This window comes from Pseudochaenichthys georgianus, chromosome 6, assembly GCF_902827115.2.
Source record: "Pseudochaenichthys georgianus chromosome 6, fPseGeo1.2, whole genome shotgun sequence".
Taxonomy (NCBI): domain Eukaryota; kingdom Metazoa; phylum Chordata; class Actinopteri; order Perciformes; family Channichthyidae; genus Pseudochaenichthys; species Pseudochaenichthys georgianus.
The window spans coordinates 10,379,423-10,451,511 of NC_047508.1; the positions used below are offsets into that span (position 1 = coordinate 10,379,423).

Below are 72,089 nucleotides of genomic sequence, written 5' to 3' on the forward strand. Positions count from 1 at the left end.
GAAATCGTTTTCCCAATTTCATGTGTGTTCATGAGCATGGATGCTCCGAATAAGATATTGTATTTTTTCCTCTGAATGTTTAAACAACCGCTGTTTCTATGTTGTTGTTCCAAGTGGGGGAGTTCCTGAGAATGTTCTAATGCTAATGCAAGTGAAACATGGTTATGTTAATGTTTTCGGCCTGTGATTTGGATCCACTCCAACATGGAATGAGTTCTTCCTTGGACCATACTACACCCTACCAACGTTGCTCTTTAAAATGTGGCCTGTAGTTTTTTCACCATAACCCTCCACAAACAAACCAAGCCCCCCCCAAATAAAACTGCGGTAAAAAACCCTTACAATTATATTTCATATATTTTGGAAGTTATGCTATAGTAACCTCCTGTTTATACGTACGTTACCGAAGTCTTTACAAACTTAGACATTTGTTAAGTTACTCATGGATTTACAAACCGCTTGTGCAACCCAACCTGAGTCGTGCCATCGTTCCTAGCTAGCCTCTGTTTTACCAACATCTTTAGCGAAGTGAATGTCTTTTGAACAATGAAAACATTGCGTTTTTCACTCTAAGCTGCCATTTTAAGTGCTAGATTCCCATTCAGCACACAATATAGGGCGACACAATTTTTTTTTAGAGACTTACCAAGTTCGATGTAGAAGCTTGTGGAGCTGAGGCTAACCACTAGTTGTTCAGTGATAAGGTATACCAGCAACTCTCAGGCTGAAAAACAGTCCTCAGTGTAAAACTACACTTATGACCAAAATGAAGGAAACCACTGAAGACAACGAGGAGCTTTTGGAGGTATAACAAAAGATGAATTACAGAACCTAGCATATGCAACCATGCACGTTTTCTTTAATTCCTTTCGCCTGTAAGTGCACTCAAGCTGATGTCTACTTCAAATCTTAATCTTAAACTTTGTCAAAATAATGTAATGATTGTTATTGAATCTTTTTGACTCCTTTTATTTTGAAAAGCACTTACCAGTTAAAATGTGTCCATCCTTCTTTCTTAAATCGGACCTGTTAACTGTTTTTTTATATATGTTGTCCATTCAGAGCTCTCCCAGAGTGAACCAGTTGCTACAGTGTGGTCTTTTCTCTTTACAGGAGTATTTTTGCTGTGATTTACCCCACAATTATAACACGTGTTGCTGTTGTGAACTTTTTAACACGTACTGGAAACCTAACCGAGCCATGTCAGCTGACCTCAGTTTTTTTGCTTTTTATTTGTCTATTTTTTCTTTCATTTCTACCGGGATGTTCGGTAATTTCTCAATTTTCCTCGATGAAAGATTGATTTAAGATCGTATATTCTTCTGTCCCACTGATGTTATCCCTGATGTCTCACCTCTAAATTGTTTATATAGACTGCAAGTGAGGCTTACATTGGAACTGGTACACTCTTAATTTTAACTGTCTTAATTTTGATAGATATTCCATCCAAAATGTGTCTTTTTTTTATATATCAAAAGCATTCTGTCGGGTGTTTTGGGTGAGGTATTGCTGATGATGTGGCCTATATTCTGTTAGTTGGTTCATCAATGGTGTCTGTGTGAAGTAAACATTTTGAACACGTGTTACAAGTCACAAAATAATAATTCGGACTCAAAGGAATTTCTGTGGGTCACGTAGGCAGCAACATTGTTTAGTGCCTTTTGTATAAAATGTACAACAAATAACCAAATCAGTTCATTAGCAGAATGTCAGCACATTTGTAAAAGTGTTTACTTTCATGTTTTTATATATCTGTGTGATTTTATATAAATGCTGTCCTCCTAATTGAAGTAGCCAACTCATCACTGTTATCTGAAAACAGTTGTTTTTTGTTACTGTGTGTCTAAATGAATGATAACACTTTGATTCTTCTACCATTATCTTTTTTATTTTTTTTAAAGGTGAGTTGTATGTGCCAATAAAACACTCGAACCTGACTATTTGTGTTTTGATACTATTCTCCTTTTTGTGATTGGTCCAACAGGTCACAGGTTTATTTGTAAGTGAGTAAAGACAAACTCTTTCTCAGGAGTTGGTGGATACCAAAATGGAGGAAAAAGCAAAGTCAATTTTGGAAATATGTTGTGCATCAAAAATAATTTTAATGTTGCTCTGTGTCAAACAGATATAGGTAACTTCTTGGAGTCCCTTATGTAGTTTTAAAAGTTGCACTTGTTTCTGGTGATTTTGTTTTTGTCACATCGCAAATGGATTTAAAAGGAAAGTATAAGGAATCTAAAATGTAACAAAATATACTGAAATTTAATTCAATAACACAGTCATATGCAACTGATAATACAAACTAAAATGCTTGTTGAAATAAAATGAAAAACACAGATGGCTTACACCTTAACAGCTGTAACACTTTTAAGATTTTTTAAAACTATTTTATTTATGTATTTCTCAGATGGAGCAATTTTCTGTGTCTGATTCTGATAAAGATTGCCCAGTTTAATCAGAGCTAATGAACATAAGGCTGAGTGGTAATGACAACTGTGAAACTGATTCTGGAGTCCCGTTGTATTTTATTGTAAATAAACCTCTTGTGATAATAGCCATTTACATTTCTCAATGCTTCAGATCTAAATGTGAACTGCCATACTGTCAATCGCAAACACGTTTTAATGGTGGAGAGTAGGCTACACATGTTTTTTCTCGCAATACTAACTGAAATTAACATGTTTATTAGGAGTTCAAAATAATGTAGTTCTACTGGGTCCTTCTTAAAGTCCAGTTTCCTGAGAGTGAACAGCGCCCACTGCCGGCAAACCCACAGCGTGACCGGGAACGCTGGACTGTTAAAGTGGTATGTATCTTGAGGCCCGGTGGGTTGCCAGGTTTGATACTTAGCTTCAAAACGTTATGATCCAATGTGCGATTGAAAAGTGTGACGAAAGTAATAATATTATAATCAATATTTTCAAAACCAATACGGGGAACCATTTATCTCTTTATGGTGTATATTATCTAAAATGTCTGGATAATCTACCTGTGGGCGGTCGTTTTGTAGGATAAATTAACCAAACATGGCAACCCATCTTAACTAGACGTCAGTGGTCTGCGGCTGAAGCGTTTACTGAGTTTGCTGCTAGCTTTTGTTCGGTGGACAATAAACTACCTACCGAGTAGCTATCAGTGTATTAATACACGGAGACTGAAAAATACACACAGATAACTGTGAGGGCATTAGGTATTGTTCAACTCGGTGAGTATTATCAACACACAAACCACCAGAAAACATAACTAAGCTAGCTTAGCTAACGCATGTGATAGACAGATGGGTCTTAAAAAATCTATTAGCATGTCTTCTTGTTTACAATACCTGTTTCGGAAGGCTAGGCGTAGCGCTCGCGACACTAACACGTGCGTTCATGGTTTTTTAAATAACGTTGTTTACTGTCGACATAATATTTGTTCTCAATATTAGCCTCCAGCATGCTTGCTTTGTTTATGCCGATAAAGTCGTGACTTTTTGTGTCTACATCTCTTTGTGTTGTCATTCGGATAGGTAGCTAACGTGTTAAGGTTTTAGTTGCAGGCTAAATGTTATGTGGAGCTGTAAAGAGATGTAAGCTGTTATTTAATCGCATGACTGAAATAGTGCCCAACGTAAATCCTGCTAACACTAGATATTTCATGCACCCTGTAATGTAAATTCAAGGCATTTAAACTTGTCTGTATTTTGATGTGTGTTCAGTTTATCCAGGGAGTTAAACACGAACAAAGTACTCGCATCTCAAACTTAAGAAACAAAGTAAAAGTCCTGCATTGCAAATGTTAAAAGTAAAAAAGTATGCGCAGCAATATGTACTTAAAGTCCAACAAGTTAAAACAAACTATTTCTGCACAATGGCCCTATTCAGAATAATATAAAATACAGAAGTATTATCAGCTAAATGTACTTCAAGCATCAAAAATACTTTTTATGTAGAATGGAAAAACATTTTCGCCGTTTTTTGTTATTATTATGTAAACAATATTATCCTGTTTTTAACCTTAACATTTTAGTGAATTTTAGTATTGTAGTTTGTCCCCGTGGAGCAAAACAAAGTGAACATTCATAATAATGTATATTGCAGGTTCACAGTTATTGATCAATTATTATGTATCTTAATTTTACAGCTTGCAAAGGTGGAGCGTCATCCATAAAAGTACATCATAATGTATTAGTTGATTTATTTTTGTATTAATCAATCGATTAATTTTGTATAATATCAACTAATAATATAACTAATCTTTACAAATTAATTGAGTGGAGTACAAAGTACAATGTTTGCTTCCAAAATGTTGTGTAGAAGAAGTATCATAACATGAAAATACTCAAGTAAAGTACAAGTACCTTTTTTAAATCTACCTACTCAGACATTACTTGCTTAAATATACTTAGTGACTTTCCATCTCTGCACCACAAAGAGCAAAATTAGGCTGTTCCAATAGTGAAGCATATGACCGTGTGCTCTGCTACACAATCACCCTTGATATTACACAAACTTAATTTGTGTTTTTTATTTTTGTATTAGTTCAATCCTTGGTTCTATTGTAGTATCATTGATTTTAGAGGAAGGGAGGTTCCTGCCACTATAGTACTTTTACCACATTTCTACTAAAAGTTATTTCCTAACTTCTCTGCTAAAACTGACTTCACTTGCTTACACTGCTGTGGATCTTTCCTTTGATTGATGCCGTTTTTGTGGCCTGGTGTTATGTTGACACAGGTAGTCCCAGCCTGTCTTTTACAGCCAGGGTCTAAACCAGTAGTTGTTAGCTTTATTGTTGTCTTGTCGCACACATGCAGGGATCCTGCCCCGAGCCGGATCTGGTGATTGAACCCCCCCCCCTCCTGTCAGATCAGGGGACTCATTTATAAAGCCTTGCGTAGGATTCACGTGGGAAGGTTGCTTGCGTAGGACAAAGCAAATAAATACGCACAGACATTTTCCGATTCATAAAAGACTGCGTACCGGCGCAGGACTTGCATACGGCACATCCTACGCCGCCGCTTTCGTCAAAGAACCGCCCATTCATTCATTAATTCATTCTGACTGACTGCATGAAGAAGATAGCAGGAAATGACGACAGAACAGCTAAAAAAGACATCTCACACCGTGTCAGATTTTGGTTATTTTGGGGAGGTCGAGATAAATCATATTGTTTGGTGGATGCAGTTTGAACCAGAGTAGCAGCATGGAGGTCGGATCGTCACCAAAATAAATAAATAAGTGGTCAGAAAAAGGTTAATGACAAAAAAAATACACATAACCTACAGTAACCTTCCTCTTCCCGGGGTGCAAAACCCATCAATGACAGCAACCCTCTACCACACAAAACACCACCATATAAACACCTATCATGACAGGGCACCCGCAGCCAAGTAACAATTACAAATGAGTTAAATCGGCACGGCGGCCCACATTGAAAATGACTTGGGCCTACCTTTGATGATCAAATCACTGAAACACAAAGTCCATCCTCCTGTCCTTTTGGATGAAGCACTTGATGGCGGGTCATGCATCTGATCCTTTGCCACTCCAGTTTATCTGTAACTCAATCTTGAAAATGACTCGTTTTTTTTTAAATTATTTTTTAGAATATCTTACGGCCTAGAGCAGTGGTTCTCAAATGGGGGTACGTTGGAGTACTGCAGGGGGTACGTAAGATGTATTTTATGTTAATGACATAAAAAAACAACAACATAATTAATGCATTTAAACAAACTACTAATAGTAGATTAAGTACTTTATTCAAAAGTTGACAGTAATTCTGGATAATAAAATGGGAAAAATAAACGGGGTGCTCTCTTTTCCTCTCCCTCTCCTGACAGCCCGTCAGTCTCGTGCAGCTCGCTGAACCTGTAATAAGTGACCCGACAGTAAAGAATACACTAGTTTAGCTAGTTCCAGAGTAGATAAACTAGCTAAGTGTGTTAGGTCTAACTCTTAGTGTATTTTGCTCCACTCAACGGTCCGTCACAGCGGCGGAGCTGTGATCATGCAGAGCTGCGTGTTCTCCGTCAGCAGCAGCTGATCTGATCTCTCTCTCGCGTCCGGTTAGACTTCACTCGCATTTATGTCCAAATCTATCAGATCTAGCTAGTTCTAGTTAATTATATGACTGCCTGCAGTGCTTATCAAAGTACACCTAAACAATAAGCGTTGCTTGGCAATGGCGTGTGGCGCAGCATTATGCATATGTTTATATGAGGGGTCAAAATCCCATGCACATAAAATGCTCATATATTTGTTTCTCTTCATTCCCCACGCCCCAAAATAAATAAACCAATTTTAGGAAAAGTAACGAAGTTTGAGCAGTGTGGGTTTTATATCCAGAATGGACAAGTGAAAAATGTATTCGGACAAGTAAATTGCCAAACTCACTTGGCAAGTACTCTCTAAAAACGTTTTCTTACACTGATAATTCAGAAATCAGGTTATAATAACATTTAAAACCTTTGGATTCCTTTAACTAGCTGGTCATGCATTTTATATCAACACCACACGTGTATTTGTATTTGTAAACACTATAATTTAGATATATAGACACAGAAACACCAACCAGAATAAAAAGAATCAGCTGGGCTGCCTCAACTGACCTGAAGCTGTGGGATACATCACACACACACACACACACACACACACACACACACACACACACACACACACACACACACACACACACACACACACACACACACACACACAGAAAAGTAGTTTAAAATAAAAATATTGTTTACAAAAGATCAAAATATACAACATGGCGAATTACTATGAAAAATAAACTATATGTAGTTTACCACACTTTAGAGAGGAAGAGCTGTGCAATTTAAAAATGATCTTGGATTTTTTTGTATTAAAGTCTTAACAATGGAGTAAGTTAAATGAAAGCTTTGCGTCACGATTTCAGAGTCAAAATTATTATTGCAATTCACAATATAATCCAAATATGCCTTAAAATGGAATTAAATCATACTGGAATCCCTAACCTTTTATTTAGACATTGACAAATATATTTTTAGTTTTAAACATTTATTCTTAAATAAGACAGTTGAACATCCGCTGCGGTGTGAAGAGGAAAACCCGGTGCTTTTCAAGCTCCAGCTCCGAACCGGCCCTGAAACACCGTTGGTGTGAATGAGGTAACTGTTGGGTTTTCTTTAACCCCAGTGTTTCAGGGAGTTAGAAAAGGTTCAAAGGTGATGTTTTGGGGGGTTTGTGAATCAGCAACAAATCTAAAAAACATGATCAGTTCTGCATAGGGATGCACGATAATTATCGGCCCGATAATTATCGGTCCGATATTAGGAATTATGACGTCATCCCGATAAACCGATAACAGTATTAATAGCCCCGATAATATACAATATTTTTTTTGGGTAAAAAAAATGAAAAAAATCCTGCGGTGTGGGTGGATTGGGATGAGGGGCGCTTGTTTTTCACTCGGCTCCTCCCGTTTTGCCAGTACTGTGGTGTTAGTGGTTTAGGAAGAGGGGAGTTCTTCACAAATCCAGCGCTCCCTAATACTTCGAACCTGATCAGTCACCTGAAACATCGCCATCGCTACGATGGTGTGTTAAAAGCGTACGAAGACAATAATACAAGTGTGTGTGTGTGTGTGTGTGTGTGTGTGTGTGTGTGTGTGTGTGTGTGTGTGTGTGTGTGTGTGTGTGTGTGTGTGTGTGTGTGTGTGTGTGTGGTGTGTGTGTGGGTGTGTGTGTGTGTGTGTGTGTGTGTGTGTGTGTGTGTGTGTGTGTGTGTGTGTGTGTGTGTGTGTGTGTGTGTGTGTGTGTGTGTGTGTGTGTGTGTGTGTGTGTGTGTGTGTGTGTGTGTGTGTGTGTGTGCTGTGTGCGTTGGAGCTATGTGCAACTCAAGGCATATGCTCGAACCGGAGCAGCCTGGACGCTGCAATCATGTTGCTGAGTGTGCTGACTTCTCCTACAATGTCCCGCTGTCTGCTTCCTGCATAAAGTCAAGTGCTCGGCGCAGTTGTGTGGATAGAGCGCTCCTCTGTTTTCATTTAAACAGCTCCTTATATCCGTTAGCGCAGCTAGCTAGCACCAGATGCTAACAACAACAATGCACTAAGGTCTCTCTCTTGCTCGCTCGGACCACACGTACACACACCCTCCCGGTGGCCAGTCGGTGCCTGCCGGTGAGCGTGGAAGTGTGGTCTGCCACAAGCGGGCGGCAGGAGCAGGGCTGTCAGCATCAGCTTGTAGATGGTATTTTAAACTCGATGCGCTCTGATGCGGCCGTGGAAAAAAAATACACATGCGTTAATCGCGTTAAAATAATTAGTGGCGTAATTTTAATTTGTATTATCGGTTATCGGTATCGGTATCGGTCTTGAGAAGCAGGAAGGTATCGGTTTCAAAAAACCAATATCGTGCATCCCTAGTTCTGCATCTAATTTCGATGGACAAATAGACCTCAGGCTATCCAACCACTAGGTCTATATTGGGTGGTTTCCTGTATGCCTGACTAATCTACCAACTACTAATACAAGTCAAATTCAGTTAAACGGCGCTGTCTTCATTAAACAAAGAGCCTTGGAGAACAACAGCCTCTGGTGGTGTATTTAAGGTGTTGCTGCAACCCCATTACTAATGATTTATGTGACAGTGGAATTGCCTTATTCCAACTATATCTGGTAAAAGCTATTTTCCCTGCCTGACTTGTCTATATCTGCATCTCTCCAGGCGCTACACCAAAGCAATAAGTCAGAGGGTTACGATCAATATCTTTGCTGTACATAAGTTGAAACGTTTAAAATATTAATATCCAAAATGTTACTATTCTGGTATGTGATTAAATAAAGGTTTATCATTCAACTTTACAATATCCTATGCTGAACATATCTTATGTTACTCTTCAAAAACAAAGTGAAACATTCATTATCATAAAATGATACTGTGAGGTTTTAAGTAAAAACCAATATGAAATCACTAATGTTTACAGTATTTGACTTTAACTTAATTATTCATTGCTTGGTTCTGGCCCCAAAGCCCCTTGTCGGGCTCTAATCTGAATCTTGAACTTAAGCCATCAGATAGTTTTGCAGCCACCACTGAAACTAATGGACAATTGATTCCATATGCTGAGGGTATGTGTTTGCAGGGTCACAAAATCAATTTGCAATTAACTTGAAATGAATTAACTCATTCATGTTTGAGTCAACACAAGGAAGATATGTATTTGCACTTATGTGCTTCCCATTACATCAAAAAGCCCTTTCCTGATTCCTTTTTATTTTCTTTCCAGATAACAACCGGAACAACTGCAGTGGAACCCAAGCATCTTTGTTCTCCACTGCTTCGCCCTCCTTTCATCCACCCACTGCTCTTTCCTGGTCTCATCCTCTACTTCTCAACATGGTGGCAATGTTCCTGATCTGGCTGTGCCACTGACCTCCACCCTGCACTACCACCATGGAGAGAAAACGCAGAAAGAAATTAATCTAGCTGCTCGGGCCGTTTGCAGTATGGACTCGCTTTTGGAGCTCTGGACCTGAAATGCTCTGTCCCAACCCCGGACCCCGAACCAGGTTTTTAGCTGCTTTTCTTCATCTGAAACGCACACCTGCTGCTAAATACCCAAAGGTGGTGGTCAAACTGATGGTTGGTGCTACTTTACAACTAAAAATGCTCCTGCTTCCTGTGTGGGCATCCATGCTTTTCATGGGCTTCCTGTCTGTGGTGGGCATGGAGCCAACGGAAGGAGCCACATCTGACTCCGACTACCCCCCCAACACGGAGCCCCCGCCTTCATCATCTCCCTCCAACTGCTCAGAAATGACCCTCAAACTGGAGTTTAAGACGAAGACGGTGGAACATGGTAAGAACATGTTTGTTAAACTGGTGGATATGTTGTAATTGTGTCTTTTTAAAGAGGCTATTATGCTTTTGGGGGTTTTCCCTCTCCTGTAGTGTGTTAGATACGTTTCTGTGCATGTAAATGGTCTGTATAGGCTTAAATAGATACTCCCCTCCAGAGGGAGTTTCTCTCCCACACACTCCCCCCTCCCTGCCTGAAATACATTGCACTCCTTTGTTTTCTTCCGTGATATAATGACATCACCATGTAACACAAGCGCTACAATTTGGCTAGCACTACAACACATTCTACATGATAGGCTAAGGGGCGGGACGTCTCCAAGCAGTTAACCAAATCACAACAGAACCGGCCAGCTAACCAATCAGAGCAGACTGGGCTCTGGTTTCAGACAGAGGGTGAAAAGAGGTGCTGCAGCTCAGGCAGTATGAGAAAATAAAGAGCTTTTTGAACATTAAAGCATGGAGACATTTCACAGTAGAGACACGCGATACAAATATGAACATGAGCATAATAGGGCCCCTTTAACATTGCGTATTTATATTTGTAGTTAAGGCGAGACACGGCAGGCAAAAACATCGTTTTTCAAGTACTGGTCAATTTTGAGATTTTGTGCTATTTTGATTCCATAACATGTTTTCTTTCAGGCTTTTGGAAGGAAAACGTACAAAATACACATTTAAGTGTTTATTTTACTATAGTTTGTCTATTTGCGTCTGTAGATTTCTCCTAAATTCACCGCTGTGTGCACCATGTGATCAGAGGTATCGCTGGAAAGCTCCGTCTCTCCTGCACAATCTCATCGGATCCAAATATGGTCATTATCTTTGTATCAGCAACCAATCGTGAAAGCACAAAGGGGTCTTAAACCAATAAACGAAATCTCATTGGCTGGTGTCAATTTCTGACAACGTGATTCGTTCAGATGTGTCACGTGGTGTGCTAAATCACTTCCTGGTTAGCTTTCAGCTAGAAATTGAAATCTCAAAATGCCGAAAGAACGGCGAAGAGAAAAAACGTTCACAGAGAAGACGACAACAATTGTCACTTGCACGAAGCAAGGTTATACAAAAACAAATGACCCCGAACATGAAATACCTTCACGGAGTGCGTCGAGGCGCAAGCTATCATCAAAGAACAGGAGGGTTTAGCTAGCGCCTCACTGCAATCTTTAAAGGTCGTTTTCTCAAAATTAGTTTTTTCTCCTACTGAGTTCGAAATGTCAACTTCAGTAGCACGTAGATACACCAAACCTTCCAGTTATATTCCTATCAATATTATGAAGGCTTTTACAGAAGGGTTTGTTCATATATCATTCATAGTCTGAATTATACAACATTGTATACCTAAAAACATGGCGAAAATGGATATTTTAGGGCTGTTGACAGTATTTTCTGATTTATGGAGTGATAAAAAGAGATATCCAATATCTCTTCTGTAAAAGCCTTAGATACTAATATGACTACAAAATGAAACAAGAATTTTGAATCTGGCTTTATCCAAAGTTCAGATTTCGATTCCTGAAATGTGTTAAAATATGTGCATATTTAATGAGATAATGGATAATTTGCATATTTAAACATGCTATTTCAGAAAAGTTGTAATACAAAAGACAATTGCCTTATTGTAAGTAATTAACTGGAGAAATCTCTAGCTGATACCTTTAAGTAAAAAAAATTACCCTATTCACCGGAGGTGTCTCGCCTTAAGACATCATAACATGCACAATTAACCAAGGCCTAACTTTATTTAATAAAGCCTTGTCCAGATTGGGATGCCAAGAATCAAGTTGCTTTTTAATAGATAATAACTAGTTTATTTTAACATGCATCAAGCAAGAGGTAAAAACAAGACACACCACAACAATGCAAGTGGAAGATCAAGAAAAATATAATATTTGTATATCATAATTGATTATAAGCAATTCAAACTAATAATATTGCATCAGGTGCCTAATCTATACTTGTATCCACTGACGAGCAAGATGTAACGCCTTCTACAGCAGGGGTCTTCAACTAAAATGCAACGAGGTCCAGTTAGAGAAAATGTCCCCATGCAAAGGTCCGGGACAACATGTCTAAGTTGCTTTATGAAGTAGTGTGATATATATTGAAGTAGCTGTAGCTGTATCAACGTCTGCATGTAATCAGCAACTGACTGCCAATCAAATAAATAAAGTACAATTCATAAACAACAACATTTATTGTCAATTAACATTGACCTATACAGATATACAGTAAGTACTGTGGATATGTGTAATGTTCCCCTCGGGCTGCATTTACAAATAAAATAAAGAAAATAAATAAAATAGCTTTTGAAAATATGTGCATCTTAAAAGTGCTTAATTTTAGATAAATAAAGTGTAGCAGCAGCTTGAGTTTCTCTTTTTCTTTGTTAACCGTTTCACATCATGACTTAACAGTTTCAGCCGATGATAGAACATATCCGTCTTTACACATCATAACAATTGAACAGTTTCAAAGTTTCTCTTTCTTTCCCTCTTATATTGCAGTCCCTCACTCACTTTTTTTAAATTCAGTGTGAGAATTGAGCTGGAGCTTGTCCTGCCAGGAGTTTGTAAATCTGGGCTGACATGGAGTCAGGGCCATTCTCACACACATGCAGGTGCTCATTGGTTAGCCTGCGCTGGAATGACATGTATTTGTTGTGACCTCAGTTCTGACTTGAGAGGGTTTGTACAACCTGCCATTCAGGCTCTCCTCACATCACTCTGACAGATTAAATACATATTGGCAAAGTATACTATGCCGGATCCCTGTTTGGAAAGCTCATCAGTAGGGCTGCACAGCTAATCAAAAATAATATCGCAATATGGAATGGTGCAACATTCAAGAACAGCCTTATAAATAAAGGTGTGCCATTGAATCTACGGGTGGTCCAAGCAGACCATCCCACCCGAGCATACATGCAGCACTTGTGTCTAAGGGTTTAAAGGTTATGAATGATGAATTCCAGAATAGATCAAACTTTATTTTGGTCATTTTTCAGTCTGGAATGTGGACCTTCTTTAATTGGACTGTGGCTCAAATCAAATGTGGCTCACTCGAAGACACATTGTTTATTAGCACATCTCGAGGTCCTGGCTGTTCCTTAAATCATCCTCCCCTCTCTTCTCTCTTCTCTCTCTCTCTCTCTCTCTCTCTCTCTCTCCAGAGTACATCATAGGCTTCACAGGGTATTTCTCGGCCAAAGCTCGCCGCCTGTACATCAGCAGCGCCCTGAGGAACGCCGGGGACCGAGCGCTGGAGTGGCACATCGTCCCCAGAGAGAACCCGGCCGCCGACTTCCCCAGCGACTTCGAGCTGGTCCACATCCGTCTAGCTTCTCCCAGCAGCCTGCTGACCCTGGAGGACCACCCTTACATCAAGAGGGTGACACCGCAGCGCAAAGTGTTCCGCAAGCTCAAATACGTTCCCTGTAAGTCTGACAACATGGTGCGATTGTTTAGGGTAAAGGTCACAGCGTCTCTGAGGTCGGCACGGCCACACAGGAAATGTTTCACGCCGAGAAGATACAGAAAGCAGTTTGCTACAGTGTCTCTTTGTTTGTGGAGGCAGGGGATGCATTTCACCGTGTGTGTGGTGCAGAAGAAAAGGATTGTATATCTTAATGTGCAGGGCAGGCCAACTCTGGGGGTGTTGATGCTAGACAGGGTGTGTGGTGTTGGGGGATGGGAGGAAGGACAGAGCACGCCTGTCTACTCACTCAAGAATGAGTAGGTGAGTCAGTGTGGTGGGGGGGGCACGCCTTGCCTTGCCTTGTGCCTGGCACTGGATGAAAGAGTTCAGTGTGCCCCCAGCCTGCATTTGCACAACATATGTGTTAGTCATTTAATTTGGATAGTTATTTGGTTTTTAGATGTTGTTATATTGTTTCAAATGGAAGAAAGAAGAAGAAGATACACTTTATTAATTCCTTACAGGGACATTTCTTTCCCCACTTTGTTGTGTTTACACACACATTACACACACAGGGGAGGATATACATACACGCACGCGCACACACACACACACACACACACACACACACACACACACACACACACACACACACACACACACGCACACACACAGGGGAGGACACACACACACACACACACACACACACACACACACACAGGGGAGGATATACATGCACACACACAGGGGAGGACACACACACACACACACACACACACACACACACACACACAGGGGAGGATATACATGCACGCACACAGGATATACATGCGCACACACACAACCACATGCAGATAGGAGAGGTGGCAGAGCAGTTTCGAGGTTAGGTGCCTTGCTCAAGGGCACCTCGGCAGTGGCCTTGGAGGTGAACTGGCACCTCTCCAGCTACCAGCTCACTCCATCTTTTTTGTTTTTGTTGGTCCAATTGGGACGGGAACCGCCTTTTTTAATTTTTAATTTTTTAGATATATAGATATATATAAATAGAAGTGCCTCATCACTTATTTATACTCATTTTATTATTACTTTTATTTTACTTTAACTTCTTTTGTTTGGAAAAATAGTTGTATCCTTGTATACTGTAGTTTTCTGTTTTTTATTTAGTTTTTTTTACAGTTGACTACGACCTATACTTTTTATATAAATATCTTCTTTTTTTTTGTACATTCTTACTTTTACTTCTTAGTTTTTTATATACATATTTATTTCTATTTTGTATTCATCTTTTATTTTGAATTTTATATTCAGTTCAATGAATAGAGTATTCATTTATTTAATGTATTTTTTACTGTTTCTCTCCTCATACGTTAGGCCTCAAACTTCTGCCTGACATTGTTGACGATGCTTCATTCAAACTTCAAGCTGTTCATGACACATGGGGCATTCATGCAGCTGTTCGATGCCTTTCATGGGTTTCCTGTTAACTCACTTCAAGTTCCCTGCTGGTTTCACACATCACATGGACCCTATGTCTAGTGGGTGACTTCATACCTTCATACACACTCTAGGATTTATCTATACACATGTTGTCTTCAACATCAGCCATTCTTTAATATATACAAGTTTGCCCATGTTTAGCCTAATGAGTAACCTGCTCCTGAAATATGTAAATATATTCAGGATGCATTGAATTGAATACAAGCCGCCCTGAATACCATATCTAAAGTGTTGAGACTTGTTGTTGTGTATCTGTACTTAGCTTCCTGGGAATTTAGATAAGACTTTATCAAAGAAGCGTATACCTGAGAAAGGTAAGTAGGCATTGATCGAATGTGTGTCTCATCGGTCAATGTGTGAGTCCTCGAAGCAGCTACCTCGAGGTAATTAATGAGCAGATAGGAGAGAAGACATCACCGCTGTGCTTCACTACTTGAAAGGCATAAAAAGCCCTGCGGGGATCTGCTGCTGGTTGCTAATGGTCTCCTTTCAATTGCTCTGTGCAAGTGATTAAAAGTGAGGCTCAACTGAGGCTGCCTCACATCAGGAATCCAAGATGGAAGGAGGGAGACGGAAGTGAGGGAAAGAAAGTACAAGGGAGAAATAAGAGATGAGATCCTAATAAAGCAATGATTCGGTTAACATGGAGATGTCTGCAGGAGGGGTGGTCGAGGCAGATGGCAGGAACAGGGCATGTCGTTATCTCCGCCATGTGCCTGTCCACAGCTTACCAAGAATACTACTCGACCCATCAAACCAGTGGTTGTGCTAACCTACACGTACTGCTGATTTCTCCCTCCTTTGTAATTGGCTGGTAGGAGCCTCAAGTGATATTTAGTTTGACTCAAACATTAATTCAACAAAGGTTTGGTCTCATTTTAAACCAAAGCATCTTCAGATTAATTTGACCCCCACGTGCATGCCTTAAATAGATCATGTTATGATCTATTTACTTAGGACTGGGAGAAACACTTGTTAGGAATTGAGAGGTGCAGGAATGAGTCCTAAACCTGGAAATGAGTTTGCGCACGGGTTCCTTCGTCCTCAAGTCAGTTTATTTTTTGAACAGGTTTTTAGGTTAGATGCCTGAAATAAGATGGGGTTCATCATACAGGCTTAAGTTCAGATCAGTTAATACCCCAGTCGAGAATGTATTGACGCTTTTACTCGTCATGAAAAGAGTGTTTAAATGAAACTACTTGACGTCTTCATGCAGAACATTAGATGCCTTTAGCTTAGCGGTGGTGACCTGAAGTCTTGCTTTTGTGATGGAGTTTGTTTCTTGTCTAGATTTTCACTTCTGGATTTTGCATTCACACTTACACAATTAGAAAAGTGGTGTTAAAATGTAAAGATTATCCTACTGAGTAAAATGTGTAAGTACCATGTTATTGCCATAGATCTGGTTTCTGCAATATTCGCATTGCTTTTTGTTGATGGCCCTTCCGGTTAGCAAAATACCACATTCAGCACCTGGCTATTTTGTATGAAACAAACATTTCTATGTCCTAGTATAATTGCATAATCAAAAAAGCTAGATAGCCTCAAGTCACAAACTCCCTTTTGTAGCGACCCTAAATTCAGTTTGTGGAAGAATTAGACGTTTTCTTTAACACGGTTGCTTGTGTCCTGTCTCTGCAGCCCCTGAGCCTTCTGCACCCTGCAACGCCACCCGCGGGACGCAGTCATGGCAGTCATCTCGCACATTCCGAAGAACCAGCTTATCTCTGAGCTCGGGCTTCTGGCACGCCACAGGACGCCACTCCAGCCGGCGACTCCTGCGTGCCATCCCCCGCCACGTGGCCCAGATCCTGCAGGCAGACGTACTCTGGCAGATGGGACACACAGGTTAGAGCTGACACCTATGACCTCTCTGATAGAGGAGACGAGGACAAACATCTGGCGAAATATTTGTATATGATCAAACAGAAATGAGGGATTTCTTTTAATGAAACAGTGTGTGCGCTTCTGGCAATATGTTGCTGTAGTTATTGATTTAATCTTGCTTCTGTGTCCAGGTGCTGGTGTAAAGGTGGCAGTGTTTGATACAGGCCTGAGTGAGAAGCACCCACATTTTAAGAACGTGAAGGAAAGGACCAACTGGACTAATGAAAAGACACTAGATGATGGTAAGGAGGAGGGGGAAAAAAAGAGTCATAATTAGGGTTGGGAACCGGGTTTGGGTACCGAGAACCGGTTCCAACATTTCGATTCCAACGGCATCATTTAGAAATGTGAATTTCGGTTCCGCTTTTCGATGCCTGAGGAAATGTTCCTCGCCGCTCTCCGTAGCCTACTGTATGACTGCGGCGAGGCGGGAAATGTAGCGTTGTCCACAAATGTTCGTCTAGGGTGCCAGATCTGTGGAGGCGCTGCGCTGACAGCTCTGGGAGGGAAAAACACATTTTGACCGTTGGTGCTCATCCTAATTTTCGGCCTTGATGTAACAATATTCATAATTAAGTAATTGTAACACCCTTTTTCATCCCGGTTACACTTTTCATTTGCCCTGTACGATGGGCGCTGCAAGTGATGAAAATGGGGGATGTTGGCTTATCTGGCACCCGCAGCTCCCAGCCAAAGTGCGAGTGAGCGAGGGAGAAAGGGAGGGTGCACTGGAACCGGCGTTGTTGTTATTAGCATCTGGTGCTAGCTGCTCTAACGGAAGAAGAAGATGTTTCTACAATGATGTGGAGGGAGAGTCCTCTCCAGTCAGACTGAGGCTGATAACTTCAGCTCAGTGAGGTAAAGGACTCTGAGTGTTTAGATAGTTCCCTTTAGTCTAAGTTATCTCAGTGGGTCTCAAACGGTTTGATCACAGTTTATGTAAACACATATTTCCAAGGCACTCCTTTATAATTATTGGGATAAAACAGGTTTGACATCATTCCAATGTATACTATAGGACAGTAAACCAGACATATCGTTTTAAACTGGAGAGATAAAAAAATATGCATAAATAAAATAGTAAAATAAGATATGAATGAACAACAAACATAAAATACGTTACATGTATTTGTTATTGGCTATGGGTTATTGGTTATGCTCACATACTTGTTTAATTATTCAAATGTAAACCGATCTTTTTCATATGGGTGTTTATGTACCCCTAGATCTAGTCTCTAGTAATTCTGCTTAAAGTGCACCAGATTGAAGCATTTTGCTTTAAAATGTTCAAACATTTCTTCCTGGTATGCCTGAGAAGGCAGATATGCTGGTTTTTCTCAACAAGAACTTAATCTTTTTTTTTACCCTGCCCCTCAAAGAATCGGAATTGAGAACCGGAATCGAAAAGTAGAAATTCAAACGATACCCAACCCTAGTCATAATGCTGATGACTAGCAATGGAAATGATTACAAAACCATGTGAATTATTTTAACAATGATGGTTGTTATTAGTGATCTCTATGGGGATGGACTGTAAATGCTGGGTTTTTAAGGCAGTGTAGAAGGGAATTCTGGGAAATATTTTAGCCCAATGTCAGGTTTATTACCCAGTATGTTTACACATTCCAAAATCTTCATATATAAAAGGAGCAAATATTGAAGTAGTATAAAGAATATTTTACATTAAAACTAAAAGAAAGACAAATATTTGCAATAAATATATATCTATAAAAAATAATAATAGTACAATAAAAATATCACATTGCTCTAAAATATTCAATATGTGCTGTATGTCAGAATGTGGACCTATCATGCTATATTTGAATAATATATTGTATGTAGGGCCATACCTATATAAAACATGTCTATGAAGTTTTTTTTTCAAAATACCAAACAGATCATGCATTTTTAGTAGGGCTGTCAAGTTAACGCGTGTACGCAGGTGTATTTCTTTCCTCGGCCGCCCCGTAGTTTCAGAGCGCATCGAGTTTAAAATACCATCTGCTGACAGCCCCGCTCCTGCCGCCCGCTTGTGGCAGACCCTATGGGCAGACCACAATTCCACGCTCACCGGCAGGCACCGACTGGCCATCGGGAGGACCGGGAGGGTGTGTGTTTGTGTGGCCCGAGCGAGCGAGAGAGAGACCTTATGTGCATTGTTGTTGTTGTTAGCATCTGGTGCTAGCTAGCTGCGCTAACGGATATAAGGAGCTGTTTAAATGAAAACAGAGGAGCGACATTTCGCCACAACTGCACCGAGCACTTGACTTGATGCAGGAAGCCAGACAGCGGGACATTGTAGGAGAAGTCAGCACACTCATGATTGCAGCAACATGATTGCAGCGTCCAGGCAGCTCCCGTTCGAGCATATGCCTTGAGTTGCACATAGCTCCAACGATCCAACACACACACACACACACACACACACACACACACACACACACACACACACACACACACACACACACACACACACACACACACACACACACACTCTATTTGTATTGAATGAGAGGTTCCAGGTTGTTGTGTTTAATATTCATGAGAATATTTGTCATTGTTCAAATGATAATAAACATTAGCATAAAGCATATGTGTCCACTAATATGTTGATAAGAGTATTAAAAACTTGAAAAATATTCCTCTAAGGTACATTTAGAACAGATAAAAAATGTGCGATTAATTTGCGATTAATCGCGATTAACTATGGACCATCATGCGATTAAATATTTTAATCGACTGACAGCCCTAATTTTTAGCCATGCCTCATTTCGCTCTATTGGCTCTATTCCAGCCCTGTCTTCACAAGGGCTGATTCTGTGGCAAATGAGCAGCAGCTGACCACGCCCCACGCAAAGGAGGGCGGCGAGGCACGAGCGTCATGTTACCATGCTGTTACCATGCCACGGCAACCCCCCATTCCCCTGATAGGTGGAGAGTTGCCCATATAGGCGGAGCTCCTCGTTTCTGAGAGATATTTCAAATCTGTATCAGATCCGTTGCAGCCCCGTTTTTAAAGATTTGGGTATGGAGGAAAAGAGAGAGGGTTGTGTTTTCTGACACTTGGTGAGTTCCCTGACACACCGGGGACACATATTCATGTATAAAAGACGTACAAAAGTGCATTTTGCATGATGGGTCCCCTTTAAGTGGAAGAGTTGTGCAGTTTTTAAAGAACAAAAACATGTTTATTTTCCCCCATGATTGTATTTAAAGTGGCAAATACCTTACATTTGGAGGTCCTTTTGCCCTTTCCCCCCGATTTATTTTTCACTTTGATATGATGGTTGGATGATGTTCATCTTCCTGCTTCTTTTTTCAGGACTGGGCCACGGTACCTTTGTAGCAGGAGTGATCGCCAGTATGAGGGAGTGTCAGGGCTTTGCCCCCGACTCAGAGCTGCACATCTTCAGAGTGTTCACCAACAACCAGGTACACACACATCAGCACTACCCTGTATTGTCGTCACAGGTTACCTTAAGTAAATTAGAAATACTATAGTCTTAAAATACTCCATAACGCATGTTATGGCATAGAAATATGAAGAAATAAAAAAAAGAATAAGAAAGACATTTGTTGGAGAAGATTATCATTTGTCTTTTGGTGACTTAAAGGAATAATTTAATATATTTGGCCTAACATAACTCCAATAAAGTAAAAGTATTGTTTGAAAGGACCCACATTTTTGAATGGATTAAACAAAACATGGTACTAAAGATGAATTGATGAGTTTAACAGGTGCTTGTAGGTAGACTTTTTTTTGCCAGCTGCTTTCCTTTGTTTCCATTCTTTATGCTAAGCCTTAGCTTAGCATAAAGGCCTTAGCTTAGCATAAACGTTGCTTGCTGTAGCTTTATGCTTTTTTCCTCATCTAATTTTCATCAACAACAAATCATTTTATTTCCCAAAATGTTGAGCAATTCCTTTAAATAATACCGCCAGACTCGATTATTTAGATGTGATTTATTTGAATGATTGTTGAATTCTCCAGTGAAGCTTCATGCACAGAAATATACTGATACTATGTTAAGCCTCATCCACTGGTCAATGATGTATCTGTCTAAATCTATAATTGTTGGTATATCGCCCCCTCCCAGGTATCGTACACCTCATGGTTCCTGGATGCCTTTAACTACGCCATACTGAAGAAGATTGATGTTCTTAATCTCAGCATTGGGGGTCCGGATTTCATGGACCACCCCTTTGTTGATAAGGTAAAAAACACTAGTTCTAATCTCATTATACTATCAGAAAGAGACCCACTCAGTAATGCTACAGTCACATGGTAGCTTTCCCCAGCTGTGACTAGCCTGAAGTCAATGAGAACTGGTAGCAGATGTTTTGTTGTTTGTTCGGAGTAGTTGCATCACTAGCTGTCCTCCCTTTTTCAGTTACACCCTTTACACAATGTGTTGATGAGCTGGAAAATACACAGGTCAGCTTTAAGCACAAACAGGTCAACCCTAATGATAGACGAGTCGAGTGCATGGCAACCATTGAACTGTGACATGTCCCCTGCTACATTAAACATGGCATATAGATATTACATGTGCCCCTTTTACTGGGCTTCATCACCTATGTAAGATGTAAGGATACAGTGTGAAAGAAGCAGTTAGGCCCATCTATGTGAAATGATTGCAGAGTAAATCAAAAGTTTAAAAAAATGTAGCTCATTATTGTAACTCATCTAATTTTTCCATAACCAATGTTCTCGTTTGATTGACAGGTATGGGAGCTCACTGCCAACAAGGTGATCATGGTTTCTGCTATCGGCAACGATGGACCTCTGTATGGGTATGCCACCCCTTTAGCTCCTAAGATATTTTGATATACAATCCTCCTGTTTCACTGCAGTATCTGCATCTCTTGAAAAGTGGATTTTAAGTCTGAACTTGCATTGGATTCAGTTGCTTCAAAAACGACCTTGAATATTTTTTTGCCTGCTTTTGACAGTAACATTTGTTGTAAACCAGACCTTTAGTCAGAACTGTTGCGACAGGAGTTAGGACGCTTGTGGGCGAATGTTGATTTTAGCAAAGATTTAGTTATTACCTTTCAATAAACGTATACTATGTCACATATATTAAATGCATTATGTATAATTGGCAAATATTATGATATACTGAAAATAACGTTATATGATCATAAATAATTATAGGTAATAATTTCCTGGTTCTGGTTTTCCTTTCCATGTTTGGCTTTTGTTGTGGGCGGCTTTTGTTGTGGGCGGTGTTATGCTGTGTGTGCATGCACCTCGCGGGAGCGTGCATAGCGTAAAGCAAAACCTCCCAGACATGTATTGATCTGTACGGTTTGGAAACTATATCATTTCCTTTTGGAGGGCATGCATAACACGGCATAACACCAGAGCCTCGCTGCGGGGAAACGTTGGCGCTGTTCCGAGTTTGTTCTAATCTGTCAAAATGACAGACTGCTTTCAGATTTTTCCGTCATTGTTAAATAAAATATTCGGTTAACGTGACCACTGCTGTCCCAGCAACATCAGTACCAAGCGAGAGAGTTTTTTCCAGAGCAGGGGATATTGTAAATGCCCAAACATCCCAGTTTATAAATACCTAGAAATGTGGACATTCTCATATTCCTAAAAACCTGTCTGATGATGCTGAGTGAGTGACTTAGTGAGTTTGAGTTGAGTTACTTGAAAAACTAAAGTGAAACTTGATTTATTTTATTGCAGGGTCTGATTATTAAATGTCCTTGTTTATTTGTGAGATGCAGTGGCACAAAGAAAATGCCTACTTTGTTTGGTAGTACTAAACAGTACAAAAACACTGGTTTTCTTGTTCCAGTCTGTTACTGTCACTTTGTTTTTGACACTTTAAAATACTGCTATCCTACAAAAATGATGTACAAATCAGATTTATTATGTAATAAAGAAACATTTTCCGAGTAAAAAACATTTTTATTGAAAAAAAAAATAGAATTATTTTTTTCCCTTTATTATTCAATATCGCGATAAATACCGTACCGTGGACTTGTTATCGCGATATTATCGTACCATGAGTTTTTGTTACCGTTATATCCCTAGTTTTTTACCATGTTCAATCTGAATTTTTTTTTAAATAAAGAACATCTATATTGATTCTGACTTGTCTCCATCCAACTCACAGGTTTATCATTACTTTGAGAAAAAAGATTATTAATGTAACCCTTTTAGAAGGGAAGATATGGTCATTTGTTCTGGGAATGTCATTTTCAAACCTGAAAAACAGGCTTGGGGCTTAACAGGCTAATGTTGTGGCTAATGGCTAATGTTAGCAAATTTAACTAAATAATCAGTTCATGGAATTTCTGATTATTTTTCCTCTTTAAATGTCTTATTTAGTTAAATATGTTATGCTCTACAGCAGCAGCACTATCCTAAAATGTTCACCTGTCGCCGTTCTGCAAACGTTTCATGGTCTCGCAGCAGAATCACAATTATCAATATGGGTTTCTTTGCCAAATTACACCAGCATTAGTTCAAATGAATATTGTCAAAATGTTAAATGTTCTCACTGTTGTAGAATGTATTTACTACACACAATGGCTTACTTCTCCTGCACCACTTCACCTATCAAATTATCCAAATGACCCCTGGGCCAAGGGGGTTTATGACCCTGCTGAACATCTGCTGACTCTTCCCTCTATGTAAAACACCATTAAAGTACAGAATAGGAAAGAGAGGCTCTCTATTCCACCCCTTTATGTTGTAGTGCTGAGATGTTAGTTTCTTTAAGTCTTGTAATTAAAACAATGTACATGTCTCTGTCAGCACCCTGAACAACCCAGCTGACCAGATGGATGTGATCGGGGTGGGGGGGATCGACTTTGAGGACAACATCGCTCGGTTTTCCTCCAGAGGCATGACCACTTGGGTGAGTTACTCCATATCTCTCATCAGATTTTACAGCAGACTTCTACCCTCTACTTTATGAGCTAGTGGACCATAATGAAAGCTCCTGATCTCTCATCCATATCCATAGCCATACACTTTTTTTTATCTGCAGACATCTGCTTTGGGATCTGATTAAGAGTTTCACAGAATCAGTCAATCTCTTCTGCTGTCAGTCAGCCATGAACAGGCAAGGAGGAAGAGACAGCACTCCATAAGAATAATATTCAAAAAGTATCCATGGTGTTTTCTGACAGTTAAAGACTTATATTTGTTGTCCACAGCAGACGTTAAATCGGCCGGACTTCTTTCTGTGGATTGATATGACTGCGCATAGTCCCTTGATCCTCATCAGCAACGTTCATGTTAGAGAGTATTAACAACCTCGGAAATGTCCAAATTGACCAATCAGAATTGAGTATTCAAATAAGCCTTGTAATAAGTTTCCATAATAATTTCTAGTAATTTTTTTTCCTTTCTGCTCGATCAATTAATTCTTGTCTCTGCCTTCTGTTGGTTAGTGTTGTGTGGAAGTGTACATCTATCAGTCAATTACATCATCCCCGGCTAGATGACTGTATACTGCATTACATTATTAATACGTTATTTAGCTGACACTTATATCTAAAGCAGCTTACATCCACTTCAAGACCTTAGACATGCCTACGTGAGCAAATTAGGGTTCAGTATCTTGCCCAAAGACATTTCCACTAGTTAGCTGCAGGGGGTGGGATCGAATTACCGGTTTGCTAAAAGACAAGATAGCAGCGATAACACAAACGTATCATGCCTAACTAGTGGATCATAACATACATTCACGTCTGAAGCAGATAATCATAGCTCGATGTCGGGGGGACGCCACATGTTTTCTAAAGAAGTGAGATTTGCATTGTGGCTTTAGATTAGGACTTAATTGTAGTTGGAACACAATTCTAAACAGGGGAGTGCAGAACATGTTATTTGTAACCACTTTGGACTCTATTGTCTTCATCTCATGATCTGTCTTCCGTTTGTATGCAGGAGCTGCCCGGGGGCTACGGCAGGGTGAAGCCCGACATCGTCACCTACGGTTCAGGGGTCCGGGGGTCCGGGATGAAGGAGGGCTGTCGCTCTCTGTCCGGCACCAGCGTGGCCTCTCCTGTTGTGGCTGGTGCTGTTACTCTCCTGGCCAGGTCAGTGTGATAAACAGGACTATGCTGTCATTAAGCGACTGGAGTTGTATGTGTGCTAGGAAGGTCTCTATGTTCATGGAGATGTTCACTTATTTGTTAGTTTGTAACTGTGAGCTGCAGCTCCAGAGCTTCCACTAAAGTTGTGATGATTTATATTACAGGCGTTGGAGATGATCTTAATTCTTCTTCTAATGCTTTCATCAGTTAGCTGCAAAACGGATGATATTCCCATCAGCTTCAGCATTGTGTGATCTGGGTTTGTGCTAGTAACAAAATGAAGATTTTAAGAATTATACCTAACAAACTGCATGTTAAAGGTGGGGTAGGTAAGTTTCAGAAACCGGCTCGAGTGCACTAAAATTTGAAAGTACACAGCCGAAAAGAATCCGCCCCTTCCTTCAGACTTCCTTACAGAGCACCTCCTCCAACACACGAACGTGACGTCAGCAGACTGGTGAAAGTGGCCGCCTGTTGCTGGCGAGTCATTGAAGTACTGCTGCAATGCACGCCCAATGAGGGCACGAGATACATTTGTGCGTGCACAAGATGGAAGGCTGACAGACAGGGCAGCAATCCAGATTGGTTGTACTTTTTACAGTATTACGGCTTCCACAGATGACATTTTTTAATGGATTTGTTGTCAAAGCACTTGCTATCGGGATGTTAAGAGCATTCCATGGAATATAACAAAAAGTGTATCTCGAGCCGGTTTCTGAAACTTACCTACCCCACCTTTAATACTTTCTTCTTCGGTCTATGGGCATAAATACCTGCCAACCCTACCGATTTGGGCGGTAGTCTACCGCTTTTTGACATGTTTCTACCGCCTACCGACTTAGCTGGCTTTCCCTACCGATTTTCAATCTTCCCAAACTATAACAAATAAAAAAGACACTACATAGACACTGGACTCGACTTTTGGCGGACACCGTTTGCAGCGTGTCTGTGATCCCATCATACAAACAGTTCTCGGTGTTTCTGAAAGAGAAACAACGTGCAGAGACCGGGGGTAACGCTGCCTTTCCTCTGCACCCGGGGCTGATGGGTAATCACTCCCAAATGAGTTTAAGGGAACAGAGACGAGGCATTTGAGTCCTGCAGGATTTCCCCGTTAATATCAGTGTCTCGAAAACACATGTTGGCGACTGAAAGACATCGAGTGTTTGGTCTTTTCCTGAAGCATCCTTCACCTACAGTGTCTCAACTGAAAGAGGACCACTAACACACACAAAATATAATACAATTTTGAGATTTGGGGATATTTATCTCCCAGTCTTTCACTTTTTCTGACATTTTCAACACCAAACATGTCGTTAATGTCTCTGTTTAGTGAACTACAGCAATCTGAAAGCCTGTACATTATTTATATCACACTTTATCATTAGAAAAATGCAGGAAATTGCTTTTTTAATGCAGTTTTTTCTGATTTATGGCGCAACACAAAGATATTTCGCTCTGTGAAAACCTTTGACTCTAATATGTCAACAACATGAAACAAGAATATGAACCTGGCTTTATCCAATGTTCACACAAGAGTTCTACATCCTGACACATCCTTCATTTACACCAGGGGTGCCCAACCAGTCGATCGCGATTGACCGGAGAGATTCCCAGTCGATCGCGAGATGTGTCTAAAAATAGAACAACAATATTCTGTTTTATCGTTAATGTCCTATAACATAATCTTCCCGTGCCAGAATAATGCACTTGAACGCACCAAAGCTTTGTGATTGGCCGGCGTGATACCATGTGTGGGGGCGTGGCTGGTGGGCAGTGGGCACTATTTCGCTGACGTTGTCCGTGTCAACAACAGGAGTGACAGTCCGCACACACATAAGACTGCAATTATGGCAGAAGCAAAAAAGCCCAAACTATATAATTTTCACTCCGAGTGGGAGGATGATTATTTTTGTATCTATTCCAATTCGAAGTCAATCTGTCTCATCTGCAATGCGAGCGTGGCTTTATCGAAGAAGGGTAATTTAGGAGCGGCATTTCAAAACAGTGCACATACGCTATGAGACGGAATTCCCTCCTAATTCTGCCCTACGCTCCAAAAGGGGAGGGGCCTGAAAGGACAGCTACATGCACAGCAGTCCATTTTCACCAGGCCCAACAACAAGAGCAAGGCTGCTACCAGAGCATCTTATCGTGTCAGTCACGTTCTTGAGAAACACATGAAGTCTTTCAAAGACGGCGAAGTTGTGAAAGAAGCATTCCTGGAGGCTGCCGATGCGCTTTTGGGGGACAGTAAAAATAACAGAAGCATTTCAACAGGTTTTTGATATAATAAAAACTCAAGTTAGATACCGTTATTAATCAGCTGTAAGTTTTAGTTTGTTTGAACTTATTCATTAAAATTATTGTACAAAATGGTATAAGAATGCAAACTTAAATTGATAGTCTATCATCAATTCAGGTTAAGAAACTAGTGTTGCTTGCATCCTATTTTAAAAGGCATTTCTTTTTATACTCTACTAAAATGCAACAAAAAAGGGTTTGATTCAATTAATGTTGTCTTTTTTATTGCACTGTTGCAGCAGATTCCTGTGTAGCTTCAGATCTGAGTTGTCTTATTAGTAAGCCTAATTTTAATGGCAAAGAAAGGGTTCAGTGTCTTTTCTTTTTTTCCTGTGTCATATGTGGCAGCACTGTTCAATGTTTCTTGAAAACATTACCCACTGTAGTGTGTGAATAAACTCCAACTCTGTATCAACAACACTGTTGTGTAACTTCAGTTACATACTTGTATGTGTGTAGATTAGAAAGAGGTAAGATAAAGGATCTGCAGTATTTTATGGAGTATTAATTGTACAAAGGTCAGTTTTATACAAGTAGAAGTGTGTATTTACCTGGCAGTAGGCTGTCAGTAATGACTACGCCTCTCTATTCTCTATTTTACGTCTCTCTGGTAGATCTCGGCAGACTGGCAACTTTAAAAGTAGCTCTCGGTTCAAAAAAGGTTGGGCACCCCTGATCTACACTGTCAACTGAAAGAGGACCAGAAACACATTAAAAATATAATAAAATGTGGAGACGTTGGGATATTTATCTCCCATTCTTTTACTTTTTGGCATTTTACAGACCAGACATGTCGTTGATGTCAGTTTACCAAACTACCACTTTTTCTGAAAAATGCATAAAATGATGCAATATATGTTAAATACATGGTTTATACATGTAATTACTGGGGTTCAATTTCTTCTGATTACCTAATTTGGGCGTGCACATTTGCCGCGCGCAAACCTACCTCTTTTGGATTTGGAAAGGTTGGCATGTATGGGCATGCTGTCATTAAAATGTCAGCTTTAAGGTAAATGGTTAATGCATTACATTTACACATAAACCCTATAGAGTGGCAAAGTCCCTCCCTTTCCGGGGGACCTCCATGGGACCTTATTTGGGGAAAATTATGTATTGAAGTCAATGGAGAGAGAAAGGTTACCTTTCGATCCCGTTTGAATTGTGCCACGAATTACACATATGATGTTTGTCAATTTAAAAGATAATTTTGCCAGTCAAAAAAATATAAACTGTGAAGTAACAACATTTTTTGTGTGAAACACTCAATGAACTACATCTACATCTCTGGTCTTGCACAACAACACACGTCACCAAGATGGCCGCCCACTTGCTAAACAAGGGATTGACTACCCTCACTATCACCCAGGGTGGGATTTTCACGGCGGCCATGGCCGTGGCCCCTCGGTCTAGCCGTTATGCCCCACAAATAATTGTACGTCCTACAGCCACCATGGCCTTTGGCCCCTCACACTGTTAAAAGTTGCTTTAAAAACGTCAGAACAGTGGTTTCTGAACTGCATTATGCTGCGTTCACAACGGACGCGAAGCGAATATTCGCATTGCTCTAACCGCTGAAGTTTCACCGCGGCTGATCCAAATCCTCATTTTTTCCTCAATGGCCTTTGTGCTCTGGCATGTGGCCTTTGCACGCTGAAAAAATGTGTGACACCAAAGGCCAAATGGCCTTGCCCCTAAAATGACGAAAATCCAAGCCTGCTATCACCACAATGAAACACGTCCAGAAGAATGTCATGCAAAGCTGCCTGCCTGCCTTTGATTCTCTCTGACCGGCCTGATCTTTTTAATGTTAATGTCAACCATTTGTGCAGATAGCATGAAGTATAAAAGATCGGCGATGCTAATGTAGCGTTAGCGTTAGCATATCTCCCCCGGGCTTAAATGGTGTATTATAGAATGATCACACCGGTTTGACAGTACTCTTCAAAGGGTTCACGAAATATGACTACTACTCTTACTGTTTAACATTTTGGGTTACTTGATGTTACTTCATGTTAAGGCTAATACAAATGACAAGGCTAAGGCTGTAATGTTAACTAACGTGCTTGCTACTAGCTAGGTAGCTAACTTGATCCAGCCACTCCTGGTCCTTTCATCAGACGGGAAGCAAAAGAACGAGCAAGACCCATTGCTGGTATGATAACGACCTGGTAGTACTAAGCACACAGGCATCTTGTTAAAGTTATCTTATCCCAGCTATCTCTTATATTTAGCGGAGGAAAACAATTGTGACATCAGTTATGACATCACTTACGCGACTCTGGGATTTGTAGTCTTTCTAGTTGCGTATTTTTCATAGTCTTATATTTCAACAGTTTTACGACAAACTGTGACTTTTTTCACATGGAAATTATTTTTTAAGATTGACAAACATCATATGTGTAATTCGTGGCACAATTCAAACGGGATCGAAAGATACGTTTTCTCTCCATTGACTTCAATACATAATTTTTCCGAAATAAGGTCCCATGGACCAGAAGTAGATGGGCGTGACTTCGCCACTCTATATTAGCGTTATGAATGTAAGATGCTTCGTGGAAAAACACGAGACATCTTACCATTGGCCCTTTTACACGGCTAGTGTATTCATCATCATTACTCAACTGTCACGTTACAGCACTAAAACCTGTGTCATAATGCGAACATAACCTAGTAAATTGAAAACTATACAGAAACAGTTCTAATAATTTAAATGATATTCAAGAGAAACCTTAATTCTCAAATATGAATATGTGCTGAATACGCCCATTATGATAAGGCAGCATCTTGCTCAGGGACAAGTTAGCAGGACTGATTTTTGCAGTCAAACTAATGATAAGAAATCTCGCTTAATGCCGCCTTCTCTAATATAAAACTTGCCAAAATATTGCCATATATAATAACATGTTTTATGGCGATATAGTCATGGAAATGTGTGTCTTAAAGCCTGGAAACTTTGATTCTCAGTAGTTTTAGACGAAGTCTCTGAGGATCTTGGCTGAAGCAGCGGCGTAGCTGTGGGTGGGCCCGGGTGGGCCTGGGCCCACCCACATGCACGTCTGGCCCACCCACAGCCAATCAGCGCTTCATAGCGCAGAGCCGGGAAGCCCAGAAGGAAGTGCCACAAACTGCAGTTCATCTAGTGGCCGACAGGGGATGGATGCAAAAAGGAGCAATTCCCATAGACCCCCATGTTAAAATGCCCAACTTTACAGCAGAAATAAACATGTTTCTAGCCTGGATCCAATAAAACTTATTCTGGATATAGTTGGATTCCACCTTCATGACAATGGAATAGGGAGTGCATTTTTTTACCGTGAGTTTTTATAGTAAGTAAAGTAACTTTTGCCGTGAGTGAATGAACGTATTATTTCTTCTTGAGGTCTGCAGTTTAGCGTGTACACATTTGCTGAATATGAAAACACTCAGTGTGTGCCCACTGTGCGACTGTCAAGGATAAACAACCTGTGCCCCCGATATATGTTGTATGTATTATTGCTACACAAACATTACATTGCAGTTTAAGTGTCGCCAACTCCGTTTAAGAGATCTATCCCCCGTCTGTGTGCGAAGGGGCAGGGCAGTTTACACACACGCAGCTGCTACATGCAGCAACACACACACACGGAGGAGATGGTGGAGAGAACGCGCTCCGAGGTGTGGTTAAACTATAGCCGTTTCGATGGGGACAATACTCGTTACCAAAAGTGGAATAAGAGTTTAGTATTTAAGGGCGGTAACACGAGCAATGTGTCTAAACATTTAGCAAAAGTGCTCCACATCCAGACGGAGAAATGCACCGGGTTCCACTGTCTTTCTAGTAGCTCTGTAGCCCCGTCCACGAGGAACGCTTCCACGTCAGGTGTTCTGTATGCTAGCAGCAACACACCGAGTTAACTACATTATACAAACATGGGTTATGATTAGAGGTAACAGAGTTATTTATTTTGTTAAACTTTCAGCTATTCTGTTTACAGTTCTGTCATCACATTATTTAATACGATTTGTTGTTGTTTCTTTTGATGTGAAATATTATGTATTTAATTTAAATAAAAAGCAATGTTAGTTTTGTTCACAATTTGTTAAGTTAGTTTACCTTACTTTTTTCTCCAAAATAACCGATAAAAGTAATGTTAAAGGACCGGATCGATAAGACATAGACATACTTTATTGTCATTTCAACAAGACACAGAGTGTACTATTACAACAAAATGTCGTTGTACTGGCTTACAGGAACAGGACAATATAACAACTTGCTAAAATTGTACATATAAATAAATAATAGTGACGTGGTGCTGATAAAATTAAAGATAAAGTGTGCATTTAAAATATAAAGACTTACTATACATATAAATAAAATAGACATACTATAAAAAATATGTGCTCTTTACATAATAATGTAATCTTTATGTTACTGGTCTGCTTGCTGTTCAGCAGTCTGATGGCTTGGGGGAAAAAGCTATTGCAGAATCTGCTGTTTTGCTCGTAATGCTGCGGAGCCTCTTGCCGGAGGGCAGCAGGGAGAACAGAGCGGTGAGGATGAGTGGGGTCTTTAAAAATGTTCTGGGCTTTTGTCAGGCAGCGTTTCTGAGCGGTGTCTCTGATGGGAGGGAGAGAAACTCCGATGATCTTCTCTGCTGTCCTGACCACTCTCTGCAGAGACTTCCGGTCTTTGTGTTGCAGTCTCTCGACCAGATGAAGATGCCGCAGGTCAGCACGCTCTCTGTGGTTCCTCTGTAGAACGTGGTGAGGATGGGAGGGGGGAGCTGTGCAGGAAGTGTTGGCGCTGCTGTGCCTTCTTAAATAGTGATGTAGTGTGAGTGGACCAGGTCAGACTGCTTGTGATATGCACCCCCAGGAACTTGGTGCTGTCTGTAGTCTTCACTGCTGTGCCGTTGATGTGGAGTGGTGGGTGACAGTGCTTTTTGTTCCTGAAGTCGACAATAATCTCTTTTGTTTTATCGACATTCAGGATCAGGTTGTTGGTGTTCCACCAGTCTGTCCGATGTTTCACCTCCTCCCTGTAGGCCTGTTCGTTGTTGTCCCTGATGAGTCCCACCACTGTTGTATCGTCCGCGTACTTTATGATGTGGTTGGTACTGAACCTGGAGCATAAGCATAAGCGCTATCTATAAAAGTAGTAGTACCGTTAAAGCCTTAACGATACCCATCCCTATGTGGATGTCAGTTTTACACACATTCTGAGGCCGCCGTGCCTATGTTTTTTGTTTTCACTGCTAATTTATGCTTATGTTCTATTGGTGCATTAAAAAATCATTAATGAAGTTTCAGCTCAGACCCCACGCTTAATATGTCTCCCCCTGGCCCACCTACATTTCTCCAGGCCCACCCACACAATAATTCCTGGCTACGCCACTGGGCTGAAGTGGTGTCATTCAAAGGGAGGGTGTGTTATAGTTGAACCGTGGTGGCATTTGAAAAACACAAGTTGTTGTTTTTTCTCTGTTGTAATGATATCTTGCTCCGTAATCCTGGACAAGAGTGAGAAAACCAGTGTAACATGTCCCAGAGGAAGGGGGTGTGTCGCTGAGTAATGTTGGGTATTATTCTCAGTCTTTCAATATCCCGCCTTTACATAAGTCCCTTCAGTGAGCTCATGTATCCGGGTTAAACATCACACCACCCTTGTTGACAACAGTCGGCCCTCCCTTCTCCCAGGGGACAAATGCCAGCCCCTCCCTCCCCTCCCCTCCAGCACTGCTCTGATTTTGAATCTAGGGAATGTAACCTTAAACCCAGCCTGTCCTCCTCTGTGTCCTCCAGCACCGTCCAGAACAGGGATCTGGTGAACCCCGCCTCCATGAAGCAGGCTCTGATCGCGTCGGCCCGCAGGCTGCCGGGGGTCAACATGTTCGAGCAGGGCCACGGGAAGCTAGACCTTATCCGAGCCTACCAGATCCTCAACAGCTACAAACCTCAGGCCAGGTAGAGACATCTCAGTGAGCACATGTGTGAAGCCTGAGTACATCCAAAGGCTGTTCCTCAGCTACATGTGTCTCATAGGGTTCATAAATGTTGTCCAGCTTTTACACAAGTAGATTTCAAGCTGATCGTGTGTGATATTCACACACATGTGCATTGGGATAGCTTTGAAGTCATTTACTAAGCAATGCAGGCATTACGCCACACCACACATTGATGCCCATTTGATTAATTTCTCGCTATATTTTGCCACTTCTTACTTTATTTCTAAAAAGGAACACATTAGCAACCCTTTCCAGACCATCTGGAAAAGTGAGAAATGTAATCAAATATAGTATGCTGTGATTCATTCTCATGCAGGCTGTTCCGCGTAAACTCATGCATAGTCAGTAGGTGTCTAGGGCATTCATGTAATATCATACATTTGTGTTAATAGAAAATAGTCTTGTAGAAATGAATAAATAGGTCGTTTTGGATAACAGGCCTACATACATACATGACAATATAGAACAACAAATTATCTGATTCTTTTCTGTTATGTATTAACATATACACTGAACAAAAATATAAATGCAACACTTTTGTTTTTGCTCCCATGTTTCATGAGATGAACTCAAAGATCTAAAACATTTTCTATTTACACAGAATAACCATTTCTCTCAAATATTGTTCACAAATCTGAAAAAATGTGTGATAGTGAGCACTTCTCCTTTGCCGAGATAATCCATCCCACCTCACAGGTGTGGCATATCAAGATGCTGATTAGACAGCATGATTATTGCACAGGTGTGCCTTAGGCTGGCCACAATAAAAGGCCACTCTAAAATGTTCAGTTTTATCACACAGCACAATGCCACAGATGTCGCAAGTTTTGAGGGAGCGTGCAATTGGCATGCTGACAGCAGGAATGTCCACCAGAGCTGTTGCCCGTGAATTGAAGGTTCATTTCTCTACCATAAGCCGTCTCCAAAGGCGTTTCTGAGAATTTGGCAGTACATCCAACCGGCCTCACAACCGCAGACCACGTGTAAAACAAATGTTCTATAAAAAAAAGTAATATAAATGTTTTCATGCTGTGAATTATCCTTCTTAGAAAGGAAGCTAATTTAAATCGCCAAAAATGGAATTTGAAAAAATCTGACATTTATCAAGAAAGTGTGGGGGTTCAAATACTTCGAGATAATCATAGTAGAGCCGAAACACTTAAATAATAAATTAGAACTGTGCCTTTTGAATTTCAATATAATGAAAAATTATTACAATAATGAAAACCTAATCAAATAGTTTTCTTTTCACTTTTAACCTTGGCTTTAAATCCACAGATAAAATGCACAATGACATTTCAGTCACTTTCTATTGTTCTCATCTAAAATCATAAATCACTGAAAATGCTAATACTGGATAAAGAAGCCATGGCAATAATTATATCCGACTGGTTTATCTCATAATTTGTCAAACTATGTCATGCCAATCATAAATGTGGAGCTAGATATCTTTGGCATCTGTATAATACATAATGTAACATGATTCAAGATTCTTTAAATGCACATGTGTCCTTGCTTTAGCATTTGACAAGATATTTGATATTATCTGAACTGATTCTCAAACATGTGGCTTATTGAATGTTATTAAAATTATTTCATTTTTTTTGTTTCAATCATGAAATACTGACAGGGGCAAAGTGACTATTGAAAGCATGGAGAAATCATGCATTCCATGTTTTTCTGTCTACAGTTTCCACCACAATATGTTTGTAACATTACAACCAGAGTTATACTTATTTGTTTGTGTCCTTGTCCCCTGGCAGTCTGTCCCCCAGCTACATCGACCTGACAGAGTCTCCCTACATGTGGCCTTACTGCTCTCAGCCCATCTACTACGGAGGAATGCCCACCATCGTCAACGTGACCATTCTGAACGGCATGGGAGTCACAGGCAGGATTTTAGACAAGGTGCTAACCCAAAACCACACAAAACATGGGCACTCTTCTTTTAGTAAACCCGGTGCCTCAATTATAAAAGTTGTATTGTGACCTGAAAAAGTCACAACCCTCCCACAGTTATATATTAATAATAAACTCCACTTTTATTGACATTGACTTTAATTATTTGTTGTATACTGAATATTAAGTGTACATTTTCTCACAGTACAGGGATATGTCAATGATTAGCAAAAACATTGATTTTGACCTTGCATTAAACATCGCAGTGCTCTTTAATAAGCAACAATACCTAGCAGAGACCAAACATATACACTGTATATAGTGTACTTCATGTTTTTGCCCAAAGGGTAAGATTGAGTGAATGGCTTTATCTGGTGGAATCACTGGTATCGTATAAATGGTAGTTCCGAGTGACTACATTTGGATACAAACGTTATTAAAGAGTTAATATAGGAGTAAATAAAGCAGCATATGGTTTGGAAGGGCAAAAGCTACTTTTTCATCACACTGAAGAATGCGGTCATGGCGAGCTATGATGCCCCACAGGTGGATAAAGAAATGATAAATCGTTGCCGACAGATTTAGAGTTTTGTGAATGATCTGTGTAACAATATTCTGCTACTCCTCTGCTTTCTATTTGAACCCTACGACCACACAAGAGTACTTCGTGGTTAGGTTTTACTGCTGTATTTGCTTGTAACAACGTTTTTTTAATAGCATTGTCGTTGGTGACATCATCATGCAACACTCAGCGTAGAAATCTCTAAGCTGTTCACCAATCACAACAGCGCCGACCAGCTAACCAATCAGAGCAGACTGGGCTCTGGTTTCCAGTGATGTACCTGAACGCGTTCAATGAACGATCGTTCATGAACGCGTTCATATTTTGGGCGAACGTGAACTGAACGTACTGTATTTCCGCTAGATGAACGTAATTGAGAACGCGTTCATTCTCAGCGCTGTATAACGGCGTTCAAACGTGCGTTCATTCTCAGCACTGTATTATAACGGCGTTCAAAAGTGTGCCAGATTTCATATGCCTTTCAGCCGAAAACCCAGTTAAAACACACCGTAAACAGGCTTCAAAATAATGCGGAAAACCACCCAATCTGGCAACAGCAAGCTGCCTGTGACGCGTACGCGCCTGTCACCCCTGGCTGTCGCACTAATATATAAATATACTAAATATATCAGACTCCTCACAACAAACAATGTGGAACCGCGGAACCGGCGAGCATTGAATGAATGAATTAGTATGGACGAAGCCGAGAGCAGCTGCAGCAGCACTCGCTCAGAGTGAGACTCTACGGCAGGGGTGGGGAACCTCCGGCCTCCGGCCGTATACGGCCCGCGAGACAATTTGGTACGGCCCTCGAGGTAATTTATAAACACACGCAAAAAATAAAAAAATGAAAGAAATCTAGACCGCAAAAAAATTAAACAAGCGAGTACCTGTTTTTCCTGGCCAAGGTCAGGGTCCTTGAACACAACACGAGCCTAACGTGTCATCACGTGGTATATGTCTCGACTGACAGGGGTGCAGTTCTGACGGAGAGCACCAGAACGCCACTCCAGCACTTCAGAAATTGCAGTACCGATAAGTCCGTACACATGCCACAGTTTCTGCGTGTCTGTGTCTTTAGTTGTAAGCCCAGTGGCGATCTGCTCATCTGTCATACAGTCAATAACTGTGTTGTTGTCATTAGCATCTGGTTAGCTAGCTATGCTAACGAATATAAGAAGCTTTGTCTACAACCAGTGAGGTAAAGGCACATCTTTATATGATCATTATAGTTATAAAAAAAATAAGAGAATAAAGTAAACAGGTATAAAATACTATAAGACAGTTATTAATAAAGAAGAATACAGTTTGAAAGGGTAGTGATTTGTCAAATATCCATAAATTAAAAGAAAATCTGCTTACAGTTATGTTTGGGTGTTGAGAGATGTGTCCATAGATCTCCTAATGTTGCTCTCAAAGTGCAACACATCTTGCCAGGGGAGCATGCCCCCCGGACCCCTCTAGAGGAGGTTAGGTCCCCCCCACTTAAACCATGTTCACATGGATAGGAAACTAAATACATTTGCACACATCTTGTGTCCATAAATTATCTTTCTGTTTAGGTGGTCACGCCACACCCTGCACGTGCATGCATACGCGAGTCATGGTGAGATATCTGTATTCAGAGGTTGCTTTTTCTTTGCACAGAATGAAATAAATGAGCTGTGATTTTAGTTTTTTTAAGCAGAGGTCAATAACTTGTACGGCCCTCTGAGGATATTGTAAAAATTGAAATGGCCCATTAACATCGTACAGGAGACAAATAATAGCTCGCAGCAACTTATTGAAAAAAGAACTATGAACTATAAATTAGTTCATTTTTGAAACCATGAACTTTAGTTCAAAATTTTGAATTATGAACTATGAACTGAACTAGTTCATTTTAAAATATGTGAACTGTGAACTGAACTAGTTCATGTAGAAAGTGAACTTTCCCAACACTGCTGGTTTCAGACAGAGGGTGAAAAGACGTGCTGCAGCACAGGCAGTAACATTAAAGCATGGAGACATGTCCCAGTAGAGGCACACGATACTTATATGAAACCTGGAAATGAGCATAACGGGGCTCTTTTAAACTTCCCAAATTCTAAGAAAAATCTCCCTTTGCACCCTTGCTAAAATGTTTCTGATATAAATAATTACAAATTAAATAAAATACTTTAAATAAATCCAAAAAGGCCCTTAATCCAGCATAACAGTTGAATGCTCCTCTGCAACAGAAGTTCTTTTAGAGGACCGGTGTATGATGAATTCCATCCTTGTGTGGCCTGGTTCTGCATCATGATGATCTAAGAGTGGTTGAAACGTCTTCCTGTCAGCGTTCTAAAGTTTCCTGTCTCCTGCTCAGCCCATCTGGCAGCCGTACCTCCCTCAGAACGGAGACCACATCGACGTGGCCATGTCCTACTCCCCCGTGCTGTGGCCGTGGGCCGGGTACCTGGCCGTGTCCATCTCCGTGGCCAAGAAAGCGGCATCATGGGAAGGGATCGCTCAGGGTCATGTAATGATCACAGTGGCGTCGCCTGCAGAGAACAATGTGAGTCACCGCAGCAACAGCTTACCTCCAAATGTCTCAAACTGATTTTAAGAGTTACACTACAAAGAAAATGGATATACCAATTGTACATCACACGATAACACTTTGAAGTAACAATTCTAGGTAAACCAGTTATTCATTACTTTGACAACATTATTCTCTTTAATGCATTCATCTGTGACATGTTAACTGTGTTGTTAATGATTTAAATGGGTAGGAAGTGTAAAGAGTAAACGAGCAAGGCATTGGGGGAGAAATTAGAGGACGATTTTGTTTTATTTATATATATATATATATATATATATATATTTCAAGAATTCAGTCAAACCTTTGGCTTTAGTACCAGGCATAAGAACAATAAATCAGATGTGGATTTGAAAAATAAACTTAAAATGTTGAGAATAAAATAAAGAACTTTTGAGAATAAATGTGCTGCTATCGTTATCACACGTCTGCCTTGCATTTCAGAATTGATTTAAGAAGCAACAAAATAATTTCCTTTTTATCACATAAACGCAGTGCTGTAATGATTATTAAGAAACCACAGAAACATCATTTCGTACATGTTCCATCAGAGTGGTCTGCCTCTGTCCTGAGTTAATTTAATTGATTCTCAACATTTCACATTTCAACAAGACTGTTCTGTGTATGTGTGTAGCAATATAAGCAAATAACCACATTGGTTGGCTTATTCCAATGTGTATTGTTCTCATCATCACAATAAGTGGATTTAGTTTTCAGAAGAAATCATCATTTCAGTGTATCTTTTTTAATCAATTGCACTACTCCATCGTCTTTCCTGCACCTGGAACTGCAGAAGTACCCTGGTTAAGAGTTTAAATGATCTATCTTGTGTTATTGAAAACTCCTCTTCAGTAATAACTTATCCACCTTCCTGACCTTTAATCCCTTACAGTCAGTGGCGGGTGGTGAGATGACCTCCACAGTCAAACTGCCAATCAAGGTGAAGATCGTCCCGACCCCCCCTCGCAGTAAGAGGGTGCTCTGGGATCAGTACCACAACCTGCGCTACCCCCCCGGATACTTTCCCCGAGACAACCTCCGCATGAAGAACGACCCACTGGACTGGTGCGTGTGTGGAGATGTCTACTTGATGTCTATAAGACTTTCTTGCTTCACCCATCTTTTTTCCCGTCACTGATTTGGTTGAATATGTGTTTTCAAATGTTTGTTTTATTAGCATGTTTGACCATATGCAACTGAAAGGTCAAATGGATTTGATTAAATGTATGTTTCAGGAACGGAGACCACATCCACACTAACTTCAGGGACATGTACCAGCACCTGAGGAGTATGGGATATTTTGTGGAGGTGCTCGGAGCACCCATCACCTGCTTTGATGCCAGCCAGTATGGTAAGAGCACACGGACAAAAAACTGAAGATGTCCACTTCAAAAAGGACTGACCCAGCACTCTTTTTCTCAGAGTGCTATCGGCTAATGGTAGAGCAAAAGAGATCAAGCTAATGTGTGGTTGGCTCTGTTGTCTCTACAGGCACTCTGATGATGGTGGACAGCGAGGAGGAGTATTTCCCCGAAGAGATTACCAAGCTGAGGAGAGACATCGACAACGGCCTGTCGCTCATCGTCTTCAGCGACTGGTACAACACCTCGGTCATGAGGAAGGTCAAGTTCTATGACGAAAACACCAGGTGAGCAGCCATCACTGACTTTACTACTGTCACGGCAATACGACAGCTAATGTTAAAGGCCATTAACCTGTTAAACCCCATGCCCCCGCCCGCGTGCGCTAAACACAACAATATTCAAGAAACTGTGTCTCAGGGCTTCTTAACATTTAACAACCTATGAATGTGTCATACCCACTTAACGGGAAGAAAACTCAGCTAACTGACGATATGAACCATTTTTACCGAAACAAAACGCAACTCTAACGCCAAGCCTCTGAATTAGCACTAAGCAAAAGAGTGCTAACGCACTTAGCACATAGCTCACGGTAGAAATATGTTATACTTCATCTGATCTGCACAAACAAGATATCATCTGAAAGCTGAGATTCCACGGATTCCAATGGTATAAGTATCATCTCTCCACGACCAAAAATTGAATTTACTTTCAAATAAAAACATCTATATTGATTCTGACTTTTCTGCATCCAACTCACAGGTGTATCATGTCTTTGGGAACAAAGATTATTAATGTATCCCCTTTTAGAAGTGAAGATATAGTCATTTGTTCTGGGAATGTCATTTTCGAGCCTGAGACCTGGAAAACAGGCTCGGGCTTAACAGGTTAAAGCCTGCTTTCTTATGTCTTACTATCAGGCAATTTCTGGTTGTTTTACATGAAAGATTTGTTTTGCTCCACTCTTGGTTAGAAGTAGGTATACTCCAACATAAAAGCTGACACCACGTGCTTTTTTGCAACAGTAACAATTTATGAATATTTGTCTGAAGTTGTGTTGTTGACTGTTAAACTTAAAGGGGGCCTATTATAGAAAGGGAAAACCCCCAAAAATCTCCCCTTTTATAGAGGCCCTATTATCTCGAAGAGTTTGACCAATCACAACAGAGCCCGTCAGCCACCAATCAGGGCAGATGGGGCTCTGGTGAAAAGAGGTGCTGCATCTGAACCTGAACTGGAATCAACAGTCTGAATTAGAATAAACATTTTCAGGGCCTTCTATAGACGGCAAGTATCATGTACTTTTGGCTCAAATTGGCACTGACTCATACTTTGACATTGCCTTATGTGACCAAAAACATAGAGAAGATAAGCCTTCACATCTCTTAATGTTTAATCGGAATAAAACCAATCTTACTCTGATCTAAATATTAGGGCTGTACCCGAATATTCGAATATTCGTTCGTTGGCCAACTATTCGCGTTTTAATTTCATTATTCGGATATTCGTTTTTTTATTTTTTTGTTCCTAAATGTATGCTATCAATAAAGGCGATTGCCATATTCTTATACTATATTTATACTTTTGTATTGCACTGTTAAAATGCGGAAATATATACAATCTCAGCCTGTGCTCCTGACATCGCGTTCACTCACAGTCACGAATGCAAACGGCACGCTTCACCTCGCTTCACCTCGCTTCACACACCTGAACACCAAATGCCGAAGACTTCAGCTGTGTGGGACCATTTTAAATTGGACGACGGTAAGAAGAAGGCAGTGTGCCAAATATGCGACAAGAAACTGGCCTACCACGGTGGCACAACAACTCTGAAAAGTCACCGGATGCTGTAAGTACTAGCCTAGCTTAGCTTAGCTGTTGTCAAGTTGCTGATGAAGCTGGTTTATCCGTTTAGCCGTTTAAACAGTAACGTTACACATGATAAAATCGTGCACTTACTTTGCTTGGAAAATAGTTGCAAGCAAGCAACCGAATAGTTTTTTATATTAGTTTTTCAATGTTATCCGAATAGTGAAAATAATAGGAGCAATGTGGGAACATCTGGGGCTAAGGCAATTATTGGCATACAGTTCGTTCATTTATTTTTCGTTCTTCATTTATTTAAATACTGTTTACTGTATCTGTAACAAGTATTACACTGTTAGGCCTACTGTTACAGCTATGCTATTAAAAGTATTGTTGTTATAACAGAAATGTGTTTTGTATCTTCAGGTTGTAAAACGTTATAGACGGAATTTGGAACCAGATTTGGTCCCCGGGCGCTGCACTGCGGCTGGGTTAAACGCAGAGGACACATTTAGTTTTAATGTATGCGAGTACTGAGAAAATAAATAAATATAAATCGTAATAGTATGCTCTTTCTGCGCTTCTGCTTAACAGCGTGTTGTCAGGTGTCTCGGAGCGTGTTATGACATTTTTGTGGGGGGAAAAAACAATCTCTCCGCACCGAATATTCGCTGCTGATTACTACCGAATATCCGGAGCCCGACAAATGGTATTCGGGACAGCCCTAACATATCTAAACAAAATTCCAGACTCATTCAATATGATATGCAAACTGTTTTATTGAATAATTGCTTATTATAAAATGAGTTTGAGGAACTTAAAATGTCACAGCAGTAATTGAATATCCTCTCTGACTGTGATTCATCTTCATTTTGGAAGCTCCCTATATCTCTTTCTCTAAAATGTGTCCTCTCCCTCCATTAAGAGACAGTGCCATGATTAACAGCTCTCACTTTACGGAGCTCTGGCTCTCTCGCTGTATCCCAGTGTCTGTCCGCAGTGTTGGACTGTGTTTATGCATCCTCGCTCTGTAATAGAAGTTATAAATCACAACACGTGCCGAGATAAAAAAGGACTCATGTCCTCGCTACTCCATTCATATCCCACCCAAGCTGTTGCACAATATCCACAGGATTAAAGTCTTCAATTCAGTCAAATATAGTCTTTAGGGCTTCCAAATATTTTCTGAGTAATTCACTTTGAATTGAATGGCGATGATTCATCTCTTTGTTCATTGGAACTTATTTCCTTATGTTCTCAAAGTTAATGCCATTTCATCCTTTAAAACCTCCTTTAATTTTGATGCTCGGTTTTGTCCGATTCTATATTGATTTTATTTCTATGAAAATGACTTTGTTCTCATATGATTACTTATTTTTCTTAAAGGAATACTTCACCAATCACTTATACCGTGTAACCTTGAATTCTTATAGTGGCTCTATTGTGCTTTTATCGGTATTCCCTCTCCTGTAGTGGCATATAGGTTTTTGAGCATGTAACAAATAAGAATACAAAAATGTACAAAAATATCTTGATGAATTGATCTAAATTGGGGCGGTGTTTGACAACAGCAAAACTTTACGAAACATCTAATTATAAACTGCTAAATAACTTAAAATCCAGTCTCCTTATACAAATGTATGCTCAATCCTTCACATCAGCTTTTCCTCAAACTTAACTATTTATTACATACATGTGTTCAAATGGACAAATAGCGTGCATACTTAAGCGTTTAAGTGTTTGTGAAATAATATTCATTTGTATACAAACACAATACAAATGCATGTGTTAGTTAGGAGCAAACCTATGACTGAATAAACGAGACTTGGATTATACCCTCACCAGACTGTTCCCTCAGAGCGTCATGCACTCAATATGCTGGCACTTTTAAAAAAAAATCGATATCTTATATTTTATTCAATTTTTCATTCTTATATTATGTCCTACATTATATTTAATTGTATACATCTTTTATTTTATATTCTTTAATGGAACAACTTTCACAGAACCCTTTTGTTTTCTCGTTTTTTGAGCTGTTGTACTTCTTTCCATCAGTTGTCTGTTTGTGGCACAAATTAAAACTAATCCTTTATCCTGTATTGAAAAGCAGTGGGTGTTTAATAGAAGTTTTTTTTATGTAGATGTATACAGTATTTGTGTTGCTGCTTACAGTATATGAGTGGTTAGAGATGTGTTGTTGGTGTGACCTGCAGGCAGTGGTGGATGCCGGACACAGGGGGCGCTAACGTTCCAGCTCTGAACGACCTGATCTCAGTGTGGGGGATGGCCTTCAGTGACGGGCTGTACGAGGGGGACTTCACCTTGGCTGATCATGACAGTAAGACACACACACTTGCCTTGTTTCTGATGGCATTGTTCCCTTCCCTTGTACTGAATGTTATTTTGTTACATTCAAAGCTTCTGTTGAGTTTGAATGTGCAACAAAATCCTCAAATTGTATGAAGTGATTCATCAAATTAAATGAGGGAGTTTTTTTATAGTTATTACATTTAATTAATATAACTTGACTCTTTATGTGGATAAGTGGGAGAGCAAACAGTGTTTTTGATATGAGTGAAAAGGCTAAATGCCAACAAACTTATTGTTATTGGAAATGTTCAGATCACACAAGTCAGAAACAATCCTACGGCTGCAACTGGTATAACAATCAAAATATACGTCTTTCCTCATTTTTATCTACAACTGTGCATAAATATCACGCAATGACCACACGTGCAGAAAATGAAAGCTACAAACATTTGAATGATGATTTTTACATTACATTGCATTTAGCTGACGCTTTTCTCCAAAGCGACTTACAATAAGTGCGTTCGACCAACAAAATACAAACTTGAAGAAAACAGAATCATATAAGTACATCAGGTTTCATAGAGCTTTATAAGTGCTTTGTTAATAGTTCTATTGCTCGAAGTGGAGTCGAAAGAGATGAGTTTTCAGTCTGCGCCGGAAGGTGTGTAAGCTATCTGCTGTCCTGATGTCAATGGGGAGCTCATTCCACCATTTTGGAGCCAGGATAGCAAACCCACGTGTTTTTGCTGATGGGAACTTGGGTCCCCTTCGCAGCGAGGGTGCAGCGAGCCGTTTTGTTGATGCAGAGCGGAGTGCACGTGCTGGGGTGTACGGTTTAACCATGTCCTGGATGTAGGAAGGGCCATATCCATTCGCAGCATGGTACACAAGTACCGTTGTCTTGAAGTGGATTCTAGCAGTTACCGGAAGCCAGTGGAGGGAGCGGAGGAGCGGCGTGGTGTGGGAGAATTTAGGAAGGTTGAAGACCAGATGAGCCGCTGCATTCTGGATGAGCTGCAGAGGTCGGATGGCACATGCAGGTAGACCAGCCAGGAGGGAGTTGCAGGAGTCTAGGCGTGAGATGACGAGAGCCTGGACCAGAACCTGCGTCGCTTTCTGGGTCAGCTGGGGACGTATCCTCCTGATGTTTCAAAGCGTGTGTCTGCAGCAGCGGGTTGTAGCAGCGAAGTTTGCAGTGAAGGACAGGTTCTTATCTAAGATCATGCCCAGATTCCTTGCAGTCTGAGTCGGGGAAACAACAGAGGTGCCGATGTTGATTGTTAGGTCAAGAGTGGGACAATCTTTTCCCGGAAGGAAAAGCAGTTCAGTCTTGTCAAGGTTGAGCTTGAGGTGATGAGCAGACCTCCACTGAGAGATGTCAGCTAGACAAGCAGAGATGCGTGCGACGACCTGGGTCTCTGAGCGGGGAAAGGACAGAATTAATTGGGTGTCGTCAGCGTAGCAGTGGTATGAAAAACCATGCAGGCTAATGACAGATCCGAGCGAGTTTGTGTACAAGGAGAAGAGGAGGGGACCAAGAACAGAGCCCTGAGGGACCCCTGTAGTTAATTGACAAGGGTCGGACTCCGACCCTCTCCAAGTAACCCTGTAGGTGCGGTCTTTGAGGTATGAGGTGAGGAGGGAAAGTGCAGAGCCTGAAACTCCAAGTTCTTGAAGAGTGTGAAGGAGGATCTGATGGTTCACCATGTCGAATGCAGCAGACAGGTCCAACAGGATGATGACAGAGGAGAGGGAGGCTGCTTTAGCCGTGTGCAGTTCCTCAGTGACAGCAAGGAGGGCAGTTTCTGTGGAGTGACCTGCCTTGAAACCAGACTGGTGCGGATCCAGAAGGTTGTTCTGATGGAGATAACAGGAGAGTTGTTTAAAGATGGCGTGTTCAAGTGTTTTAGACAGGAACGGGAGGAGAGAGACAGGCCTGTAGTTTATAACATCATACGCGTTGACAGTGGGTTTCTTTAGGAGAGGGTTTACTCTTGCCTCCTTGAGACTGTTTGGAAAGTGACCAGAAGTTAGAGAAGTGTTGATGAAATGGGTGAGAAACGGTAGAATATCAGGAGCGATAGTCTGAAGGAGGTTTGAAGGGATAGGGTCCAGAGGACAGGTGGTAGGGCGGGCAGAGGTAATGAGGGTAAGAACCTCACTTGGAGAGAGAGGGGAAAAGGAGGTCAGTGTGTGGGTGAAAGGAGGGTGGAGAAGATGGAAAATAGTTTTTTAGGATTGGAATAGGAAGATTGGATCTTATCTTGAAAGAAAGTGCTTTTTGCCTGAGAGATGGAAGCAGAGAAAGAGGAGAGGAGGGCCTGATAGGTTAGGAGGTCGTCATGGTGTATGGATTTCCACCGTTTCCGCTCTGCTGCCCTAAGGACGGTTCTATTAGCACGCAGTGCGTCATTTAGCCAGGGAGCAGGAGGGGACTGACGAGCCTGCCGAGATGTGAGAGGACAGAGAGAGTCCAGAGAGGATTTGAATCCAAACTCAGAGTTTCAAATAAAGCTTTTGGTAGAAACCTACTCTGGACACTGTTTTGGTATTCACAGTGTTTTCTAAATCAAGATATCTCCTCTTCTCTCTCAGTGTACTACGCCTCAGGCTGCAGCATCGCCCGGTTCCCAGAGGACGGAATAGTGATCGCCAAGAATCTGAAGGACCAAGGTACTAACCCTCCACTTCCAAAGTAATGAACCCAGCTTCATTAAGTCAGTCTTGGTGTGTGTGTGTGTGTGTGTGTGTGTGTGTGTGTGTGTGTGTGTGTTGTGTGTGTGTGTGTGTGTGTGTGTGTGTGTGTGTGTGTGTGTGTGTGTGTGTGTGTGTGTGTGTGTGTGTGTGTGTGTGTGTGTGTGTGTGTGTGTGTGTGTGTGTGTGTGTGTGGTGTGTGTGTGTGTGTGTGTGTGTGGTGTGTGTGTGTGTGTGTGTGTGTGTGTGTGTGTGGTGTGTGTGTGGTGTGTGTGTGTGTGTGGTGTGTGTGTGTGTGTGTGTGTGTGTGGTGTGTGTGTGTGTGTACACGCGCGCACGTGCGCGCATAGAGTTCCCATTAGAATAGCTTTTCGCCGGTCAACATGTCCGTTCAAGTTTAAATCTTCCGGACAAAATGAGAAAAGTGCCGGTCAAAGGTCTTCTTTGTTATTTATTGAGCTTTAAAACAAATTGATATGATTCGATATTAAACAAACTAATCATAGTAGATTAACTATTCAAAAGTGTACAGTAATTTACAATAACACGGGAATAATAAACGGAGCGCTCTCCCTCTCCTGACAGCCCGTCCGTCTCACGCAGCTCGCGGATCCAGTAATGAGTGACCCGACAGTAAAACTAAACATATCTATACCTAGTTACGGTAGTTTGAGAGGTCATTAAAATAGCTACGTGTGATATTCTAACCTGAAGTGTGTGTTTTGTTCCGCTCACCGCTGCAGGTGATCATGCAGAGCTGCGTGTCGACTCGTCAGTAGCAGCTGATCTCTCTCTCCCGTCAGATTAGGCTTCACTCGCATTTATGTCCATATTGATCAGATCTAGTTTGAGCAAATGATATGACTACCTGCTTATTAAAAGACACCTAAACAATAAGTGTCGCTATGCAACTGGATGAGGCCGCAAAATATAGCGCAGCATTATGCATTTGTTTACATGCCCACCGGAACCCCGAGGCATTACCAACAGATCAACGCACAATCAACCCATACAGGACATCTCTTTCTCCACATTACGTGTTAGACATTATAATTGACTATTCTTGTCTGTCACATACTCTTTTGTCTGTCACATAAATGGCGCAAGTTGCGCAACTGATGTGGTATTGCGCTAAGCGGAAATTATTTTGAACGGACACTTTGACCGGAGAGATTTAGATTTGCCGGTCTTCAGCATATTTTACCGGTCATAGTCCGATAATTACCGGCTAACGGGAACTCTGGTGTGTGGGTGTGTGCTAGCATTACTATACTTGTGGGGACCTAAATCTGTTTACACAGTCACATGTGGGGACTCACCTCCCTTATGGGGACAAATTGGAGGTCAATCATTAGTCATTAATCATCATTAATTTTAGGGTGAAGACTTGGTTAGGGTTAGTCATGTGTTGGATATGGTTAAGGTTAGGATAAGTCTCCAGGAAATGCATGTAAGTCAATGGTGTGTGTGTGTGTGTGTGTGTGTGTGTGTGTGTGTGTGTGTGTGTGTGTGTGTGTGTGTGTGTGTGTGTGTGTGTGTGTGTGTGTGTGTGTGTGTGTGTGTGTGTGTGTGTGTGTGTGTGTGTGTGTGTGTGTGTGTGTGTGTGTGTGTGTGTGTGTGTGTGTGTGTGTGTGTGTGTGTGTGTGTCAGGTCTGGAGGTGTTGAAGCAGGAGACTGCGGTGGTGGAGGGGGTTCCCATCCTCGGACTGTACCAAACGCCGTCAGACGGGGGAGGTCGCATCGCCCTGTACGGTGATTCTAACTGTCTAGACGACAGCCACAGACAGAAAGGTGAGCTCCCATAGTGTGTTCTCATGTGTGTTTGCTTTTTTACTTACAACCCATAATAATATTGTGGTGTGTGACCTTCAGACTGTTTCTGGCTGCTGGATGCCCTCCTGCAGTACACCTCCTACAGTATGACCCCTCCCAGCCTCAGTCACTCCCACAGCAGGGTGCCCCCCCCCACAGGCACCGACAAACCACTGCCACAGAGACTGGAAGGTGAGGACGGAAGTGACATAACACATACATGACGTCGTAATATTGGTTATTTTCCTTCTTAATATCCATATACTGTATATGGATGTACAGTTAAGGATAAGTCTTATATTTCAAAATAAAAGGCCAATAAAGATACTGTATGTTAAAATAAGCTCAGGGTGAGGCTTGTTTTTCAAAATAAAAGCACCATAGAGTAACTGTATCCTTAAAAGAAGCTTAGGAAGAGGCTTGTTTTTTGTTTTTTTTAAATATAAGCCCCGTAGTCAATGTATCTTTGCAGGAGTCTTTGAAAAATGCATGTTTTTCCAAACAAACTCCCCATTGAGTTACTAAATCCTTACAAAAAGCTCCAGGCAGCGATAAAAACAATGAAAAAAAGTACTTGCATCATAACAGAAAGCTCAGGATTATGCTTGTTGTTTTTTTTAAATATATAAGCCCCATTGAGTTACTAAATACTTATTAAAAGCTCTGGGCAATAAGTGTTTTTCTAAATGGAAGCCTCAAACCGAACTTCTATTGTTCAAGGAAGCTCAGGTTTAGGCTGGTTTTCAAAACAAAAGCCCATGCAAGTACTTGCGTCATTACAGGAGACTCAGGTTAACGCTTGTTTTTCCAAAGAAAAGCCATGGAAAGCAACAATACAGCCACTGCTATCAATACCTACTTAGCACTAGCGTTATTAGCATCAGGATACGCACCAGGTTGCAATCACAGTTAAACATTTCTCAATAGGGAGTTTTCTACTTATGTTTCATACAGATATATTCTTTCCATTCTTCCAGGCAACCATCTTTACCGCTACTCCAAAGTTCTCGAGGCTCACCTGGGAGACCCTAAGCCCCGCCCACTACCTGCCTGCCCCCACCTGTCTTGGGCAAAGCCACAGCCGCTCAATGAGACGGCACCCAGGTCAGTCTGGTGAAACACCAACGAGTCGTCAGGGATGATGCCTGTGTGGAAATAATGTGTTTGGTCTTTCTGTACACAGTTAATCTCACAAAAACAAAAGGCATTTCTGACGAGCTAATCTAGAAACAAGCTTTACCTAATTAGCTGCAGGGCTCATTTACATTTCTCTTCTCCAACATAAGGTGTCAATCCAACAGTGTTATTTCAATTTCTGTGTAGAAATGAAAAATATCTGAGTTACATTTCCTTCTGTCGCAGCACCACTTAGGCAGCACTCCCAGTAGTTGGGAAACACATTTCTGTGACATAATAATCAGGATCAGTCTGGTGGGTTTTTTCAACCTGTCAACAGAGTAAATCAAATCAAAGGCATATAGATGTCATGAAGTAACGCTTTGGTTTGGTTCATCACATGAAAACAGAACACTGTATACATTAGCGTATGTCTCACCCTCTCTTTGTTCCTCTCACAGTAACCTGTGGAAGCACCAGAAGCTTCTCTCAGTGGATCTGGACAAAGTGGCTCTACCCAACGTGAGGGCGTACCGGCCCCAGGTCAGACCTCTGTCCCCTGGGGAGAGCGGGGCCTGGGACATCCCCGGAGGTAACACCAACTCAAAGTTCCCACTTTAAGCAATCTAACTTGGGATTAATTTGAGACCTGTAATTCCCTTGGTTTAATAGTTTAGTGCACAGCAGTGTTCTACATTGTTTTGCAACCTACAAGCAGTAAGCACTTGCAGTATAAAAGGTATTAAAGAGTTACTTATCCAAAAGTCCAGAATCCATTGATAAAAAACATCACGTAATTTGACTTGCAGAACACAGGAGCTACTGATGTACAATTCCTACTTTAAAAAATCAGAACTATACATTAACTATCTATTAATCATAAGACATGGGAAGGGGAAATGATTCACTCATTAGTATTTATTTCAGATTTTACAGCATTATTTACTCAAAATTATAGAATATTTTAAAGAACTCGTATCTGCAAAACGATATGTTGTCTTCAAAATCTATTGCTCAAAATATGTGATAGTATGTATAAATCATATGTAGATTTGGGAGGAAATAGAAAAACTATTTATATTCAAACAACTTGTGTGTCGTTTATTAAAACAGCTAAAAAACAAAAAGTAACCGCTGGCAAACATTAAATCAACACTATGTTGCCTTAGTGACAGACTGACATTGTCTAAAGCAGGGGTGGCCAACCAGTCAGAGGTTAAGAGTCTCTGTTACTGCAAAGAGCCACATCAGACACACAGTCACTGATGCCGCTTGTTTCAGTGTTTTGTTTTCTGGAGACAAGATTTCAACGTCACTGATGCATTTTTGTGGCATTGGGATATATATTTTTTAAATCCTCTGGAGCAGAGAGAGGAGCTGTGGATTATTGTTATTGATTAATGCATCAGTGTTTCTTAGGGTCAAAAACACTAAACTCACAACTTAAAATGAAAGCGTTTAGTTTATTTAATAAAAGAGCACATGTTCAATGTGAAAAGTGATAGTAGTTATAGATTATTTGCAATTTGGTGCTATATATATATATATATATATTTAAAAAAAAAAGAAATTATATATTTTTTTTAAACACCTTGAATTTCAGGGGGGGGGCGCGGGGCTCCGTTGGCGGGGCGCAGCGCCCCTCCAAGACAATGGTAGGGGAAACACTGGATAGTGTTTAATCAACGATAGGTTTCCCCCCCCTCAAAGGTGATTGGTTCACTGCATCGCAGGTATTATTGTGATTGGCTCTTGGGCCACATCAAAATTAGATGCGCTGTCATCCTCTCATACGGACACCTGACACCACACATACACACGTAGGGAGAGCCGGGACGAAAGTAACACGGGACGAAAGTAACGGAGCAATTTTATCCGAGCCCAAACAACTTTGACCGGCCAAATTACGTCAGAATGATCAGCATTCGATACTTAACAGACCTACTAAATATCAGGTTTAACTGTCAGGAGTAGCTAGTGTTGTCACGATACCAACATTTTGGTTTCGATACCAAGTCAAGAATTGCGATTCAGATTCTTTTTCGATACTTTTCTTAAAAAAAGGGAAACAGTCTTAAATGTAATTATTGTGCTTTATTTCACACCAGAACCATAACCATAACACAAACTTTTAAACAATGAGAACAATAAATAAAATAAATGACAAGAATTCGTATTAAATCAAATTAATACATGTCTTACAGACAGGCCTCTGGTGTCCGTAGGCTTGCCCTCACTGTCAGAGATATCGCTCAAATACTTCCAAATTTCGCTTCTGGCGTCTTTTCTGTCAACAAGCCGAGGCGCAGCGGCAGTTGCACTCCCACTTGCAGCTTCTCGTTTTCTCACATGCTCTGGCAGCTAGCGCGTGCACGAGAGAGGGGAGGGACTTAGAGCGTGCTTGAGAGGGAGGGACTGCAGGCACGGCTGTAGTGCAGGGAGTGGAAGCAGAGCGCTGAACACACACGGCTCTTATTAAAACGGCGCTTTCTCACCGGAGTACTTTCCCCCGTCATTCTTAAAGTACCGATACTAATGAAATGGAGGAATCGTAACGTTTGTAAAGGCAGAGTATCGCGGTATACCTTTCAAGTATCGGCACACCGTGCAACACTAGGCAGGAGTCAGTGTCTCTCCCCCAAACTCACACTCTACAATTCGTTGTGAACTGAAGAGCCGCATGAAACTAGGCAAAGAGCCGCGGGTTGGCCACCCCTGGTCTAATGCATGGTGTGAAGATAAAGCACCACTGAAACATTACCCTTTTGCTAGTGTTGAACCACCAACAATGGTGAATTGTGTCATTAGAGTCCACTAAAACTGGGTTTGAATAAAAGAAGGGCCTTCCTGCTGTGTGTAAGAATAAAGATGCTAAAGGTGGATCCTAACCTGTGACCTCTTCCCCTCAGGGATAATGCCCGGTCGCTACAACCAGGAAGTGGGCCAGACCATCCCCGTGTTCGCCTTCCTGGGAGCCATGGTGGTCCTGTCCTTCTTCGTGGTCCAGCTCACTAAGGCCAAGAGCAAACCCAAGCGCAGGAAACCTCGTATCAAGCGGCCCACGTACCTCCAGCAGCAGACGACGACTACGACCAGTGGGAAAAACCCCGCAGTGTGAGCGGGAACAACTTTACAGTGTGACCTGCGTTCACAACGGACAACTTTTGTTAGTAGCAACCTGCGATAAGTGGGGTCTAATGAACTCTGAAATTGAGCCGTAAACGTACTCCAGGCTTCTCTCGGGTGAAACAGTTTTTGTGCCTCTCGTCTGTTCAAGGCTCTCCGTGTGTGTTTGTGGACTAATGAACAGTATTAGACGTGTGACACGTATGATGTTAAACACACCTGGCCTCGAATATGCCTGTTTGAGACAGACATGTTGTCTACATTTGCGTTCAAGTGCACATGTTGTCTACATTTCTTCTTCGACCAAATTGTTTCTTTATGAATGACTTTTATATTTATTGAATTTGTTCAGACCCTAACACATATCCAGAAGTACAAGACATTTCACACACATACTCCACACACTGTATGCACTTTAAGAATAAAGCGGTTTGCATACACGCCGACAGAAACAACCCCCTACACACACACACACACATGTGCAATCATGCAGACATTTCCAAAACAAGGACCCCGGTATGATCAAGTTGTCTTCTCCTGCGTCTTCATCAGTCATATCTGTTTTAAATCCCTGTCTTTTCATTGTTTTTATACTTTATATAATGAACTGGCCAGGCGTTCTGTTGATATCCTCCTCCATGATCTCATGGTCAACAAAGTAGCATCAACAGACTTGTTCAAATATATCTCAATTAAAAAGCATAATCAAAGTGATCTGCCTGCTTATTGTTTCTGGAGCTTTTGAAGTAATTTCCAATGGCTATTCAAGGTATAGCACATACATTAAAATAGTATATTTCAGCCACAAGTGTAGTATTTACATTTTTTAAAGTTTCCTCCCAAAGAGAGACTAAATAATTGAAGAGGCCCTATTATGCTCAGTTTCAGGTTTCATATGTTGTGCCTCTTTTGTGAAACTCCTTTATTATTCTCATCCTGCCTGTGCTGCAGCACATCTTTTCACTCTCGGTCCGAAACCAGAGCTAGATAGGTCCCGCCCCTTAGCCTATAATGTACAATCTTTTGTTGCGCTAGCCAATAGAAGCTTGAGTGTTTCGTGTTGTCACTATATTACAGAAGTAAACAAAGTACAATGGAGGCGTTTCAGGCATGGGGGAGGGAGAGTGTATGGGAGAGAAACTCCCTGTTGAGGGAACTTTAGGATTGTTTTCTTTTATGTTTAGACAATTTCTCAACAGTAGGATACATGAATAGTAACTTTAAAACCATTGTTCCCCTTCAATTTTGAATTAGTTTTCCAGTCAAGAAAAGCATAAGGGCTTGTGGGCTAAGTGCCATCAGCAACTTGCACCAAAACAATCTAGATGCTAAAAATCACTATAGGTAAGAAGAGAAATATGTTTTTTATTTTGGGTTAGCTGCTTTTCCCTTTTTAAAGAATAGTTGTTCTTAATTCCAGCTTGTTGAAGGCATTTGGATACCTAAACAGGAAGCTATTGCCTTATAAACCTGCACAAAAAATGCAAAACTGCTAGTTTTCTCTATTATTTAGCTCTTGCTCAAGGTGCTCTCTTTTTGCCCTTTCAGTTTCAGTCTGGTTAAACCCCTGTAAGATCTTTCAGAACTAAAGAGTAGTCACTTCAGCCACCTGCCTCTACCCTAGAGTGAAGCAGTGTTTTTGTTGGCCGATCGGGGATGTTAGCATTGCACTGGTTCCTTCAATAAAAGCCAATGGGATTTTTCCATTGGATTTTCGAATATTGCATTAAACAAGGTCTATGGCTAACGGACATTTATGATGCTTACATATTTTGTTTAGCAGGATAATCTCCACATATAAACACCACTTCTATGTTTTTTGAAGCATAAATGCATTCACCATAAGTAAAAAGCTAACATTGGGCTATAAACGACCACTGTCACATGGCTGCTCCTCTCCAATGCTAAGCTAAAGGTGGCTAACCCTTGGCTTCATGACATTAAGTAGTTTAAGTTATCTAACACCATTTTCATTTACACATGGAAGCTTCAGATTGTTGGTGTGTTTACTGACATATTTTATTTCACAGAACAAGTGTTAGCCACAGACCTTATTTCAGGCTTCTAACCTAAGGTGACCAGATTTTAAAAATTAAAACCGGGGACATTTTGAGTTTTGCCGTCAATATATCATTAACATATCCAATGTTCTTCACTGTTAAAGAAAAAAGGGGGACAATTCTGGTTCAATGTAATTCGAACATTTGAGCTGTTGGATACAAACAGAAGGAAGATGGCTCATATATGAGACTTCAAAGGTCTTTTATTTTGAAACTACATCAGATTGTCCAGATTCTCTCTGAGTGACTGGATGGGGTGTCCTGCTATCACCCTGGAGTGAAATAAGTCTTTGATCATTTGACAGTTTTTTATTTATTCTTGTACAAAAACAGAAGGAAGTGAAATGCGTATTTTATTGAAGTGAAATAAGTATTTTATTGAATTTGAATGACCCTTTGATTATGGACGGTTTCTATTAAATAATAATCAAAATATAGATGGACAATAGATCGAATTTGAGATTTTAAACAGCATACATTTTAAATTGTGCTTCAGAAAGTAATGTTATTTTAGGAGTGTTGTGAGATGGTGTCAACATCAATTGAAATTAGTCACCCAGTGGAAATGTCAGATATGTCTTCATAACTGTATACTTTTACATTCACTCAGTTATAATGTGGTAGTTATACGTAGTTTGTTTTAAATTATTATTGATCACATTATATAGTATGCCCTACATATTTCTTAATTTAAGCTCCAGTATATATGAATATGTTTGATGTGTTTTTTAGGTATATTTGTTATTGACCGAGTAAACGCTTTTATTTTGAAGGCAGTTTTTACAGGCCTTTACTGTAATGCATAGGATATTCACACACCGCAATACAACGTGCGGGCTGGCTTGACTTTGTTTTCCGAAGTGGGGTCTGGCTCGACCACAGTCTGTTTACCCAGTGTTTCCTGTCATGAAACGTTTTATTTCACCTTGCCATGTGTTTTTAACGTATATTAAAAAACGGGGACAGTTTCAAACGGGAAACGGGGACGTCTGGTCACCCTATTCTAACCAAAACCCCATTCAACTGCATTTGTGCTTTCTTCTGGACACAATACATTTATTGTCTCTTGTTTTTCCCCCGTTGATAAAGTAGAAATATGTGTGTTATTTTAATAATAATGGAGAGTAAAGTCAATACCCAAACAATTCTTCCACCACCAAAAAGTAGAAAACCAAAGCTGTCAGTGGTTATATTATTAAGGGACAACACCTGGAGCTATTTCGGTCTATAAGTTGATTATGGTGCTTTTTATGCCTTTATTCAATAACTAAAAATGAATTGGGGATATTGCATGACAGTAAATGTATTTAAGCCACCTTGCACATTTTGTTATATTGCGTAGTTATAGATAGACCGGTATTTTTCCATGTAAAATGGGCTATAAATGCTAAGTGAGCAATGGCAATCAGTAACATGAACATCATTTCAATCTAAGTATTTATTTAATTGTGATGGAACCTGCCACAATATTTGACTCCAGTCACCCCAAACACCTCACAGAAAAGTGGAGGTTAATCTTGTGACGTGAGTTAATTCCTTGCCCTTCTGCAGGTTGGTGAAATGCATATTGTCTGTGTCCTTGGCAGAGGAATTAATTGCAGTTTTATTCTGTGAAGTTATTATAGATTTAAAGGACTAATGCCACCTCACTCGTGGTTTTAGCATTGGCTATGGTCTGAATTCAGTGATGCAGGTTGATTTCATCAGAGGTGATGTGCGTCGGTGTGCTTGGGGGTCTGAGCTTTGGCTCCTTATCCGAGCCTAATAGGCCAGATCAGCCTGTGAATCTGTCACCCGTCCTCTTGGATGACGGCCCCACTGGAGAACTAATCTCCCTCGGAGCCTTGGGAAACTGGGAAATGACCCCGGAGCCAGCTAGCTGTGCTAACAAGATTTGGGAAAGCTGGTGGTGAGTGGAGGTCACATGCCCTCTTTCCCTCGATGGTTCCCAGATGCCAGGACTTCCTGTGGGGCCAATCAGGTCGCCTGCTCACATCCTGCACGGGCAGTTGCAAGAGACACTGTGGCGGCTCTGAGCTGAACCCTCAAGCCCCCCTCCCTCCGAATCATCAGTTCCTCCCTCATCATATGTCCTACCAGCCTGTACCTCTCCCCGTCCACTGTATCCATTAACGTCTGTGTGGATGAAAGGCTGGCTCACATTGACACTCCTGCTGACACACCTGTTCACATGTGTTCCTTCCGCCTGTCCCCTCAGGGCAGACACTTTAATGGGTCGCTGGCTGACTTGAGTGTTTAAAAAGAAATCAAGCTCACATGACTTGAACTCAAGTCAGACTCAGGTCATGAATCAGACAACTTTTAACCTAAGGGTTAAGACCAGACTGTATTAACCATAGCCAGACTCTTTGTGACCTCACCCTGAGAATTTGGAGGTTGCTGAGATTTCAGTGAGGCTTAATGTCATGAAAACAAAAAGAGAACTGAAGAAGACTTTAAAGGCCGTCTATTCGTATGAAAGTGGATCAGACCCAAATTTTCCGGCGATCTTTCGCAGCTATGGGCCCATAAAGCAAGCGCTAAAGGGATTACTTTAACCCCATCTCCCAACTGTTCCTTCTCAGGCACCTTCAAATGAACATATGAAGGGAAATACCTCTGGATTCTACTATACATTTATAAGGACTTTTTGTTTTGATAAAACAAGATGACCTAAGAAATACTGCAACTATGGAAAGGATGACATCAAGAACGATTTTAAAAGCAATGTATTTCTATTGGTAGTGTGTTTCGTGCTTGCAGCACGTCTTTTTGTCCGGTCGGGTCTGGAAGACCGGAAGCTGTGGGGTTGATAAAAACATCTCCACACTCAATATCAAGCCACGATTATTGTTTTTATTTTAAATCGTATAATATCGGACTTTTTTTGTCATCTGTGAGGAAAATAAATGGGGCTCAGAGCCTCAGAATACTGAAATCTGTATTTGTTTTAATCTTTTTTTCCTTCTAATTTGTTATTCTTTTCAAAATAACACACTGTTATTTACTCACCAATAACACACAATTATCCTTGTTTTTATTTATTTGTTTAATTCCATAATCTCTAGCTTTTTTGACGTCCGTCAGGAACTGAATTTAAAAACAATAATCGTGGCTTGATATTGAGTAACGGGCCGTCCACACTACAGCTTCGACAGCTTCAAAAACGGTTTTCAACGCGTCTGCCCATTCACTTTGAATGGGGTGACGTCACGTTGCCTCCCTTTTCGCCGAACTGAATTGTGGGTAGCATAGCGGTCCGTCTCCGGCGTCTCTGGCGTCAGAAGTTGGGAGACGCCGGAGTAGCCAGCGCCAGCCAATCAAATCCCGTTTCTGAAAATCTGACAGCTCAAGCCCTAGCCAATCAAACCGTGTCTAAGCTGGGAGAGATATCCCACCATTCATTTCTATATTTCAAAAAAAGATGGAGGAGAAACTAATTATCGCTGTAGCAAATCACCCGGTTTTGTATGACCAGACCCTCTTCACCTACCGGGATACAAACCGGAGGAACCAGGCATGGAGGGAGGTGCAGAGACAGTGGGTGAAACTGGTAGGTTTTCGCCTGTTTGGGGAGTTTATATATATATATATATTGCTCGCATTAAATCCCCGGGGTTTTTTGCTTTGTATGTCGGGGGCGGGAGATTCATGTGATTGGTTGTTGGTCGCGTTGCTCGAATAAAATCCCAAAGCTTCAGACACGCCCAGCTCCAAGCTTTTTTTGAAGCTGTAGTGTGGACGCTCCGTAAGAACATGTTTTTATGAACCCCACAGCTTCCAGTGTTCCAAGACCCGAACGGACAAAAAGACGTGCTGAAGGCACGAAACATACTACCAATAAAAATACATTGCTTTTAAAATCATTCTGTGTGACACGAAAAAAAAAGGGGAAAATCGTGTTGGTGAACACGAATCAATAGATTACATGTCGTGACTATAACACGAAATGCCGTGAGACTGGGTTGCATGCTAACATACTAACAAATACAATTGTAACATGATAATATTTAGCAGGTATAATGTTCACCATGTTCTTCATAATAGTTTAGTGTGTTAGCAGGTAGAAAAATTGGCTAGTGAATGTTCAAATGCAGGGTCGTTTCTTCCTATAGGCGGACTATGCAGATGCATAGGGCCCCTGCGGCCACTAGGGGGCCCCCAAGCTGAAAGTTCAGGTTCAGCCTCAATATATTTGGGGAGAATTAAAATTAGCCGTCGTTATTGTCCCTGGCCAACATGAGGCCCCACGCAAAGTTATATGATGAGGCCCTCTGTTTCGCGAGCGTCAACGGGGGGGGGGCTAGTGGAGCCTTGCAGCGGCGAAAACCGTGCCGCGCCACACTAATTGCGCCGCAAGCTCATAGGTGCGCCGCATTTTCTGCTCAGTTGAGGCACCCTCCGCAAGATGAGACCCCCTCCGCAAGGTGAGTCCCCACGCAGTCTGCATGATCAGCCTGTAGGGGGGGACGGCCCTGCATAGCGGAGCCTTAATGTTTACCTTTTTAATATAAATTGTTGTAAGTTTCAATTGCTTGGCTGTCGTGAAATTAGCCTGTTTTCAGATTGATGCATCTCCACACATCATCTTAAAGCAGGGGTGCCCAAGTCGGGAGATTCCCATTCGGGAGATTCCCAGTCGATCGCGAGATGTGTCTAAAAATAGAACAACAATATTCTGTTTTATCGTTAATGTCCTATAACATAATCTTCCTGTGCCAGAATAATGCACTTGAACGCATCAAAGCTTTGCGATTGGCGTGACCCCAAGTGTCGGGGCGTGGCTGGTGGGCACTAGTTAGCTGATGTTGTCCGTGTCAACAGGAGTGACAGTCCGCACACACACAAGACCGCAATTATGGCAGAAGCATAAAAGCCCAAAATATATCATTTTCACTCCGAGTGGGAGGATGATTATTTTTTTGTTTATTCCAATTCAAAGTCCATCTGTCTCATCTACAATGCGGGCGTGGCTTTACCGAAGAAGTGTAATTTACCCTGCCGGAAATTGATTTGTGTGGCTTTTTCATATTCATCCATGAAATCAAAAGTCAGGAACTCAATTTCACGAGTGAAATAAAGGGATGTTGGTGAATCCTTTCAGGTGAAATAAATGTGTTTTTGGCTTGTGTACCAAATCAATTCTGTGTATGACATTAACATGTTGATGTGCCTATGTTACTGACATATTTCGACTATTGACCAATTCTGTCTGCTTTACCGTCCTTCCAGGCTTTAGAAGCTGCAGAAGGAGTACAAGACATCCTACTCTATGTTGAAATCAAATACAACGAAGATTAAAGCCGGAGAAGACGTAAAGGAAACAGGAAGGAGGTCGATAAAAGAACCATCAAATATCCATTTCTATTAACTTAACCCTTGTGTGGTGTTCATATTTGTGTTACTCAGCCAGTGTGCGTGGGTCTGGTGGACCCGCTGCCTTTTTGGGCTTCAATTCAACACAATCAAACTATTTTATGTTAAAATACTCAACAGATGTACAAGCATGTGCTGCTCTGTATGACAAGCTAGCATGTATGACAACAAACCCCGGTACCCTCACTAACGGGTCCGGGTTGCAACACACACTAATCACATGGTAAATTATGTACTAATAATGTGTCACCACAATATGTGGTTAATATTTGCCGTTTTACATTTGTTAGATCACATTAATGAATTAAAGGTGGGGCAGGTAAGTTTGAGAAACCGTCTCGAGATACACTTTTTGTTAGATTCCATGGAATGCTCTTAACATCCCGATAGCAATGAATATCTTAAGTGCTTTGACAAAAGATCCATAAAAAAATGTCATCTGTGGAAGCCGTAATACTGTAAAAAGTACAACCAATCCGATAGGATTGCCGCCCTGTCTGTCAGCCTTCCATCTCGTGCACGCACAAATGTATCTCGTGCCCTCATTGGGCGTGCCGTAATTGGGCGTGCATTGCGCGTTCATGTGTGTTGGAGGAGGTGCTCTGTAAGGAAGTCTGAAAGAAGGGGCGGATTCTTTTCGGCTGTGTGTTTTCAAATGTTAGTGCACTCGAGCCGGTTTCTGAAACTTACCTACCCCACCTTTAAAGGGATAGTGGAAATCCGCGAATTTTGGGTTTAACTTATGTATTTTTATTAAAAATAAGCATAATAAACCATTTTTTTTTATTTCATGCGCCTAGTTTCATTTTATTTTAAATTTTACTGCTCCCGACCACGCCCTCTCAATGAAACGAAATACTTCGGGAATCTTCGGGTGATGACGAAAACAAAGGAAGACGGGCACAAACATTGGACGAGGCACGAGTATTTTATTATGTTTTCTGGCTGATTTAATGCATCATTAGCCTGTACCATTGTGTACAACGCCATTTATTGCCTGTCGATAAGGCGACCGGAGGCCTCGTCATCCGATAATCCGGTACACAGTGTCGAATGTGTACACTACAGTCATCATATAGACATGATAGACTAACAGTACTGTGAGTACAGCCTACACTTGACAGACAGCCTGGCTAGCCTAGGATTAGGACCATACTACGTCAAAAGACCGATTGGCTCTAGCTGTATATCATGCTAGTATACAATTCATTTAAATGTATTCATGTAATTAATGCCCATAAGGCTGTTACATATACAATAATAAATGTGACAAGATAATTTATGTGAACCTGACCCTGGTATGTTATGAAATGTACCCTACATGCAGTCATCCTCGGGCATAGCCATAGGCCTACAGTGCATGCATGCCAACTTTTGCAATATATAATATAGCGCCTAGCGTGAGCTATGCTTAGGGACCTACCAGTCAAGATTATTTGTGCGTAGGGGTGCATCATCTGGCGCCTGGTCCTGGTCATCCTCGCCATTGCCCATGCCGTGAACTAACTCCATCACCTCGGGCTCGAACAAATAAGGACGTAATGGTCCATCGTCTGGCTCAATATTCTCACCATCGTCGCTTACTGAACCGGATTCAGATTCAGTTCCTAAAACTACATTTTCGCAGGAAAGCCGAGAGGATGTTTCTGACTCGCTATCATCACTGGATACCTCGTACAATCCTTCTTCTTTGTCTGGTATATTTGCCCTTCCACGTTCATTCTGCATAGACGCCATGGTTTGTTATTGTTTCGTCTTCCTGAGTTTTCCTCACTTCCGGTTTGGCTGAATCGATCATTTCGTTTCTAAAAAAGTTCGGGGAAGCTGCAATAAAGTGCTTCTAACATGCGTAAGGCAATTATTATATTTTTTTAATCAGGTGTGATTGTTTTGGTACGTAATTATGCTTGTATATAAGTTAAAACGAAACTATTTGGGGTTCAATTTCCACTATCCCTTTAAAGTGCTACTTGTTTTTTTGCCCACTGACCGGCTGGTCCTGTGGCTCGTCTTTTTTTTCTAACTAGCTGATGCTCAATCTCATCCTTTTCTTCAAAGTCACTGTCAGACTCAGAATTCTCAGAAATGTGATCCTCACATTCTGAAACCTCTTCCTCTACATCATCATCAAATGGTTATCTTTCTTCCAAAATCATTTCCAAGACCCTCTGAGCAGAGAATCGTTTGGCCATCAGTTGATAAGGACCCAAACCGGCGAAGCTTTATTTATTGTGTCCCGCCCCAAATTTGCAGCTTGGATAGTGTGAAATGTGAATGTGTGGGAATGTGAGAGCAGACAGGTGTCCATGCTTGAATTTATCAACAGGGTCACACACACACACACACACACACACACACACACACACACACACACACACACACACACACACACACACACACACACACACACACACACACACACACACACACACACACACACACAACACACACACACACACACACACACACACACACACACACACACACACACACACACACACACACACACACACACACACACACACACACACACACACACACACACACACACACTTTTGGGGGGTATCCACCGAACCCCCCTAGCATGTTTGGACCTCGGTATTTAGGAAATCCTGGATATGGCCCAGAGTGTGTGGTGAACTGTGTGGCGAACAGCCTGGCTGTGAGTGTATGTGTGTGCTCAGGCTGAGTTCCGGGATGTCTTGCTGTCTCGCAGACCCCACGCAGTAACCAGGAAACGACACCAGTAACCCAGCTCACACTGTCCGCTCCTCTATCCTCAAAGGGCGGAGCAGCGAACCCCGCAATGTCCCGCCAACACAGGACCCAGACCCCACGCAGCATTCTCCTCTGTTTGTCATTACTGGTGTCATTTCCTGGTTGGTAACAAATGCCATTGTAAAACATAAGCACTGATGTTCCGCTGTAACGGTGGTGGACTCATCAGAACATCGTGGGCGAGCTGACCAATCAGAGCACAGTGGTCTCATAGGGAGGGGGGGGGGGGCAGGAGATCCAACAAGCCGTTTAGGACAGAGAGTGAATACACATACTATACAGAGATGCTGTATGAGAAACCAATGTGAGTTTGGAACATTGAAAAATGTAAATCTATTCTAGTATACCTCAACAATGGAATTATGATCAGTAGAAATGGCCATGTCATGGGACCCTTAATGTATCAACGTAAACAATTTCACTGTACATACAGTATGACCTGTACATGTTCTTACTCTGGACTTGCGCTTGCATAGACATGTATATACTTTTTATAGTGTGCAAACCTATTCCTATTGTTGTAATTGTAATGCTGATACTGAGACATTTTATTTGATTAACATTAAAATGTAATTTGTTTTATTCTTACATATTTTGTGTGAACTCTTGCTGTCCTGGTCTGTGTTTCAATCTTATTGCTGTTGCTGATATGACACCTGTAAATAAATATGTATCATCTCAAATCACGAGCAGAATTGCATTTAAATTATCGAAAAGTTGACGCAATGTTATTCTTTGATATTTATAGATTCTATTGTAATGTCGTTAAAACGTATAAAGTTCTCATAGAAAGTTCTGTTTAGTTATCTCTGAAGAAGGGTTCGAAACAGTTTCCGAGCAGCAGCAGCAGCAGCAGCAGCAGCAGCAGCAGCTGCGGGTCCACTCCTCCTCCTCCTCCTCCTCCTCCTCCTCCTCCTCCTCCCCCCCCCCCCCGGCTCACCTTGCCCAGTGAAAGCGGCCGGGCCCACAGAGCAGCACCGGGGCCCGGGGAGTGGTTGGCAGCTCGTGTAGGTGTATGTATGCTCCTTGTGAGCAGGTGTGTGCGTCAGTGTGTGTGCCCCCCTGTGAGTTTCCCGCCGGTCGAAGCATGGAGGAGTTAGCCAGAGAGAGCATTAGCCTGCTGGCTTCAGCCTCAACCAAGCCTCGGCTGGACGTGGCCACCCAACCTCGGCTGGGCTCCATGGGGGCCATTTTCATCATGTTGAAGTCCGCCCTGGGAGCCGGGCTGCTCAACTTCCCCTGGGCCTTCGAGAGGGCCGGAGGCATCCGCAGCGCAGTTGCCGTCGAGCTGGTGGGCATTTTTTTAAATTTAAAATATCATATTCCTGAAATTATATCATGAGGTTTATCTGCAATGCTGGGTTCTGAACTTCTGGTAGATATCTCAAGAGTTGAACAAAAAAAAAGGTTATTTTTTGCTTTTTATATTTATCTTTTTTGGAAGTTTGTAGTAGGGGAGATGCATGTTATCTGCTGAGGGCCACTGAGATCAATTAAGGAGATTGTGATCTGTTCCACCTGACAGGAGATGTCATGATTTCAATAGTAGCACCTTTTTTTAAATCCACTTTATCTTCATCAGTGTGACTTTCCTTCTGATGTTTCTCGAGTATGTCGTTCACACCAATGCACTTTTGAACATGATTTAGGGATTTGTATTGATCCTAGTCGTTTCCCTTAAAACCACAGCTCATTGTGCATAACCTTTTAACTCCAGTGGGTCATCACTTTGACCCTAGAAATGAACCTGATTCTCCCTTTTAAGCAGTGATGTAGTGGGCGTTGGACGCGGGGGTACGCCGTACCCCCACTTATTTGGAGCATGATCTTTTTTGTAATAGTCTAATACATATAAAATCATTGCCAGTCTTATCAGTTGCAAGTGTGTATTTGTTGTAATAATGACAAAAACATAATACATTTCACAGTAATTATAATAACAAATAAAAACGATTTCCTTAAAGAATTATGATTAGTCATCACGCTCGTGACCCCGCGGCGAGCTGGGGGTGTGTCAGTGACACACCCACGGCCAGCTTACCGCCCGCCGAATTTGCGGCAGCTCTTTCCCTCAAGAACGCTAACGAAAAAGCTCTATAATGGCAGGCAAACATTTTTTACTTGACTTCTTTTCTAAAAAGAATATAATTCACAAGAAGAAAGAGTCCAGCAGCACCGAAGCTACAAGTGAAGCTGCTACTAGTACTACAGTACATCATCAGAAGAGCCGCCTAAAGACGTGGATAATGCTAGCTAACGTGCACGTTAGCTGCGCTAGCAACGTTCCCCTGGCTAGCTCAAGCTCACCTTTCCCAGAGGTATGGACGGAGGAGATGTGGCGGAGGAAATTTCAATATGGACTAATGCAATATCTAGATCGCAGTAAGCGTAATCATGGGTAGAGGCAAATTATGTAAAAATATTCAGATTTAAGAAGTATTAAGTATTGTGGTGCTGCAGAGAAGTCCAGACCTACAAACAGCAGTTTTTGTACAGACTTAATTGAAATAAATAGTTTTTGGTACAGATCCTCCTTAGACCATTTTAAAAATAATTATCAATGAAAATACTAGACATTTTTGGAAGATGATCATTCACTCCAATATAGCGAATCATATAGCATCTTCCATTTCAGTCAAATAATTGCAACTAGGTAATTTTTGCAAATTGTGAACTGGATTCAATTAACCACCTCAAAATCTTTTTTGTTAAACGCAATTATTGTGTGGTAAGCACCAGGCTTGGATTATCATCATTTTAGGGGCAAGGCCATTTGGCCTTTGGTGTCACACATGTTTTCAGTGCGCAAAGGCCACATGCCAGGGCACAAAGGCCATTGAGGAAAAAATTAGGATTTGGAGTTTACAAATAAATAACTTCACTTTCTAATGACAAAAAACAAATCACTTTTTTAATAACAATAATCGTATCATCATATAGGCCTATGCCTCCTTAGTATTACCGTATATAAAATGAAATACTTTACTTTGAATAATTAGTGTTTGGTATGTTTTCCATCTACTACTTCTCCCATTCACAGATCCGAAATGAAATCTAAAAATCAAAAATTCTATTAATATGTAACAAATATATTCCATTTCAGAGCAGAAGAAACAGCCTTCAAGGGTCAATCTCTGCACATACATCATTCAGCAGTGAAGCTCCAACATCCAACTGTATGAACAAGCAATACTTCGAAATGCAAGAGTGTGTGTGTGTGTGTGTGTGTGTGTGTGTGTGTGTGTGTGTGTGTGTGTGTGTGTGTGTGTGTGTGTGTGTGTGTGTGTGTGTGTAAAAAAAAAGCAGCGCTGACTGCTTATTTGCAATGTAGGCTAGGCCTAATCAGAATAATATCCAGTCCAGATTCAATGTTTGCATTAGTAGGCTATATACATATTTTTCGTTTTGTTTATTTAATAAGTTAATTTCAGGACAACTTTGGGAATTTTGTTTGTTTGTTATGAGTTTTAAATAGATTTTGAAAGTGGAGATAGAGAGAGAAAAGCAGCGCTGTCTGCTTAGTTGCAATACTGTAGTTTATGCAATTTAGGCCTATACATTGTTTATGTAACGTATGTGCCAGTGTGTCCATGGTTTTGAGTCTGTGTGTGTCTGTTGAGCACAGCGCCGTCTGCTTTTTGCAGTACAGTAAGTAAAGTAGGACTAAGCATACCGGTAGTTTCTGTGGACCTGTCTGCCCGTTTTGTGAGTGCACTGCGCGCGTGCGCAATTGTTTGGCATTGTTTGGGATGACCTAATTTAAAATAGCGTCCCCCCAGTAAAAAAATCCCCACTACACCACTGCTTTTAAGTCATGAATGACACGTTCCCAGAGTCCCTGCAAATTCCAGAACCTTTTGTTTTTATTGGACCATCTTCCATGTGGATGAGGGACATTCTCCTTTGGAACCTGTGCACTCTAGTTTTGCAGTTTGTCCTGACATATATGGATGAATCCAAGAAGCACTGTCCAACGGTTTAGTAGAAAATCTAAATCATTTCTATATTCTCCTGGTTTCACTGCCTGCCCTGACTGTCCTCCTTTCTAACTCCCACTTTGTCTTTTTGGATAAATCCCCTGTCAGTAAGAAAAAAGGAGCACCTTTTTAAAATTTGATTTAGGTGAAGTTAATTTCATCCTGGTTTTTTGCTGCTCTGTACTTATGATTTGTCGTCCTGCACTCTTTGCACAAAATAAGGCCTGTGTGTGATTTATGGATATTATCTGTCTTCTTCTCTGCTGATGGAATATGAAACCCATATGGTTGTATTGTCATGCATCCAATTCCAAAGTTGAATGTGAATAATCTGGTCCTGGGAAAAAAAAGTGTTGGTCTCTGTTAGAAAAGTGGCACTCAATATGGCTTGAGTTTCAATAATCAGGATACATGTATTTATTATTCTTGCAAAAATGGAATTAGTCATCACATACAGCAATATGGTACGAGTTCCCCGAATAGTGTCCTTATTCAGTATATGCAAAAGATTCACAATCAGAATTTAGGTATTCACTGGTTCAAACTGGTAAGTCTTCTTTGCTTAGGATTGAGCCAGGAGTGCCAGGGAATATATGGGTCATTCCAGAATTGGAGGACAATTTAGACACCAACATTTTTGAAAAATGAATCTTTTTATTTTATAATTTTTTTTAATGTATTTAGGAAAAACAGATAATAAACCATCAAAAAAAGTGATTTGCCCAGCTAAGGCATCAAATGTATATTTTCCAATGAAGAATTACAGGTAACAGGGTTGAAAATCAATGCTAATTTGAGCCTTTAACCTCAGGAATTATTGCTAGATGTAGCATGTAATGCTACTTTCCAAGGCAAGGACAAAATTGGATATCTAATGCAAGAAAGATAACTTTGAAATTAATATGCTTTATTCTGATAATATCAGTAATAGGGTTGAGTGGGTCAGAGTGCCACACTCTTTTAAGACTGAAAAGATTGTAAAAATATGAAAAATAAAATAGAGGACTTAGTTTTAGTCTACCCATGGCACTAGCACATGGCTTGCTGATGTCACTTCCACTGTGTCATCTGACTTACAGTTTTTTCACATCTAAAAAGGTTTGGGTAACAGCCAGGGTTGAACGCATGTTGAGGGACACACCTTCTGTGCAAAATTACTGTTATTTAAAATATGTTTATGATTTAACAAATTGATTTTACCATACTAAGAGACATATATCAATAGAATAATACCAACAAAAGTAAGCAGGTCTCCCTTGAAAAAGAGATCTATGATCTCAATGGGACCAATCTGAATAAATAAAGGTTTGAAATGAAATGAAATGACAAATAAAATCCCTATTTTAAATGTTATATTTGACATGCAAGTTGGTCACCAAGAAGCGGGGACAAGAGAAAAATGCCATTTTAGGGGATGTTCGAGAGCTATTTCATAATTTAAATAATATTTTGAAACCACTTTTTCTACATTTAAGACACTGCAACGAAAAGTAACAAAAACAATGTAAAATCCTTTTCCGTTTCACAGAACACAAATTGGGTTATTTACATAATTATGTTTACACTGTCGATTGTTATTTTTGGGGGACAGACGACACATCAAATCACATCTACAGATCAAGACGAAGCGAATGAAAGTACTCCCATACTCCTAGCGTGTGAAAATGTTTGTGAATAACGTGTGCAAAGTCTCCGAAAACGGAGCAGTGGCTGCGATGCTAGCTTTGCGGCTAGCGGTTAGTATTTTCAATGGAAATATACATCGAAACATCATGTTTCAGTAAAAAGAAGGCCCCACTGATCATCTACTCTCTGAGACGATTCCGGTAAATTGCCGTACAGCCAATCACAATGCGTGACGTCAGCCTCTCTTCCATCTTCTTTAGTCTCTCTGTCTTCTTCCTGTTCATTACTCTCTCTGTCCTCTACTCTTTCTCTTTGTTCAATCTCTCCCTTGTTGTTTACTTTTTGCTCCTCCTCACTTGTCGCTCCTGCCAGTGAATTAAAAGCAATTCAGCCATTTAGTTCATTTAACTTGTTTGTTTGCATTGTTTTTTTTATTTAAATCTGTTTTGTTTGATTCTCAAAAGAGAACAAAGATGTAAGCAAATGGTGTTTTATACAATTGTATGTTATTATGACATCATAACTGCAATAGATGTATGTTGTTTAAAAATTAAGCCTATTGTAAATGAAGACTATTGTTATAGATATATAGATAGATGGATGGGGTTATTAAGCCTACATTCTTCTGTCCGACTGTACCTGCAGTTCCTCCCTGACTTCCATCTCTCTCTCTTTCTCTCTGCCTGTCCTGTCTCTTCCTTACCAAAGCTGAGCTTCGACTGACGTAATCTTTTCATTATATCTGAGTCAGTGTAAAAAGAAAACAATACAATGTTATATCTTCAATGTTTTACTCAAATTGAAATGAAAGAAAAGCATTACAACAGTTGTTAAAAGGTAATCCTTCTGACATTCTTTCACACACAGTGACGTCACGAGCTACCCACAATGCAACGCGTGCCATATATATATATATATAAATACGCCATTTTCCTGGAGGTGCTAATATCCTGGAGGTGCTAATATAAACAGCTAGCTAAAGTAGCCAGGCAGAGCGCACTAGGTTTTTTTTTCTGAATTAACGACCGAAGAAATCGCTGCATGTCTTCGGATTACATCTCTGGACTTGAGGGGTGTGCTCTAGGTCGTTACCAGCGTAAACTAGAGCTGTGTGGGTTGTCGGATTGCCCTTACAGACTGCCTGCAGATGTATGGAAAAACGAACCTTGAAAGTGGCCTTCGTCGATTTTGGCTGCATCTACGTCTAATTTCTGGAAACACCAGGTGAATACCCCACTTGTCACAATAATATTATCATGCCATTGCATATATGTGGTATTTTAGAGTTGACTAGATATTGATTAAGGCAATAGACTATGATATTCTGCTTGCACCTTGCGTGAAATGGCGGATACCGGAAGTACGGTGTCGCACTCGGCCCAATACCCGTATGTGTGTGTGAAAGAATTGGATGAATGTAATTAACTTTAGCTCTCTAGCTAGTTTATTCACGCAATTTAAACCAAAGTATAACCTATAGCTGCAATATAAGTTGGTGTGCATGTTGTCGGACGTCCACTGACTAACGTACACCGTTCACACAGGATCTGCTGCTCATATGATGTCCTGATGAACAGAAACACAAGCAGCCCGCTGGACTCAGATCTCTAGATACTTCATCACTCCTCCGCTGCTCCGGTGTCAGTACCAGATGTGTTCGGGCTACCAGATATGTTCGGGTGTATTTCCGTCGCATCCGTCATCCGTCATATTTGTCTACTCACCTCCCTCTGCTCCCAGCGCTCTGCTGCCACACACCGGCCGTCTGCGGAACTGCAGCCAGAGGAACTCGGGACAGCTTGTTATGTGTGGGGTGCTATGGTGGGGTCCCATGTACTTGTGCACATAAATAATGTTTCTAATTATTTACAATTAAAAAAAATATATATTCTGGGTTACTTTAGCCAACACTTTTATAAGGCCACTAGATTAGATAATTACGAAATGTGTAGATAGAATACATATCTTTCAGGTTGTTATTTTGTCATTATGTTTCATGTTTTATTTACCTTTTAGTATTTTTATATAGTATCTGAACTTTGGAGAGGAGTTGGGAGACACACGACACATCAAATCACATCTACAGATCAAGACAAAGCGAATGGAAGTACTCCCATACTCCTCGCGTGAAAATGTTTGTGAAAACGTGTGCAAAGTCTCCGAAAATCCTAAAAATAAGCTCATATTTGAATTCCCCATAAAAAACAAATCATTCAGTAAAAAGAAGGCCCCACTGATCATCTACTCTCTGAGACGATTCCAGGGATGTCTGGCTTGAGTTTCTACCACCAGGGAAAGTGGACAAAAGTGCCCGAGATCAGCCTCTTAATTTACCCAGGGCCTAGTGCTTGGCTTTGGGCATGAAAATTCAGGAAACTCATGTTTTATTTACCTTTTAGTATTTTATTAAATATCTGAACTTTGGAGAGGAGTTGGGGGACACACGACACATCAAATTACATCTATAGATCAAGCGAAGCGAATGGAAGTACTCATAGCTTGTGAAAATGTTTGTGAAAAACGTGTGCAAAGTCTCTGAAAACGGAGCAGTGGCTGTGATGCTAGCTCTGTGGCTAGCGGTTAGTTGTTGTTGTTTGGCATTGATTGAATGTCTGAGCTGCATGTGCATTGGCACTTCTTTTTGTTTACAGCAAGGCACAGGCAACCATTGTTGACTATACCCATTAGCTGTACTTTGTCCTTGATCCCAATTGTACATTCACGTTACTGACTCCTACAGTCAGCCACTTTGACAGACTTCACATATGACATGGACATTTTTAAGAAACCTTAACTAAAGGAAGGTTTCATTTTGCACCTTACTCCTGGGGCCTGTACTACGAAGCTGGTTCAACCTAACCTGGATATGTTTGAGTTAGCCGGTTGGCCTAATCCAGGGGTGCCCAACCTTTTTTGAACCGAGAGCTACTTTTAAAGTTGCCAGTCTGCAGAGATCTACCAGTCAAATAGAGAGGCGTAGCCATTACTGACAGCCTACTACCAGGTACATACACACTTCTACTTGTATAAAACTTACCTTTGTACGATTAATACTTCATAAAATACGGCAGATTCTTTATTTTACCTCTTTCTAATCTACCCAAGTATTTAACTGAAGTTACACAAGTTACACAGTGTTGTTGATACAGAGTTGGAGTTTATTCGTCACATACTACAGTGGGTAATGTTTTCAAGAAACATTGAACAGTGCTGCCACATATGACACAGGGAAAAAAGAAAAGACTCTGAACCCTTTCTTTGCCATTATATAAAAACAGTGTTGCTACAAAAGTATACATTTTTCGGCTTACTAATAAGACAACTCAGATCTGAAGCTACACAGGAATCTGCTGCCAAAGTGCAATAAAAAAGACAACATTAATAGAATCAAACCCTTTTTTGTTACATTTTAGTAGAATATAAAAAGAAATGCCTTTTTTAAAATAGGATGCAAGCAACACTAGTTTCTTAACCTGAATTGATAATAGACTATAATCAATTTAAACAGAACAGATCTTAATGTTTGCATTCTTATACCATTTTGTACAATAATTATAATGAATAAGTTCAAACAAACTAAAACTTACAGCTGATTAATAACGGTATCTAACTTGAGTTTTTATTATATCAACAACCTGTTGAAATGCTACTGTTATTTTTACTGTCCCCCAAAAGCGCGTCGGCAGCCTCCAGGAATGCTTCTTTCACAACTTCGCCGTCTTTGAAAGACTTCATGTGTTTCGCAAGAACCTGGTGAAAATGGACTGCTGTGCATTTAGCTGTCCTTTCAGGCCCCTCCCCTTTTGGGAGCGTAGGGCAGAATTAGGAGGGAATTCCGTCTCGTAGCGTTTGTGCACTGTTTTGAAATGCCGCTCCTAAATTACCCTTCTTCGATAAAGCCACGCTCGCATTGCAGATGAGACAGATGGACTTTCAATTGGAATAGATACAAAAATAATCATCCTCCCACTCGGAGTGAAAATTATATATTTTGGGCTTTTTCGCTTCTGCAATAATTGCGGTCTTGTGCGTGTGCGGACTGTC

At 40.9% G+C, this 72,089-nt stretch overlaps 2 protein-coding genes across 3 annotated transcripts in view; both read left to right on the forward strand.

Moving 5' to 3' along the window:
• Window positions 1-2,739: 2,739 nt before the first annotated feature.
• Window positions 2,740-52,938, forward strand: mbtps1 (membrane-bound transcription factor peptidase, site 1). Of its 2 annotated transcripts, none has more exons than XM_071203454.1 (23): window positions 2,740-2,806; window positions 9,255-9,827; window positions 12,999-13,262; window positions 16,382-16,588; window positions 16,759-16,869; window positions 19,950-20,059; window positions 20,725-20,841; window positions 21,354-21,421; window positions 23,403-23,505; window positions 24,543-24,694; window positions 32,780-32,941; window positions 34,746-34,890; window positions 37,791-37,979; window positions 38,896-39,068; window positions 39,239-39,354; window positions 39,495-39,651; window positions 43,384-43,508; window positions 46,076-46,153; window positions 47,825-47,965; window positions 48,047-48,178; window positions 48,964-49,090; window positions 49,564-49,694; window positions 52,012-52,938. In XM_071203454.1, exons 2-23 carry the CDS (start codon window positions 9,506-9,508, stop codon window positions 52,218-52,220), a joined length of 3,339 nt encoding a protein of 1,112 aa, XP_071059555.1. In that variant the 5' UTR covers window positions 2,740-2,806; window positions 9,255-9,505; the 3' UTR covers window positions 52,221-52,938. The 2 variants fall into 2 exon arrangements, with proteins under 2 accessions (XP_071059555.1, XP_033941071.1); XM_034085180.1 differs by lacking the exon at window positions 2,740-2,806 and adding an exon at window positions 3,058-3,205.
• Window positions 52,939-63,457: 10,519 nt separating this feature from the next.
• Window positions 63,458-72,089, forward strand: part of slc38a8a (solute carrier family 38 member 8a) — an 84,175-nt gene continuing 75,543 nt past the window's right edge. The window contains exon 1 of the mRNA XM_034085880.1: window positions 63,458-63,733. Within this exon, the coding sequence (XP_033941771.1) occupies window positions 63,458-63,733 (276 nt within the window). The remainder of the gene's footprint in view (window positions 63,734-72,089) is intronic.

Bases quoted from the DNA above. Each gene is read 5' to 3' on its own strand.
- mbtps1 (XM_071203454.1), top strand. From the start codon at position 9,506: ATGCTCTGTCCCAACCCCGGACCCCGAACCAGGTTTTTAGCTGCTTTT. The intron at 24,695-32,779 runs GTCAGTGTGATA...TGTGTCCTCCAG, and splicing joins GCTGTTACTCTCCTGGCCAG to CACCGTCCAGAACAGGGATC. The intron at 39,069-39,238 runs GTGCGTGTGTGG...TGTATGTTTCAG, and splicing joins AAGAACGACCCACTGGACTG to GAACGGAGACCACATCCACA.